Source organism: Saimiri boliviensis, chromosome 5 (assembly GCF_048565385.1).
Source record: "Saimiri boliviensis isolate mSaiBol1 chromosome 5, mSaiBol1.pri, whole genome shotgun sequence".
Classification (NCBI taxonomy): Eukaryota; Metazoa; Chordata; class Mammalia; order Primates; family Cebidae; genus Saimiri; species Saimiri boliviensis.
Window position 1 is genome coordinate 43,545,042 of NC_133453.1, and position 58,441 is coordinate 43,603,482.

Sequence of the window (58,441 nt, forward strand, 5' to 3'; positions counted from 1 at the left end):
TTTGAAATCTTCCATAATAAAGCATTTTATCTGTACTTTTTTATTTCTGCCTCTGTGATCTTTCCAAATGAAATCCTTCTGATTGACTTCCACTTAGAATCACACTATTTATAGATTTTGCTCACTCTTCAGAAACCTGTAGACTGAAAAGAACCATAAAGTCTTCAAGTAGATAGAGATGGCAATGATTTCTAGTAGTAACAGCATTTTTTTCTTTTATTTTTATAAAAATATGGAACACTTCACAAATTTGAATGTCATTCTTGCAGAGGGACCAAGCTAATCTTCTCTGTGTTGTTCCAATTTTAGTATATGTGCTGCTGAAGTGAGCACAGTAACAGCATTTTTAGTCACTCCGCCAATCAAAACAAATATAGGATGAATTTTAACCACACGATATGATCTTTACCCCAACATCATATATATATTTTTTCCTGAAATAAAGTTAGTTTTAAAAGTTAACATAATTGTATTACTGGCACCTTTTCTCTCTACCATATTCAATGTATGTGGTGGCTCATGCCTGTAATGCCAGCACTTTGGAAGACCTAGGAGGGAGAATCACTTGAGGCCAGGAGTTCAAAACCAGCCCGGGCAATTAGTGAGACCCCATCTCAAAAACAAAACAAGGCTAGGAGCGGTAGCTCACACCTGGAATCCCAGCACTTTGGGAAGCCAAGTCTGGAGGGTCACCTGAGGGTGGGAGTTCGAGACCAGCCTGACCAACATGGAGAAACTCCATCTCTACTAAAAAACCAAAATTATCCAGGTGTGGTGGTGCATGTCTGTAATCCCAGCTACTCGGGAGGCTGAGGCAGGAGAATTGCTTGAACCCAGGAGGCAGAGGCTATGGTGAGCTGAGATTGCACCGTTGCACTCCAGCCTGTACAAAAAGAGTGAAACTCCGTCTCAAAAAAACAAAACAAAACAAAAATAGACAATGTTTTTGGGAAATGTTTGGTTTAAACACCACCTTCCTTATTCAAGAACAACTTCCTTGAACACCTCTTGGAACTGAGTTACAAGAGATTAGTCCTATTACATATGTTAGTTTCTGATAAATAGAGGAATAGCAAAGGACATTAACTAGCCATTTTGTCATTACTGACTGGCAATATTGCTTAGGGACTGGTCAGGAAAACAGAAATTATACCAGTTAAACAAAAAATATAGGGATATTGTTCAAAAGTGTTTGAGGAATTAAGGTGACCGCCCAAAAAAGGAAAGGTTAGACACGGTGTTTCATGCCTGTAATCTTAGCACTTTGGGAGGCTGAGCCAGGTGGACTGCTTGAGCCCAGGAGTTCGAGACCAGCCTGAGCAACATGGTGAGACCTCACCTTTAAATACAAAAATTAGCCAGGTGTGGTGGTGTGCACCTGTACTCCCAGCTACTTGGGAGGCTGAGGCAGAGAACTGCTTGAACCCAGAAGGCAGAGGTTGCAGTAACCTGAGACTTACTGCACTCCAGCCTGGGCAACAGAGCGAGACTCTGTCTTAAAAAAAAAAAAAAAAAAGGAATACTGAGATAAGAAAACAGTAACTGCAAGTAAATATCACCTTGTGTCCCCAAGACCTTTTTTTTTTTTTTTTTTTTTTTGAGATGGAGTCTTGCTTGTGTTGCCTAGGCTAGAGTGCAATGGCACAGTCAGGTCATTGCTACCTCCACCTCCAGGGTTCAAGCAATTCTCCTGCCTCAGCCTCCCGAGTAGCTGGGATTATAGGCATGTGCCACTACGACTGGCTAATTTTTGTATATCTAGTAGAAACAGGGTTTTACCATGTTGGCCAGGCTGGTCTCGAACTCCTGACCTCATAATCCACCCATCTTGGCCTCCCAAAGTGTTGGAATTACAGACGTGAGCCACCATGCTTGACCTGTTTTTGTTAGTATTTGTTAATGGTTCCCTTAATACTTCTCCAAAGGGACCTGTCATTTGCTCTGGTAACTATAGACTGGGAAAAGTGGAATAACCAAATATTTTGAGACCTGTGGGACACAGGGTCCAAATTCACATTGTTATCCAAAGTATTATAATATCGTTTTTTTGTTTTTGAGACGGAGTCTCACTCTGTCTCACTCTGTCACCCAGGCTGGAGTGCAGTGGCGCAATCTCGGCTCACTACAACCTTTGCCTCCCAGGTTCAAGCCATTCTTTTGCCTCAGCCTCCCAAGTAGCTGGGATTACAGGCATGCGCCAGCCACCATGCCCGGCTAGTTTTTGTATTTTTAGTAGAAACAGGGTTTCACGATGTTGGTCAGGCTGGTCTCAAACTCCTAACGGGTGATCCGCCCACCTTGGCCTCCCAAAGTGCTGAGACTACAGGTGTGAACCACCGCGCCTGACCCCTTACTATCCTATTAGAGTGGGTGTATATAAGGGCCAGGTCATACATACAAGTTCTGACCCAGATCTGGCTCACAGTGGCAAGGACCCACCACATCTTATTTCCCAAGTTCTCCAAGTTGGTTAAGTGGCTCGTGCCTGTAATCCCAACACTTTGAGAGGCTCAGGTGGGAAGATCACTTGAGGCTAGGTGTTTGAGATTAGCCAGGGCAATACAGTAAGACCCTGCCTCTACAAAAAATTTAACAAGTAGGTAAGTGTGGTGGCTCATGCCTGTAATCCCAGCACTTTAGGAGGCCGACATGGGTGGGTCACCTGAGGCCAGGAGTTCAAGACCAGCTTGGCCAACATGGCAAAGCTCTGTCTCTACTAAAAATATAAAAATTACCTAGGTGTGGTGGCTCACACCTGTGGTTCCAGCTAGAGGTTGCAGTGAGCTGAGATGGTGCAACTGTACTCCAGCCTGGGTGACAGAGTAAGACTCTATCTCAAAAAATAAAAAGGCTGGGCATGGTGGCTCATGCTTGTAATCCTAGCACTTTGGGAGGCCAAGGCAGGCAGATCACGAGGTCAAGAGATGGAGATCATCCTGGCCAACATGGTGAAACCCCATCTCTATTAAAAAACACAAAAATTAGCTAGGCGTGGTGGCGTGTGCCTGTAGTCCCAGCTACTCGGGAGGCTGAGACAGGAGAATTGCTTGAACCCAGGAGGCAGAGATTGCAGTGAGCTGGTATTGTGCCACTGCACTCCAGCCTGGCGCCTGGTGACAGAGCAAGACTCTGTCTAAAAAAAATAAATAAATAAAATAAAAAATAAAAATAAAAAGTAGCTGGGCATGGTGGTGTGTACCTGTAATCCTAGCTACTCAGGAGGCTGAGTTGGGAGGATCACCAGAGCCCAGAAATCTGAGACTGCAGTTAGCCACTGCACTACAGTTGGGACAACAGAGCAAAACGAAACGAAACTAAAGAAGCAAGCCTGTGAGGTAAGAACTATCACATTGGGATTTATCAGGGAATTGGCTCCTGCAATTTTGAAGACTAAGCCCCTTGACAGGCCATCTGCAAAGTGAAGGCCCTGAGATGTTAGTAGCTTGGTCCAAGGCCCAAGGTTCAGAACTAGGGAAGGCAATGATGTAACTCAGTCCAAGGTCAAGGCCTGAGAACCAGGAGGAAGGGGTGGGGGTGGGGTGCTGCTGGTGTAAATCCAGGAGTCCAAAGGCTGAGCACCTTGGGGTTGTTGTCCAAAAACAATAGAGGAAGAGTGTATGTATCCAGCTTTGGCACATAAACTGACATAAGAGTGTATGTATCCAGCTTTGGCACATAAACCTTTTCTCTGCTTCTGTTCTTCCTCGGCTCCCCAGCAGACTGGATGGTACCTGGCACACTGAGGGCGGATCTTCCGTACCTAACCCACCTGGACTCACACACTAATCTCTGGAAACACCCATACAGATACACCACAAAATAGCTTTACCAGGTTTCTAGGTATTCCTTAATCCAGTCAAATTGACAATTAAAATTAACCGTCACATTTTACATATGAAATTTGTCTTATTTACTTTTAGCCCAATGGTCTGGCATGTGAAAAATCTGTCTTTTTTAAAAACATGAGACAAAAAGGCGATGTTCTTATGGTTCTTCTTGTCAATGTGGATGAATTCTTTTCATTTTTGGAGATGGAGTCTCACCCTGTCACCCAGGCTGGAGTACAGTGGTGCAGTTTCGGATCAGTGCAAACTCTGCCTCCTGGGTTCAAGCGATTCTTGTGCCTTAGCCTCCCGAGAGTAGCTGAGATTACAGGAGTGCACCACCACCCCCAGCTAATTTTTGCATTTTTAGTAGAGGGTTTTGCCATGTTGGTCAGGCTGGTCTTGAACTCCTGACATCAGGTGATCCACCTGCCTTGGCTTCCCAAAGTGATGGGATTACAGGTGTGAGCCACCACCCCTGGCCAAAAATTTTAATTTATCAAATTTATTCTTTTACTGATGCTAATAAAAATCTGTGGTGGCTCACGCCTGTAATCCCAGCACTTTGGGAGTCTGAGGCAGGAGAACTGCTTGAGGCCAAGAGTTTGAGACCAGCCTGGGCAATATAGTGAGATCTCATTCTACAAAAAATAATTAGCCAGGTATGGTGGCCCATGTTTGTGGTACCAGCTACTCTGGAGACTGAGACAAGAGAGTCTCTTGAACCTTAAGGTCGAAGTTAAGGTGAGCTGTGATCATACCACTGCCCTCCAGCTTGGGCAACAAAGCAAGACTCTGTGTCAAAAAAAACAAAACAAAAAACATCCTTTGTGTCACCTGCTCCAAAGAAGGGAGGGAGTCTGGTGAGAGGGGAAGAGGAAGCTAGGCTGCAGGTCAGGAGTCAGCAGGGACAGGATATCTAAGCTCTCAGCCCAGTGCCGTCGTCCATATAGCTCCCATCTACCCCTAGTCTCAGGAAAATGGCTCCTCACTTTACCCAAAGTAGATATGGGTGTCTTCCTGCAAAATGAACACACCCATACCATTTCCCTCCCTTCAAGCGACCATACTGACCCCATGGTATGGTTAGTATTCGGGTTCTAAGTTTATCACATAACAAGATACTTCTTTCTTTGTGATGGCTTTAACCTTGATAACTATGTTTTCCTGGGCTACTTCTGGGACCCATCTTTCTGAGCCTTTCTTTCTTTTTCATTGCCGAAGTCCAAGACCAGCATGACAGTACAAGGTTATGATAGTTGATGCCTGGGAAAACAGACTATCGTATTCTGATCTATGAAAATTCCTGATTTAGAAATACCGTGTTGGAGTTAAGAAAAACATTAAATGAATGTTAATAATGACGATGAGTGGTTTTCTAAGAACCCATAAAGTTAAAAGGCTTTAAAAGGGTGGCAAAATTCTCATTGCGCAACTCAATAACGATTTGTGACGCTCAACAAAATTCCTACCTAAATTACCTGCAATTATTAAACATAACGAAAGAAAAATGACCTTGAATTACAGGGTAAAAGATGGGACTGTTAAGACTGTTTTCGTAACTAAGCACTATAAAGACTGAGAGCGCTGCAAGGGAAAGTTTTCCTCGAGATCTTCCGGTGAGTTTTGAGTAAAGGGATTGAATGTCTGAGGTCTCATCCAGCTCTGAAACCGCAGGGTTTCGTACAGCGGTTTTTTTTTTTCTTTTTGAGAGAGGGGTCTCGGGGTCTTGATCTGTCGCCCAGGCTGGAGGCTGGAGTACAGTGACGTGACAAGATAACTGCTCACGGCAGCCTCAAACTCCTGGGCTCAAGCGATGCTCCCGCCTCAGCCTCCAGAGTAGCTGGGATTGTGTTCTTAACTCCCCTCCTAGAATCCACTTTCCTCCAGGGCAGTTACTCACTTGAGGACCTTACGGCTTGGCCCGAGGATTTCCTGAGTCAACAGGAAAGTAGCCACAGGGCCCAACCGTAGCTCCTCCCCCACCCACAATGCATCTCTCGGTTCCCTCTAGGTGGCAGCTTTGTCACGTGTCCCCCGACGGAGCGCGCTCCCGTTTGGCGCACGCGCAGAGTGCAGCACTCAGCTATTTTTCTCCGTCGCGGCGGCGACGAGCGGAAGTTCTTGGGAGCGCCAGTTCCGTCTGTGTGTTCGAGCGGACAAAATGGCGAAGATCGCCAAGACTCACGAAGGTAAGCGGTTTTTCCCTGCTTACTTGTTTTCTCCGTTGCTAGCCTACTGAGAGCCTTTCTTCCTAGGGTTCTGCCTCTTCCTGTGGTTTCTTTCGTAGGAGCCAAGCCTGCGTTTCGGGGCCTAGGGTCGTCTCCTCCGCGCCAGCGGCGCAGGCCACTACCCCGCGTAATGGCGTCCTCCTCTTACACCCCCGACTGGCGCTTTGTTCAGTGTTTGGGACCTGCTACTTCAGGGTTGCTTCTCTTCTCTGACCAGAGGGCCTTGTTTAAACGGCTTCCTCAGTAGGATTCGTGGGCAAGGGATCTGGGAAACGGGCGTGAGGAGAAAGTCTCACTCGCCTCTCGACACTGTCGTCCGCATAGTTTGTGCAGAAGAGGGTCAGAAAAGCACTGAAATACGGCAGCCGCTTTTCCGGCAGGACTGAATCGAATTTGGATTCCATTACTCCTACCCTTGTGTGTTTTCAAGCATTAGTGTTAATTGCTTGTTTCTTTGCACGAAACGATTTGGGGATAAAATCTGATAGTGTTTTTTTTCCTCCTTCACTTTTACTATTATATTGATCGTTTTCTTTGGAGACCGGTTATTGGAGGAGCAGATGGAAGAGGGAAAGATAAATTACTTTCATTGATGGCCGAAGCTTTCAAACTAGTTGATCGTTTTATGGAATACAGTCTGCAAATTAAGAAAACATTGGGAATATACTGTAGTTCATTAGGAAGTATCCAGATATGACAGGAAATGGGATCACTTTTCAGAAAAGAGACATGGGAAGTTGGAACTGCTTTTTTTGATTTCTGACTTGGAATCCGAAATTTTCACTGAGCACGAGACTTATAAGAGTCACTTTTGTTTCATATGTCCTTTCTAGGTGTTTGGCTCGGTATTGGTTTGTGAGAGGTAACAGACTGAGGCCATCCAAAATGTTCCTGTCTGATGGGGAAAACAGATGTGTATGTGTCCTCATTCTCTCATAAGGCCAAATGAATGCCTAAGTAGAAGAACAAGCAAACATGTTCTGGGAACCTGGGTAACGGAATGATTAATTTATGCTTAGGGTTATTTCACTGAGGAGGTTACCTGTCCCTGTTTTAAAAGGATCAGTCAGTTTTAAATCGGAAGGACATCTGAGCGTGAGAGAACATCTTGTAACATCTTGTAACAAGGTATTGAAATCGTGAAAGGTGTGTTTGAGTAGTAGTCTGCTGTGGCAGGAACAGAGGGTTCAAGGAGAAGGAATAGATGAGTCTGGAAAGGTTGGTTAGGACGAGAATGTGAATGGCTTTGAACAGTCGGATCACCCAGAGGACCTGAAGTCCAGCTTTCTGCAATTCAAAACATGCTGATGAATTGGCAATGGCTTTAATATTAGTATTATTTTAGGTATTTAGGATTTAAATGCTTTATTAGTGTTCTTAGGCCTTATTCTTTTGTCTTTTTTGTGTGTGTGTGAGACGGAGTTTCGCTCTTGTTACCCAGGCTGGAGTGCAATGGCGCCGTCTCGGCTCACCGCAACCTCCGCCTCCTGGGCTCAGGCAATTCTCCTGCCTCAGCCTCCTAAGTAGCTGGGATTACAGGCACGCGCCACCACGCCCAGCTAGTTTTTTGTATTTTTAGTAGAGACAGGTTTTCACCATGTTGACTAGGAAGGTCTCGATCTCTCGACCTCGTGATCCACCCGCCTCGGCCTCCCAAAGTGCTGGGATTACAGGCTTGAGCCACCGCGCCCGGCCTTCTTTTGTCTTTAGTCTATCTGGAACATAACCTTTTACAAAATAAATAGAAAATATAGAGATGTTGCTGTTTTCGTTCATTAAGGAGATTCATTTGGGGACATTGTATAGCATTGATTTTTTTTTTTTTTTTTTTACTTATTTATTGATATTTGCAGTATAAGATGCCCTCCTCAGATAGGAAAATCAAAGTTCTGATTAATTTTCCTGCATTTGATAGAAACCCAGCTCGAAGCTTTGGTCTATTGCTATTCTTGGCTAAACTTGTTTTTATTTGGGATTATTCTATCAATGGCAATTAAGTGATGCTGTAAGAAGGTAGCGGAACGTTTAAGTCAACACTTGAGTACTGCCTGTTCCCATCTGTATGGAATGTAAATCAGGGGATGATAAATGTTTAGTAGAAATACACATAGCACTGACATAGCTAGCTTCTTGCTCCTTTCCTCATAACATTTTCCTGGTGGAACTCTAGTTCTTCATGGTCCATCACCTTTTCTCTTGTTAAGCCATTTTTGATAACCTGAAGCAGTATTATTGCTTTTTTTTTTTTTTTTTGAGACGGAGTTTCGCTCTTGTTACCCAGGCTGGAGTGCAATGGCGCGATCTCGGCTCACTGCAACCTCCGCCTCGTGGGTTCAGGCAATTCTCCTGCCTCAGCCTCCTGAGTAGCTGGGATTACAGGCATGCGCCACCACGCCCAGCTAGTTTTTTGTATTTTTAGTAGAGACGGGGTTTCACCATGTTGACTAGGATGGTCTCGATCTCTTGACCTCGTGATCCACCCGCCTCGGCCTCCCAAAGTGCTGGGATTACAGGCTTGAGCCACCGCGCCCGGCCTCTATTATTGGTTTTTTGGGCAGTGCTGCTATTGCAGGCAGTATTAATGTTATATTGCTTAGAATATAATCTGTTGTGTTAAGATTTTCTCTTCTGTTTAGCTCCAAGGTTGATATAACCTGATAACTATTGTTTTCTTGCTGTCATATTTCTTTCAAACATTTCCTTTTTTCTTTTTTTTTTTTTGACACAGTCTTGCTCTGTTGCCTAAGGCTGGAGTGCGGTGGTGTGATCTCAGCTCACAGCAACTTGGCGATTCTCCTGCTTCAGCCTCCTGAGTATGGATCACAGGCATGCGCCACCACACCCAACTAATTTTTGCATTTTTAGAGACAGGGTTTTGCCATGTTGGACAGGCTGGTCTGAAACTCCTGACCTCAGGTAGCTCCTCCAACCTCAGCCTCACAAAGTGCTGGGATCACAGGCATGAGCCACTGTACCCCAACCCTTTCAAACATTTCTATTAGGATCAGCGCTCACATCCTCTTTAACCAATCTGATGATATTTTACCTTTGCCAATGTGGCTTATGCTTTCTAGGACTGAAATATGAAAAGAGCTGGACTTAAATCAGATAAAATCTTTTAGATCTTTCTGCATGTTAAATTGTGTCAGGTGTATGGTTATGAATGTGCATAATTTTGCCATCCAGCAGTTCTTCAGATACTGTTGACTTTGACAAACAAGTAAGGAATACACATTCTTCTCTGTTTTGGAAGGGAAACAAAAAATATGCTTGTTTTTCCACTAATCCTTTGAATTAGATTTTTTGGGACATCACAAAGCTGAAACAGTTTTTTTCCCTAATTCTTAGCTTGAGAAATGGCTGGAATAGGTATAGTTTTGTTATTGTGTATCTTGCTGATATTTTTGTTTTCCTGTGTTTATTTTTGAGACCGAGTCTTGCTCTGTTGCCCAGGTTGGAGTGCAGTGGCATGATCATAGCTCACCGTAACCTACAGCTGCCAGGCTCAAGTGATCCTCCCATTTCAGCCTCCTGAGGAGTTACAGCTACAGGCGTGTGCCATCATGCCTGACTAATTTTTACGTTTTTTTTTTTTTTTTTTTTTTTTTTTAGAGATAGGGTCTTGCTGTGTTACCCAGGCTGATCTCGAACTCCTGGGCTCAAGCAGTCCTTCTGCTTTGGCCTCCCACCATTCTAGGATTACAGGTGTGAGCCACTGTGCCTGGCCTTGAAACTTTTAAAAAAAACAAAAAACAAAAAAACCAGAATTAATTATTTATGAATAAATTCATCAGTATTGTTTGTAGTATTGGGTAAAATGATTTCTATCATAGTTAGTTGTCCTATTGGAGTTTTGCTTAATGAAAAAGTTCAGAGATGGGATGCAAAATATACTTCTTGTTTTCCTCTGATGTCCTTTAGAAGTCTTGTATTTGGGAAATACTTGTTCAGCCGTTACAGCTGGCCGAAAGAAAATAGGTATCACTTATGGACCAGACTAAAAGGTGTCAGTGAGAGATTGACATCTGAGGGCAGTATCTCTGTAACATGTAATGAGCAGTGATTAGAACATTGAAAATAAACTGGATGAAAAATGAAAAATAAACATCAAGAAGGAAGAAGCGCTACAAGTTGGGTTTAGCAGGATCTAAGGCATAGAAAGAAGAAAAGGCAGCCAGGCATGGTGGCTCACACCTGTAATCTCAGCACTTTGGGAGGCTGATGCAGGCAGATCACGAGGTTAGGAGTTCGAGACCAGCTTGATCAACATAGTGAACCCTGTCTCTACTAAAAATACAAAAATTAGCTGGTCCTGGTGTCACGTGCCTATAATCCCAGCTACTTGGGAGGCTGAGATAGGAGCATCGCTTGCACCCAGCTAGGAGGCAGAGGTTGCAGTGAGCCGAGATCGTGCCACTGCCTTTCAGCCTGGGCCACAGAGTGAGATTCCATCTCAAAAAAAAAATAAAAAAAATAAAAAAAATTAGCTGGGCATGGTGGCATGGGCCTGTAATCCCAGTTGCTTGGGAGGCTGAAGCAGGAGAATCGGTTAAATCCACAAGACAGAGGTTGCAGTGAGCTGAGATCATGCCATTGCACTCCAGCCTGGGAGACTAAGTGAAACTTCATCTCAGCAGTAGGGAGGAGAGGGGAAGAAAAGGCATGGGAGGGGATATCAGAGGGAAAGAATTGGTGGGGAGCAGTTAAATAGCTGTATCAGATGTGACCTGCTATTAGTACTATGAGTTGTTTTTCTCAAGTTTGATACTTAGGTTTGAGTTTAAAATACAAGATGCCAGGCGTTGCTCACGAATACAATCCCAGCATTTTGGGAAGCAAAGACAGTAGGATTGCTTGAGACTGCAAACATACAGAAAAGTAGAGAGAGGCTGGTATAATGGCATGCCTGGGTGGTTGGCTTCAGCTTAGTAGTTCAAGACCAGCCTGGGCAATATGGTGAGACCCTGTCTCTACAAAAAAAAAAAAAAAAAACACACAAGTTAGCCAGGTGTGATGGTGCATGCCTGTAGTCCCAACTATTTGGGAGGCTGAGTTGGGAGGATCTCTTGAGCACAGGAGATTGAGGCTGCAGTGAACTATGATGGCACCATTGTACTTCAGCCTGGGCAAAAGTTAGACCCAGTTTCAAAAAAACAAGGCTGGGCACAGTGGCTCACACCTGTAATCCCAGCACTTTGGGAGGCTGAGGCAGGTGGATCACCTGAGCTTCGGAGTTCAAGACCAGCCTGGTCAACCTGGGGAAACCCTGTGTCTCCTAAAAAACACAAAAATTATCTGGGTGTGGTGATGCCTGCCTGTAATCCCAGCTACTAGGGGGGCTGAAGCAGTAGTATTGCTTGAACCCAGGAGGCAGAGGTTGCAGTGAGTGGAGATCGTGCCACTGCACTCCAGCATGGGTAACAGAGCAGGACTCTGTCTCAAAAACAAAACAAAACAAAACAAAACAACAGGCTGGGCATGGTGGCTCACATCTGTAATCCCAGCACTTTGGGAGAATGATGTGGGTGGATCAACTGAGGTTAGGAGTTCAAGACCAGCCTTGCCAACATGGTGAAACCCCATCTCTACTAAAAATACAAAAATTAGTGAGGCATGGTGGTGCGCGCCTGTAATCCCTACATGGGAGGCTTAGGCAGGAGAATTGCTTGAACTTGTCGGGCGGAGTTTGCAGTGAACCAAGATTACCCCACTGCACTTCAGCCTGGGCAACAGAGTGACAGTCCGTCTCAAAACAAAACAACAAAACAGAAAAGTAGAGGGAGTAGTAAAATGAACTCCTTATGTACTTATCACCTAGCTTCAAGAGTTATAAGCTTAAACCAACTTTGTTTAATTTGTACACTGGTCCCTTCTTCCCATTATTTATGTGTAAATTTATTTTAAGACGGAGTTTCCTTCTTGTTTCCCAGGCTGGAGTGCAATGGCATGATCTTGGCTCAGCACAACCTCCGCCTCCTGGGTTTAAGTGATTTTCCTGTCTTAGCTTTCCTAGTATGTAGCTGGGATTACAGGTGTGTGCCACCACGTCTGGCTAATTTTTGTATTTTTAGTAGACGTGGAGTTTGTCATGTTTGCCAGGCTGATCTTGAACTCCTGACCTTAGGTGATCCACCTGCCTTGGCCTCCCAAAGTGCTAGGATTACAGGTATGAGCTCTACCACACACCCCCAGGAAGAGGAATTTTTTTTTTTTTTTTTTTGAGAAGGAGTCTCGCTCTGTCACCCAGACTAGAGTGCAGTGGCACAATCTTGGTTCACTGCAACTTCTGCCTCCCTGGGTCAAGTGATTCTCCTGCCTCAGTCTCTTGAGTAGCTGGGACTACAGGCGCCCACCACCATGCCCAGCTAATTTTTGTCTTTTTAGTAGAGATAGGGTTTTTCCATGTTGGCTAGGCTGCTCTTGAACTCCTGACCTCAGGTGATTCACCTGCCTTGCTAGGCCTCGCAAAGTGCTGGGATTACAGTTGTGAGCCACCACGCCCAGTGAAAATCTTAGGAAAGGATTTGCACTTTCTGGTTACCCTCCCACCATAATTTTAGTGGCAATAAATGTACCCTCAGTTTTCTAACAAGCCTAACTGCCACCTGACATAGTTTTATATGACACAGTTACACACGTCTTAAAATAAGATGACCAATTTAAGAAAAACCTGATTCTTGACAGTATACCATCAAGGCTCTTCCTTTAGGATGGCTCTTTGGTAATACAAGTGTGATACATACTTAACTAGTGCTTTGATCTCATGCCTAAGACATTTTTAAAAACTACACTTGGATATGACAAATCGGAATTGCAAGGACTACCTGTAACTTCAGTTTAGGATTCTGAATCTACCATCAAGATAGGGAATCTCTGCTTCCTTTTTAAGATTTCAGAATCAGGGGCCGGGTGCGGTGGCTCACGCCTGTAATCCCCGCACTTTGGGAGGCCGAGGCGGGTGGATCACGAGGTCAAGAGATCGAGACCATCCGGGTCAACATGGTGAAACCCCGTCTCTACTAAAAATACAAAAAATTAGCTGGGCATGGTGGCGCGTGCCTGTAATCCCAGCTACTCAGGAGGCTGAGGCAGGAGAATTGCCTGAACCCAGGAGACAGAGGTTGCGGTGAGCTGAGATCGCGCCATTGCACTCCAGCCTGGATAAGAAGAGCGAAACTCCATCTCAAAAAAAAAAAAAAAAAAAGATTTCAGAATCAGTAGCTAAGAGTCCTAGCATATATCCCTACCCTTCCCTCAGTTAGTGGGTTTTACTAAAGATGGGGTAGGGGAAAAATTGAGACAGGGAACAGAAATGTGTTTTTCATCCAGAAAATTGGTAGTTTAGTTAATCCATATCACAAATTTCTATCCTATACTCCTTTTTCTGCTTCCACATAATTGGAATTTATTAACCTCACTTGTCCCAGCTTCTATCTTACTTGTTCCCTAAATCTCTCTCTTCCATTTCATTTCTCAGAAGTCTTTTTCTGTTATACATTCTGCTCTCTTCTGCTCTTATTTGCAGAAGTAAACCCATCAGAAAGGCTAAGTTTCTTACAAAGGTAAACATTTATTTACTGTGGGACCCAGCAATCCCATTCCTAGGTATAGTTATTTACCCTAGTTTTTTTGTTTGTTCGTTCATTTTTTGAGACAGGAGTCTCGCTCTGTTGCCCAACCTGGAGTGCAGTGGTGCGATCTTAGCTCACTGCAACCTCTGCTTCCTGGGTTCAAGCAGTTCTCTGCCTCAGCCTCCTGAGTAGCTGGGACTACAGGTGCGCGCCACCAAGCTCAGCTAATTTTTGTTATTTTTAGTAGAGACGGGGTTTCACCATGTTGTCCAGGCTGGTCTCAAACTCCTGACCTCATGATCCACCCATCTTGGCCTCCCAGCATGCTGGTATTACAGGCATGAGCCACCTCATCCAGCCTAGCCTAGTGTTATTAAAACCTGTCTTCACACAAAAACCTCTAAACAGATGTTTACAGCAACCTAACTTGTAATCACTACAAACTGCAGCTTGAGTGTACTTCAACTAGAGAATGGATAAACATACTGTAGGCCAGTGGAATACTACCCAGTAATAAAAAGGCAGAAATTATTGATGTGTAAAACAGTGTGGACATTGGAATATTTAAGGGTTTAAATGGGTTAAAGAGTGCCAGCTCTTGGCAGTTTTATGCGTGGCCAATAGGAATTCCTAGTCTCTTCTTGCCCAGTCACTAGCAGACAGTATCCCTTTTTTCTTTGTCTTCACATCTGAATGTATTGAACTACAAATCCAAATTGGGAAGGGATTAGGCTGGAACAGGATTTGTTCATGTTGGTCCTAATTGAAGTTGGAAGACATTAGCATAAACGTTTCTTTTTTGCTTGTTTGTTAGCATAAACGTTTCTTTGCTTCCTTAAGTCTTCATTGTTTTGGACCTCTTGTTACTCATTTTGATATGTTCTCTTTTTTATCCATAGTTGCCAACGCTTTTTTGTTTTTGTTTTTGTTTTTTTTTGAGGCGGAGTCTCACTCTTTCACCTAGGCTGGAGCGCAGTGGCATGATCTTGGCTCACTGCAACCTCTGCCTCCCAGACTCAAAGGATTCTCTGGTTGCCCAGGCCGGAGTGCAGTGGCGCGATCTTGGCTCACTGCAACCTCCGCCTCCCAGGTTCAAGCGAGTCTCATGCCTCAGCCTCCTGAGTAGTTGGGATTACTTATGCCATCACCATGCCTGGCTAAGTTTTTTATTTTTAGTGGAGACAGGGTTTCACCATGTTGGCCAGGCTGCTTTTGAACTCCTGACCTCAAGTTATTTGCCTGCCTTGGCTTCCCAAAGTGCTGGGATTACAGGCATGAGCCACTGTGCCCAGCCAGTTGCCAAGCAATTTTATGCATTGGGCATTGGTCATTTCTTGTCAGAAATGATTTACTTGCACATTTTTAGTCAGTTTATATTTAAGAAATTATAGGAATACTTAACACACACCAGGCTATAGTTTAGTGTTGGTTTTGAAAATACGGAGTTAGAGACAACTTTATCCTTCCTAGAGATATAAAATTTGAAGTGGAATTTTACAAACCTTTGCTGGCATGGAGAGAAAAATTTGGAAAATTACTTTTCATGACTTCTACAGATTACTTATTTATGTACTTACTTATTTGGAAACAAGGTCTGGCTCTAACATCCAGGCAGAAGTACAGTTGTGTGATCTCAGCTCACTGCAGCCTCCACCTCCCAGGCTCAAGCCATCCTGTGACCTCAGCCTCCTGAGTAGCTGGGACTATAGGTGTGCACCACCATGCCTGATTTTTGTATTTTTTTTGTAGAGACAGGGTTTTGTCATGTTGCTTAGTCTGGTCTTGAACTCATGAACTCCAGTGATCTGCCTGCTTTGGCCTCCCAAAGTGCTGAGAGTCACAGGCATGAGTCACCATGCCCAGTCTGATTACCTTTTTATTTTATTATTTTTATTTTTTATTTTTTATTTGAGAGTCTCTCTCTCTCTGTGGCCCAGGCTGGAGTGCAGTAGCGCTGTCTTGGCTTACTGCAGCCTCTGCCTCTGGGTTCAAGTGATTCCCCTTCCTCAGCCTCCTGAGTAGCTGGGACTACAGGCATGCACCACCACGCCCAGCTAAATTTTTTTGTGTTTTAGTAGACATGAGGTTTCACCATGTTGGCCAGGATGGTCTTGATCTGCTTACCTTGTGATCCACCTGCCTTGGCCTCCCAAAGTACTGGGATTACAGGCATGAGCCACTGGGTCCGGCAAAATTTGAGATTTTAGTTATTCCCTGAATTGCATATTAAGCTGCTGAGTTTTATGGAATCTAATGTCTTAATTTTATGGATCACATAATGTATGTGTAAATGTGCTGCAGTTTGCAATGTGTTAACAAAGCCCATTAGCTTTTTGGACTTTATATTCGTAATTTCAAGCAAAAACAAAACAATGATTGATTTGCATATAAAGATTTAATTGTACTGCCTATGAGAAGCTCAGTGATAAACTCCCCTCAGGATTAATTAACTACAAACAGCTGCCTAGTCCCAGGAGATTTTGGGCTGGGCAATTTTGTTACTAAAGTTTGATTTAATAAGGACCTAGTTATGATTTACATAGATTTCATAACACTATTTTAGTCTTTTATGAACCTTCGTAATTGGAAAACTCTGATGCTAATCAGCAGGTACAAAAAAATCAATAGGTAAAATTCAGTAGCTGAAAGTAATTCCTGAATAAATGTTATCCAAATGAGGAACTAGTTGCTAAAACTTTAGGATGGAGAAGTTCTTTTTTTTTTTTTTTTGAGACGGAGTTTCGCTCTTGTTACCCAGGCTGGAGTGCAATGGTGCGATCTCGGGTCACCTCAACCTCCGCCTCCTGGGTTCAGGCAATTCTCCTGCCTCAGCCTCCTGAGTAGCTGGGATTACAGGCACGCACCATCATGCCCAGCTGATTTTTTGTATTTTTAGTAGAGACAGGGTTTCACCATGTTGACCAGGATGGTTTCAATCTCTTGACCTCGTGATCCACCTGCCTCGGCCTCCCAAAGTACTGGGATTACAGGCGTGAGCCACCGCGCCCGGCCGGAGAAGTTCTTTACACTGAAAATAAGAGAGCTGCCTGATAAGGGGGAAACAGCAAGTTGCACAGTATGTGTAGTGTGATGCAGTTTTTATAAAACAGTGCCCTTTTCCTATTTTTTATTTGTATATGAGGTAGGGGAAAGTATAAAATGATCTAAATTGGAAAATTTGGTAGGGGTAGGCTGGGGTTGGAAATGGGAGGGGTGAAGGGCCAGGTAGAATAGTTTCCTAGAGTGTTAATGAGGCAGAATCCTGGGCTTCACAGACTGAGTTGGAGGTCCGGAGTTAGTATATCCAAGACCTAGGATTCCACCTTTGTAACTAGTGCACCAGGTCATTTCTTTGTAGATAGGTGGTCCTTAGACTGTACTGATGCTGTAGAGACTGCAGACTATTTGGCCTGATTCACCCATTTGTTTCTTGCCTAAATCCTCATGGAAGTAGCATTTCTGGTCCTTTTACAAAAAACTTATTTAGGTAAAAATGATAAATACACCTGTGATTCAAGAAAAAGCCTGGGGCTGGCATGGTGGTTGGTGCCTGTAATCACAGCTATTTGGGAGGCTGAGGCAGGAGAATCACTTGAACCTGGGAGGTGGAGGTTGCAATGAGCCAAGATCGTGTTACTAGCACTCCAGCCTGGGCAACAAGAGGGAAACTGTTTCAAAAAAAAAAAAACAACAAAAACAAAACAAAACAAAAAAAACCTGAAGAGGGTGGGAGTGGGGCAAATGTAGTTTTAAAAAATTTCAAAATATAAAACTACGAACAAAAAGTAGAGATCATAGTAAAAAGAACCACCCTGCTCAAGTGAGAATATTTCTGGCTGCCTGGGCTGCTGTAATGGTTTGGGGACAAAGTAACATCTGTGCAGATAGTGGTGCTGTGTAACACTGTAAGAATTTTGAGATCTGATCACAAACTGGATCTGCTAAATTCAGCATTAAAACTATTCTGTCTATCATTTTCAGTTTCTTTGTTTCTCAGACAGGGTCTCTCTCTCTCATCCAGGCTAGAGTGCGGTGGCAGCAGTCGTGGCTCACTGCAGCCTTGACCTCCCGGGCTCAAGGAGTCCTCTCACCTCAGCCCCCAAATTGCAGGGGGCTATAGGTGTGCCACCATGCCTGGCTAATTTTTGCATTTTTTGTAGAGATGGGGTTTTGCCATGTTGCCCAGGCTGGTCTTGAACCCTTGGGCTCAAATGATCTGCCCACCTCAGCCTTCCAAAGTGTTTGGATGGCATGGATGGCATGTGTGAGCTACCGCGCCCTGCCTTCAGTTTGAGACCTGCTTCTGCTCCTTTCTTACAAGGAAATGTGACCCAGCTGCGCCTTAGATCAGATGAGGACGTTTTGTTATCCTGAAAGTCTATCTTGAGGGACTATAGAGGGCTTTCTTGTTTAGCTGGGGGTTGGGAAGTTTGGCAAATGCAGGATGCTATTTGAATCTTTATCTTTTGATACATGCAGCTAGCAGATGAGCATTTTTATTTTTATTAAAAAATTTTTTTTTGAGACTGAGTTTCACTCTTGTTGCTCAGGCTGGAATGGCACGATCTCGACTCACTGCAACCTCCACCTACCGGGTTCAGGTGATTCTCCCGCCTCAGCCTCCTGAGTAGCTGGGATTACAGGCCACCTGCCACTATGCCTCCTGACCTCAACTGATCTGCCTGCCTCGGCCTCCCAAAGTGCTGGGATTAGAGGTGTTAGCCACTGTGCCCAGCATTATTTTTATTTATTTGTTTATTTATTTGAGATGGAGTTTTGCTTTCCATGCCCAGGCTGAAGTGCAGTGGCGTGATCTTGGCTCACTGCAACCTCTGCCTCCTGGGTTCAAGCAGTTCTCCTGCCTCAGCCTCCTGAGTAGCTGGCACTATAGGTGGGTGTCACTACACCTGGCTAATTTTGTATTTTTAGTAGAGGGACGTTTTACCATGAAGACCAGACTGGTCTCAAACACCTGACCTCAGGCGATCTACCCACCTTGGCCTCCCAGAATGCTGGGATTACAGGCATGAGCCACCTCACCCATCCAGCAAGTTAGCTTTTTAAAAGTGCCTGATGTCCAAGGGCTTAACTCAGCATGGCCTGGCAAGAATTGAAACAACTATTTTTGTTAGGCCATAGAAATATTTTGCAGTAGAAACTATTTCTTTATATATCTTCGTATTATTCAGATTATTATTATTACTCTGAGACAGAGTCTTACTCTGTGGCCCAGGCTGAAGTGCACTGGTGCAATCTCAGCTTATTTTTATTTTTATTTATTTATTTGAGATCGAGTTTTGCTCTCCATAACCAGGCTGAAGTGCAGTGGCATGATCTTGGCTCACTGCCACCTCTGCCTTCCAGGTTCAAGCATTTCTCCTGCCTCAGACTCCTGAGTAGCTGGGACTATAGGCACATGCCACCACACCTGGCAAAATTTTTGTATTTTTTTTAGTAGAGATGGGGTTTCACCATATTGGACAGGCTGATCTCTTTAACTCCTGACCTCGTGATCCACCTGCCTTGGCCTCCCAAAGTGCTGGGATTACAGTCGTGAGCCACTGCACACAGTCCTATTCAGATTATTAAAACGTTACTTTGCAGAAGTAACCTGGTGTCAGGAAAGACTACAAAATGGAAGGCTAGTCTGTATTTAGAGAACAAAGAAAGTGACAACTAAATGCAGTGTATGGTGCTTGGTTGGATTATGGGTTAAATAAGAACATCTATAAATGCTATTATTAGGGCAACTGGGGAAATTTTTTTTTGAAGCTGGGTTATATGTTAGATGATATTTTATCACGGTTTCTTTTTTTTTGAGCGACAGAGTCTTGGCCTGTCGCCAGGCTGTAGCACAGTGGCGGGATCTAGGCTCCTACACCCTCTGTGTCTGAGGTTCAAGTGATTCTCCTGCCTCAGCTTCCCAAGTAGCTGGGACTACAGGCATGTGCCACCATGCCCAGCTAATTTTTGTATTTTTTAATAGAGCCGGGGTTTCACTATATGTTGGCCAGGCTGATCTTGAGCTCCTGACCTCAAGTGGTACACCTACCTCTGACTCCCAAAGTGCTGGGGTTGCAGGCATGAGCCACTGCACCCAGCCTGTCATGGTTTAATTTCTAGAGCATGCTTATGCTGTTGTGGTTACTGTTCCCTTAAATGGTGTAATTACTGTACATTTTCTGAGTATTTTGATAATTACCTAGTAAAGAAATGCATGATGTTGGGAATTGTTTGGAAAGTGAAATAAAGAAAGTCTGTATTATCTTTTTATAGATATTGAAGCACAGATTCGAGAAATTCAAGGCAAGAAGGCAGCTCTTGATGAAGCTCAAGGAGTGGGCCTTGATTCTACAGGTTATTATGACCAAGAAATTTATGGTGGAAGTGACAGCAGATTTGCTGGATACGTGACATCAATTGCTGCAACAGAACTTGAAGATGTAAGTTACAAATTGTGTACAAGAGACAATTATTTTTTGAGAGAGCAAGAAATATGAGTAACTTTTTGTTTCAGCCATCTGGCTTAGGAGAGACATTCTTGAGATCTTTTAGAGGATAAAACTACTGGAAGATCCTCTCTAAGGCTCTGAAACTTCACTGGAAATGCTTTGTTCTGAGAATTTATGTAAAGACTAGTTTGTTTATCCAGCAAAGCACCTGCCAACCATTACCGGTATGAAGTAAACAGTTGTAAAGTAAATCCCTACCATTACTTACCACAATGTCTAGAGTAGCTTGTGTGAGAAGTGACTTGATTGTAAATAGCCATCTGTCCTTGTGACTTGATTACTGACTTGTACTTGATACTGTTTTTCTTCTGTTGGTATCTTAATGTGAATAGAATTTTTCTTTTCTTTTCTTTTTTGAGACACAGTCTTGCTCAGCCTGGAGTACGTTGGTGTGGTCTCCACTCACTGCAACCTCTGCCTCCTGGGTTCAAGCGATTCTCCTGCCTCAGCCTCCCAAGTAGCTGGGATTACCAGCCTGCCACCATGCCAGCTAATTTTTGTATTTTTAGCAGAGATGGGGTTTTGCCATGTTGGCCAGGCTGGTCTTGAACTCCTGGCCTCAGGTGATCTGCCCTCCTTGGCCTCCCAAAGTGCTGGGATTACAGGCTTGAGACACTGCACCTGGCCTGGAATTTTTCTTAGTACTGATGTTGATGAGCTTTTTGTGTCTGTTTCAGTTACTGTGGAGGAGGACTGCCTTTCATTTTGAAATCTGTCCCTCAAAGAATTTTTTTCTGTATTCCAGGTAGCTTATATTTTATCAGACCATTCCAAAGTTCAAATTTGGTGATTCAGTTACAGGTACCTGTAAGTGATATGGATTATCAAACTGGTTATTTTTAAGAAATTCGAGTCACATTTTACAGTTGGCTCTCTCTTTCTCTTTTTTTTTCTGGAGAGAAATTTAAAAGTCCCAAAAGGTGAAATTTCTAGAAACCAGGCATGGACTAGTTAGTATTTCATTTGGGGGTCTCGTCATTTTATTTTTAAATAAAGGTGTTAAGATCTTGAGAATTACCTAGTGTTGCACTTTTTTTTTTTGGTAACGGAGTCTCACTCTCTCACCAGACTGGAGTGCAGTGGTACGATCCCGGCTCAATGCAACCTCCACATTCTGGGTTCCATCAATTCTCCTGCCTCAGCCTCTTGAGTAGCTGGGACTACAGGCACCTGCTACCACACCTGGCTAATTTTGTATTTTTAGTAGAGACTGGGTTTCACCGTGTTGGCCAGGATGGTCTCAATCTCTTGACCTTGTGATCTACCTGCCTTGGCCTCCCAAAGTGCTGGGATTACAGCCGTGAGCCACTGTGGACTGCCGGCACTTTTTATTTGTTTATTTTTATTACAATAGAGATTAAATCTCACTGTGTGTATATGTGTGGTTTTTGTTTGTTTTCTGGGAGACAAAGTCTTGCTCTGTTGCCCAGGCTGAAGGCAGTGGCCAGATCATGGCTCACTGCAGCCTTTGCTTCCTGGGTTCAAACTATCCTCCCACCTCAGCCTCCTGAGTAGCTGGCACTACATATGCACACTACCATGCCTGGCTAATTTTTGTATTTTTTTGGTAGAGACAGGGTTTCACCATGTTTCCCAGGTTGGTCTTGAACTCTTGGGCTCAAGCAGTGTCCCGCCTCAGCCTCTCAAAGTGTTGGGATTATAGATGTGAACTACCTGGTGTCTTTTGCCTAGGCTAGTCTCAAAACTCTTAGACTCCCAACTTGGCCTCCCAAACAGTTGTACTTTTTATACTAGAAAAGTAACAGTGTAATATTGTTTTGTTTAAACACACTGCTAGGGACAAGTATATTTAAAATTAAATACTTGTTTCTGTGGTTGTTAAATCATGTTTAAAAAAATGAGTTAAAAAGACTAGAAAGTTCTAAAATAAGCTGTGATTATCAAATTGAAAAAACATTTTGTTTTCTGTGAGAAAATCAAATGCTCAGGTTTTTCTAGTCCATACTTACTTTATCTTAATTGACTTGTAGAAAATCTTCCTTGCTTAATCATTTTGAAAGCAAAGATAACTGAATTTAGTTTCTTTAATAGGTTTTTGATGTGCAAGAAGTCCTAATAGTAGTGTTTGTAAGTTTTATGAAGGAGGGCTTAACATATCACACTGTCAATAGATCTTTTGATTTCATACTGAATCTTTGCATATTCTTTCTAATTTGTAAGTTCTAACATTTCGTTTGTGGGCTTTTGGGGGATTTTCATTGCAGGATGACGATGACTATTCATCATCTACAAGTTTGCTTGGTCAGAAGAAGCCAGGATATCATGCCCCGGTGGCATTGCTTAATGATATACCACAGTCAACAGAACAGGTGACCTTTCATTTTAAAAGCATTTTCAGCTAAAGAAAAGTGAATGTCTGAGTTCCTGTGGAAACCCATGAATTTTAGGATGTTTTGAGGAGAATTAGAAATAATAATTTATTTTGTACAGGTGTAATCTTTTTTTTTTTTTTGACACAAGGTCTTGCTATCTTGCTCAGGCTGATCCCAAACTCCTGGGCTCAAGCATTCCTCCTGTCTGAGCCTCCCAAGTGGTTGAGATTAAATACACAGGTCACCACACCTGGCTGTAATCATTTAATGAAGCATTGAACTATGGAAATGTGGATGTGTTATTGCCTTGTTTCCATATGCCTTATTTTTTTATATTAACATTTATCTGTGAAACGATACAGAATATTAGTAGGCATGTATTAAACATTTGTGCTTTACAGTGTTCTGATTTTTGTTTATGATACTGCTTTGTTTTCTTAATAAAGTGGATATTAAGTGAGACATACTTCTTTTCAGTATGATCCATTTGCTGAGCACCGACCTCCAAAGATTGCAGACCGAGAAGATGAATACAAAAAGCATAGGCGGACCATGATAATTTCCCCAGAGCGTCTTGATCCTTTTGCAGATGGTAATTCTTTCCCACTTTTCTATAAGTATTCAGAAATTTATTTGTATTAAGTTGTCTTTAGCCCTTTGATTTTTTTTGGCATGCTTCTGAATTTGCTTTTCTTTTTAAAAATCCCCCTTAATATAGATTTGTATAGATTTGGTTGAAGTCACAGATGCCATATTCTTCATCTTTATAATGCAAGTTTTCTTTCCAGGTAGAAGGACAAGAAAAAAATGAGCCAATGCCATAGAAACGCAAAGGGTTAAAGGTTTTACTTTTACTTTTGTTTTGGGTACGCTTTCTATACTTGGAACAAATGTGTTTTTCTGCTCAAAATACTTTCAAATTGTTGAAAGTTTTCATTCCAAATCCTAGATTTTTAGGATTGTTACCCTTGAGAAACTGTTTCTCACACTAGAGCTCCCCCTGTAGTACTCTAAATATAGCTTAGTAAAGGCACCTACTTTGCTCTAAGCATACTTAAAGTTAAAACAAAAGTATGTATACAAAGATTTTGATATTTTTAATAGTTGGAGTCTGTTTTGCTAATTTTAGTGTGCAAGTCAGCACAAGGGGCATAGTGAGCCTGATGGAAGCTTTCCTCAGGTGAGTGAGTTTCACAATCAGAATTAGGTGCCTGTTTCTTAAAATTAGATTCTGCTGCAGGTTTACATACTAGACTTTCAGCCTGCATGAATTAGTAGGGATATTCTTTTTTTACTTGCATAATTGTAATTGATTTAAACATGTATGCCAGAATTCACAGGCCCATACTAACTGTCCTTAATTTCTTTCCTACAGCAGTACTGCTATATGCCAGTCCTGTCTGCATTCTTAAGGGTGCAGTTCAACACATCCTCTCTAGATTATGGTGAAAAAGTATTCCAAAGGAAGTCTTATCAGAGCTAGTGTCAGAAAGAATGACACTACCAATTGGGCATGATCTTCAGCATAGGAAATGTCTTAGAATTTTATTAGTTTTTCCTAAATTGTTATGCTATACTACTTGTATAGCTAGTTACCACATTTCTAATGCATAGTGTGCCTCTGTGAATCTTGTTATATACTGTTTGGGCTTCTGTAAGATATTGAAGTTTGAAAAGCAAATACTGAAACTTTAACCGAGAGACTGACACATCTCTTTGTACACCATATTGCTTCTGTGTGCATCATAATAACTGGTAGATGTAATATATTTCAAGTAATATGTTTCCAGTTTTAATTTATGATTTCTAAGAAATAAAAATATGCTTTCTGGGTCAAAAAAACTTAAAAGCATGAAGCCCTTTTTAGTAACGTGACATCAGAATAAGATTATAGGTATATTTTTAAAATCAGAATTTCTAAACTATAATTGTTTTAGAACACTATATGAAGAACTTATCTAGTCATAGTTATTTGTAGTCAGGATTTTAACAGCTTGCAACAGGTAATGTTTTGAATATAAATATCTTTCCAAAGTGTTACTAATGTAAAGAGATAATTTTCTAGGCTTCTATTCTGCTGCTTGAAGTCAGAACTGCTGATGGAGACAAAGGCACGAAAGTGTACGTATTCCGGATTAGCAACCCAGGAACCCATCACTTCTGAAGACTAAACTGTGTTGTCATTTTGTTTTTATATGCATTAAAATATTTGTTTTAAACTGCTGTAGATGTTTGTGTTCAAACAGGTTAAATTGATCAGCAAACTCAATAAAAAGTAAGATGTATAATTATTAAAGTTTTCCATCAAAAAATAATTTAAATGATTATGGAATAACATAAAATTAGAGCAGGGCAGATAAATCAGTTGAACCTGATTATCTTTTATTTATTGTACTCTTTTCCTGTTGCTGTTCTTTTCTGCAGGAGGGAAGACCCCTGATCCTAAAATGAATGCTAGGACTTACATGGATGTAATGCGAGAACAGCACTTGACTAAAGAAGAAGTATGTAAACCTGTGTCCTGTTTTAATGGTTGTGAAAGAATGTAAATAAAGTTAAGATTGAGAGACTGTTACATTTCTTTTTTGCTATTTGCTGCACAATTATTTTAATAGTATTAATAAAAATTAACTGAGAAAGAATCTTACCCCCAAATTATACCACCTTCCAAATAAAACTTTTCATTTTGATATCCTTTTTTAGTCTGGGTCCCTTGGCCATATATGTATCTATGAATTTTACAGGAAATTTTCCTATTTTATTTTGAGACAGAGTCTTAGTTTGTCACCCAGGCTGGAGTGCAGTGGTGTGATCTCCGCTCACTGCAGTCTCCGCCTCCTGGGTTCAAGTTATCCTTCCACCTCAACCTCCCGAGTGACTGTGAATACAAGTGTGCGTCACCATGCCTAGCTAATTTTTATATTTTTAATAGAGATGGAGTTTTACCATGTTGGCCAGGCTGGTCTCGAACTCCTGACCTTAGGTGATCCGCCTGCCTTGGCCTCTCAAAGTTCTGGGATTACAGGTGTGAGCCACTGTTCCTGGCCATTATGGGGAATGTTTCTGTAGGGAGAAGGTTGATGGTGTGTATCTGAACCCAGTATGTTAGGGAAAAGTCAATGTGAGATTCTTTAAGTTTCAGTTTGGATGTAAGTGGAGAATTTCGAATAAATCCTTTTGGCCTATGGAGAATATACCATTTTGTCTTTAGCAGTCTTCTTTTTTTTTTTTTTTTTTTTTTGAGGCAGAGAATTGCTCTGTCACCCAGGCTGAAGTGCAGTGATGTGATTTCAGCTCACTGCAACCTCTACCTCCTAGGTCTAAGTGCTTCTGCCTCAGCCTCCCAAAGTAGCTGGGATTATAGGTGTGTGCCACCTTGCCCGGCTAATTTTTTTTTTTTTTTTTTTTTTTAGTAGAGGTGGGGTTTCACTGTATTGGCCAGGCTGGTCTTGAATTCCTAACCTTGGATGATCTGCCCACCTTGGCGTCCGAAAGTGCTGGGTGTATAGGTGTGAGCCACCATGCCTGGCCTCCTCCATTACTATTATGAATATATAATAGGTTTTGTATGTTGAGTGAATTAAATAGGATAATAAAACCCCATATTAACAGTATAAATACATCTGTTATCACTAAATTACACACTATATTTACATAATTTGTCAGTATAAATAAAACAATTTTTATATTTTACCATTTTTCTATTGTGTTGCATAGTCTTAATTGCTATTTATATGAGTTTTAAAGAAAACTATTTTTCAGTTGAAGCATTTTGGTTCTCCGTTGTTGACGGAAGATTTTACTTCACCTACAATATATAAACTACAGTGTGCTATGTTATAAATTCTGAACTTGCTCGTGTTTTGTTTAGAAAGACAAGCATTATGTAAAATGAAATAAAGAAATTTAAAACAGACTGTGGAACCAGCTAGCATAGAAAGGAGAACCAGCAAAGCATAAAATAGCATGTTAAGTGGAAATGATTGTGGTAATGATAGAAAAATATTCAAAACATTTTAAAGGTAAATACTGTGTTGTTTTTTTTTTTTTTTTCAGCGAGAAATTAGGCAACAGCTAGCAGAAAAAGCTAAAGCTGGAGAACTAAAAGTCGTCAATGGAGCGGCAGCATCCCAGCCTCCGTCAAAACGAAAAAGGCGTTGGGATCAAACAGCTGATCAGACTCCTGGTGCCACTCCCAAAAAGCTATCAAGTTGGGATCAGGCAGAGGTAATTTCTTTTTGTTTTATGTTATTACTGTTTAAAAATTTTGTTCTCTTATGGACTGTATTCGTCGGCTTGGGTTGTCGTAACAAGATACCACAGACTGGGTTCCTTAAACAGCAGACTGATATTTTCACAGTTCTGGAGGCTTGAAATCCAAGATCAAAGTGCAAAGAGGGTTGGTGTTCGGTGAGGGCTTTCTTGCTGTGTCCTCACATGGCCTTTCTCCCTGCCAGCAAGCTCTGTTGTCCCTTCCCTTCCTATAAGGACATCATTCTTGTTAGATTAGCGTCCCACCCTTATGACCTCATTTGACCTTAATTTACCTCCCTAAGGCCCAGTCTCCAAATACAGTCACACTGAGGGTTAGGACATCAACATATGAATTTTGAGGGGTGTGCAATTTGCTTACTCATATCATGGAGTAAGGAAAGTTCTTTTTAGAATATTAAATATAGACCTGTAGGTATGTTACATTGTGGAGGTTGAATATCATATAGTGGTGTTCCTTATTTTCTAGATAGATAACTTAAGCCTCTCACTACAGGCAGCAAATAGTCAGTGCTACCCCATTCCTTTGGTCAGCCTCCTCTCCTACTTTCTTTTTCTATTTTTTTTTTTCTTTGAGACGGAGTTTCACTCTTGTTACCCAGGCTGGAGTGCAATGGCGCGATCTTGGCTCACCGCAACCTTCGCCTCCTGGGTTCAGGCAATTCTCCTGCCTCAGCCTCCTGTAGCTGGGACTACAGGCACATGCCACCATGCCCAGCTAATTTTTTTGTATTTTTAGTAGAGACGGGGTTTCACCATGTTGACCAGGATGGTCTCGATCTCTTGACCTCATGATCCACCCGCCTTGGCCTCCCAAAGTCCTGGGACTACAGGCGTGAGCCACCGCGCCCAGCCCTTTCTTTTTCTTTTTAAAAACATTTTGTTGGAAGCTGAATGAATTGGCTCATGCATATAATCCCAGCACTTTCGGGGCCCAGGTGGGAGAATTGGTTGAGTTTAAGGAGTTTGAGACCAGCTTGGGCAACAGAGGGAGACCCTGTCTCTACCAAAAAAAGAAAAAAAAAAAAAACGTAGCTGGGCATAGAGGCACATGCCTATAGTCTCAGCTACTGGGGTAAGGGGGCTGGTGGGGGCTGAGGCAGGAGGATCCCTTGATTCCAGGAGATGGAGGTCACAGTGAGCTGTGATTGTGCCACTGCATTCTAGCCTGGTGACCGAGTAAGGCCCTGTCTCAAAAAAACAAAACAGTGTAAAAATCCTGTAAAATCTTTCTTAGAAATTTATTTCCTAGTTCTGTAGAAATGGTTATATTAGTTGTTCTCTATCGTTTAGTAGTATACTTACAGACTAAAAGATACAAGTGCTGCATAAAAGCAACTAATTATGTTAAACTATAATATGTTCCTTTATTGTATTTGTCCTTAACCTGAATAGAAAGGCCTTTAAAATTGAGTTTTTTAGAAAGCAGTTGAAAATATTTAATCATTGTTAGAAAAATAAAGCGGTTGGGTGTGGTGGCTCACACCTGTAGTCCTAGCACTTTGGGAGGCCAAGGTAGGCTTATCATGAGGTCAGGAATTCAAGACCAACCTGGCCAGCACAGTGAAACCCCATGTCTACTAAAAATACAAAAATTAGCCAGGCATGGCGGCACGTGCCTTTAGTCCCAGCTACTCGGGATGCTGAGGCAGGAGAATTGCTTGAACTCAGGAGTTGGAGGTTGCAGTGAGCCGAGATTGCGCCACTGTACACCAGTTTGGGCAACAGAGTGAGACTTCATCTCAAAAATAAACTCCAGCTTGGGCAATAGAGTGAGACTTTGTCTATAAAATAAGATAAGATAAAGCTACTCTTCTGCTTATGCATCATTTCCCTTCCCCTTTTGGAGACTCTCATCATGTACCATTAATTTTTTTCTCCATACTAGATTATCATTAGCAGCAAACATGTTTCACCATGCTTTGTATTAACAACCGCAACAAAAAACCTGCAGAAAGCATCTCTTAACGTTCATTCACATCCTCATTCGGCTACCACCCTATTTCGATCTCTTTTTTAGAGCAAAATGCTTTGTTCTTTGTTTTTTTATGGGAAGGGGGGGTAAGGTCTCATTTGTTGCCAAGGCTGGAGTGCAGGGGCACAATCACAGCTCACTGCAGCCTCCACCTCCTGGGCTCAAATGATCCTCCCACCTCAACCCCGCAAGTAGATGGGACTAGGGACTATAGATGTATACCACCATGCCTGGCTATTTTTTTTATTTTTTGTAGAAACAGATCTCACCATGTTGTCCAGGCTGGTCTCAAACTCCTGGGCTCAAGCAGTCTGTCTGCTTCAGCCTTGCAAAGTTCTGGGATTACAGGCATGAGCCACAAAGTGCTTTGAATGAGTTGTTTGTACTTGCTTTCTCTGCTTACGCAGTTCTAGTCTTTTGTCCATGAGACTTCACCTAAAATCTCTTGTCAAGGTCACTTGACCCCTAATTGATAAATTGAAAATGTGTATTTTTATTTCTCATATTACTTAGCATATCAAGAACATTTGACATTTCTTCATACCCTTTTCTCTCTCAGTCTCTGGGTTTTAGTCTTTCTTGGTTCCCCTCAAATTCTCTCACTGGCTCCTACTCCTTAGTCTTGTTTGCTGGATCCTCATTCTTCTTAACTCTGAACTTTGGGGCGTTCTAGTAGTGCTCAGTCTTTTGGTTTCTTTTCCATCTGTGCTTGCTCCCTAGGATCTCTCTTGTCTTTATATACCATTTGTATATGACAGCTCCCAAACTTATAAATCTGTCCTCTGCTTCTGTTCCTCAGACTTGTGTATTTGTCCAGCCTGACATATTTCACTGTTCAATGGGCATTTCAAAATCAGTATTTCTAAAAGAAAATTACTGATTTTCTTCATGTACATTTCTTCTCTATCCTGCTCCCCGTTCTTTCCCGTTTCTGTTTGGCTCAAGCAAAATATTTAGGGCCAGGTGTAGTGGCTCACGCATGTAATCCCAGTGCTTTGGGAGGCCAAGGTGGGTGGATCATTTGAGGTCAGGAGTTTGAGACCAGCCTGGCCAACATGGCAAAACCTGCCTCTAGTAAAAATACAAAAATTAATTGGGCCTGGTAGTGGGCACCTGTAATCCAGCTGCTCAGGAGGCTGAGGCAGGAGAATTGCTTGAACCCAGGAGGTGGAGAGATTGCAGTGAGCCAAGATTGTGCCACTGCACTCCAGCCTAGGCGACAGAACAAGACTGTGTCTCAAAAACAAAAACAGCAATAACAAAAAAATATTTAGGGACTCATACTCCTTATTCTCTTACCCCATGTATGTTTTCTTGGTGCCACCTTTAAATATACTGAGGATCTAGTCACTTTTCATGATCTCTGCCTCTGCCATCCTAGTCTAAATCACTATTAGCTCTAGCCTAGACTGCTGTAGATTTAACTTACAGATCAAAAAAAAACCTATCAGATCATGCAGTATTTCCCCAAACCCAGAATTGGGATATACAAAACCTATGTAATTTCTAAACAATTTAGTTTAAGATGAGAACTTCTCATTTGCTTGGTAATATGTAGGAGGGATTTGGTTCTGCTCAATGTAAGTAAAACTATTATTTTATTATTTACGATAAATAATAAAATTAACTTTTTAATTTTTGAGATAGAGTCTTGCTCTGTCACCCATGGGTGGCTGGAGTGCAGTGCAATCTCAGCTCACTACAACCTCCACCTCCAAGACTCAAGTGCCTCTTGTGCCTCAGCCTCTCGAGTAGCTGGGATTATAGGCATGTGCCACCATGCCCAGCTAATTTTTGTATTTTTAGTAGAGACAGGGTTTCACCATGTTGGCCAGGCTGGTCTTGAATCCCTGACCTTAAGTGGTTCCCCCACCTTGGCCTCCCAAAGTGCTGGGATTACAGATATGAGCCACTGTGCTCAGCCAGGTAACTACTAAATTTAATTCTATGGATGACATTCAGTACTAAGTTTCAGAAAGAGAAAGAAGCTTGTCCTCCTGGTAATTGTTTAACTGTATGCAGGTAACTAGACATAATAGCTGATATCTTTCTTTCTTTCTTTCTTTTTTTTTTTTGAGTCTCACTCTGTCACCTAGTCTAGAGTGTGATGGTGGGATCTCTGCTCATTGCAACCTCATCTTCCCAGGTTCAAGCAATTCTCCTGCTTCAGGCTCCTGAGCAGCTGGGATTACAGGTGCCCACCACCATGCCTGGGATTACAGGCGTGAGCCACCGTGTCCACATGAGAGCTGATAATGCTGTTAGATATCTTTTTTTTTTTTTTTGACAGAGTCTCACTCTGTCGCCAGGCACCAGGCTGGAGTGCAGTGGTGCAATCTTGGCTCACTGCAACCTTCGCCTCCTGACTTCAAGCAGTTCTCCTGCCTCAGCCTCCTGAGTACCTGGGACCACAGGCGTGCGCCACCATACCCAGCTCATTTTTTTGTATTTTAGTAGAGATGAGGTTTCACTATGTTGGCCAGGATGGTCTCTATCTCTTGACCTTGTGATCCGCCTGCCTTAGCCTCCCAAAGTGCTGGGATTGCAGGCCTGAGCCACAGCACCCGGCGATATCTTTTTTATAAAAACTAAAGAGATTCGTCAAGGCGCAGTGGCTCATACCTGATATCCCAGCACTTTGGGATGCTGAGATGGGTGGATCATGGGGTCAGGAGTTTGAGACCAGCCTGAGCAACGTGGTGAAACCCCGTCTCTACTAAAAATATAAAAATTGGTGTGGCGTGGTGGCACACACCGGTAATCCTACCCACTTGGGAGGCTGAGGCAGTAGAATTGCTTGAACCCGGGAGGCAGAGAGGTTGCAGTGAGCCGAGATCACGCCACTGGACTCCAGCCTGGGTGACAGAGTAAGACTCTGTCTAAAAGAAAAAATTATGTAGGTGATCTAAAGCATTAATATTAATTAAACACACACAATTTAACAAAACCTCAACAGTGGTATTTTCTTACAACACATGAATTCCTTCTCTCCTAAATAACGTGTTTCTAAGCCCCATGTTGAAACTAATGTAATTAGAGTTGAAAGCCTTGGATTACAGATCTAGGTAGAGAAATCTCAGTGATTTTCCCTAAAGTCACAGAGCTATTAATGGCATATCAAAGATTCATACCCAGAATATATATATATATATATATATATATATATATATATTTTTTTTTTTTTTTGAGACGGAGTTTCACTCTTGTTACCCAGGCTGGAGTGCAATGGCACGATCTCGGCTCACCGCAACCTCCGCCTCCTGGGTTCAGGCAATTCTCCTGCCTCAGCCTCCTGAGTAGCTGGGATTATAGGCATGCGCCACCATGCCCAGCTAATTTTTTGTATTTTTAGTAGAGACGGGGTTTCACCATGTTGACCAGGTTGGTCTCGATCTCTCGACCTTGTGATCCACCCGCCTCGGCATCCCAAAGTGCTGGGATTACAGGCTTGAGCCATCGCGCCCGGCCAGAATATATATTTTTTAAGCTGGGACTTTTGTCAGTGCTTCAGATTGAAGCTTTACATTGTTTTTGATCATAAACATTTGCTAGAAAGTAAGTATCTTTTCCTGTAAGTAAAGTTAGTGTCCTCTGACTTACAGTGCATAGAACTAAAACATTTTTTGTTTCAAGTTTTTTGTTTTATGGAAATTTTCTAATTATTCCTATGTGGGTATGTGAAATAAAAGTTTTTGCTTTTTTTAAGACCCCGGGGCATACTCCTTCCTTAAGATGGGATGAGACACCAGGTCGTGCAAAGGGAAGTGAGACTCCTGGAGCAACGCCAGGCTCAAAAATATGGGATCCTACACCTAGCCACACACCAGCAGGAGCTGCTACTCCTGGACGAGGCGATACACCAGGCCATGCCACACCAGGCCATGGAGGCGCAACTTCCAGTGCTCGTAAAAACAGATGGGATGAAACCCCCAAAACAGAGAGAGGTACTTCTAGTGGAATATGGATGTGTGGGTGAAATGTTGAGTCATATGTTTATGGACTAAAACCTGTTCTGTTTATTCCTGGGTGGATATGTGTAAGTAACCAGCTGCTTTGAGGGGACAGATTAAGAATGGAATAGATCATATGCCTAATTTTTTTCCCTCTTGAAGAGATTTAAGATTTATTTGAGGAAGAACTGTAGGTGAAAGTAAAGTTAGGCTGTAACCTTTGATGTTGTTTGTTTTTTAGAGACAGGGTTTTGTTCACTGTAACCTTAACCTGCTAGGCTCAAGGGATCTTCCCACCTCAGCCTCCTGAGTAGCTGAGATGATAGGAGCATGCTACCGTACCCAGCTAATTTTTAAATTTTTTTTGTAGAGACAATGTCTTGTTTCATTGCATAGCGTGGTCTTGAACTCCTGTTTTCAAGTGATCCACTGCTAAAGCATTGGGATTACAGGCGTGAACCACTGTACCTGGCCTACTCTTTGTTTTTTATTATGGAAAAATGGAAAAATATACCTAACATCAAATTTACTTTTTTTTTTGTGATGGAGTCTCCCTCTGTTGCCCAGGCTGGAATGTGGTGGCGTGATCTCAGCTCACTGCAACCTCTGCCTCCTGCGTTCAAGTGATTCTCCTGCCTCAGCCTCCTGAGTAGCTGGGATTACAGGCACGCACCACCACACCTGGATAATTTTTGTAATTTTATTAGAGATGGAGTTACACCATGTTGGTCAGGCTGATATCAAACTCCTGACCTCATGATTGGCCCGCCTCAGCCTCCCAAAGTGTTGAGATTACAGGCATGAGCCATTGGGCCTGGCCAAATGTACTATTTTTAACCATTTATTTACTTATTTTCAGTTAATACTTACATAATACCATTTTTTTGTTTTGTTTTGTTTTTGCGATGGAGTTTCTCTCTTGTTGCCCAGCTGGAGTGCAGTGGCGCCATCTTGGCTCACTGCAACCTCCACCTCGCAGGTTTAAATGATTCTCCTGCCTCAACCTCCCGAGTAGCTGAGTTAACAGGATGTGTCACCATGCCTGACTAATTTTGTATTTTTAGTAGAGACAGGGTTTCTCCATGTTTGTCAGGCTGGTCCCGAACTCCCAACCTCAGGTGATCCACCTGCCTCGTCCTCCCAAAGTGCTGAGATTATAGGCGTGAGCCACCATTCCCAGCCAACCATTTTTAAGCATGTGGTTCTATGGCATTAAGTACATTGACAGCATTTTGCACTATCACTACTGTTCATTTCTAGGATTTTTTTCATCATCCCAAACAGTAAACCTGTATCCATTAAACAGAGCCTTCCCATTCCCTTTTCTTCCCAGCCCCTGCTGACCTCTATTCTATGCTCTGTCTCTCTGAATTTACCTAAACCTCTTAGTTTTTGGGTAGGTGGTCAAAAGCTATATTTCCTTAACTGTTTATAAGAACAGTTGAGACAAATTAAGTTTTAACTGTAAGAACAGTTGAGACAAATTAAGTTTTAACTGTACATCTGCTATATTAAAATTTTGTGAACTTTTAATGGTAATGGGATAGTGCTTAATGTGTAATGAAGGAAATACGCAGTATAGAATTGTACATGCAGTGTCACCTGAACTGTATGGAGAAATGAAGGAAGTAGCTTGAGATACACATAGCAGATATCTCTGTGTAATAATGTTAAGGATAGTTAAAAAATGACTTCGCTCTCTTTTCCTGTTTCCTAGTAGTTACTGTCTGTTTTTGTAACCCATGGAAAAGAAACATGCATACACACAAGAGTGTGAAAAGGTATATATAAATATGAAATGGAACACTAGAACTTTAAATAAAGAATATTCTATTTTAGAACATAATAGTTTTGATTATAATTGAGAATAAAAAATATTATTTTAACAGTGATTAAAATTGTAGTCTTACTCACTCCTTCTTTTTAAAGACACTCCTGGGCATGGAAGTGGATGGGCTGAGACTCCTCGAACAGATCGAGGTGGAGATTCTATTGGTGAAACACCGACTCCTGGAGCCAGTAAAAGAAAATCACGGTGGGATGAAACACCAGCTAGTCAGATGGGTGGAAGCACTCCAGTTCTGACCCCTGGAAAAACACCAATTGGCACACCAGCCATGAACATGGCTACCCCTACTCCAGGTAAAAACTGTCTCGTTGACTATAATTGTTTTTTTTTTTTCCTACAAATTATTTAATTTTTTCTTTATAGTATTCTGTGTGCTATTAATGTCAACTACCAGCCAGAATAAGGAGATAAAAAAATAAGTCTTGGTTTGCATTTATAATATAAAAGCAACTAAATGTTATGGTTGGTCTTAACGCTCTTTTATCTCAAAGATATATGTAATAATACAGTCTTGCAGTATAGATTGTATAAAAGATTGCTTTTCTTGGTAGGTCACATAATGAGTATGACTCCTGAACAGCTTCAGGCTTGGCGGTGGGAAAGAGAAATTGATGAGAGAAATCGACCACTTTCTGATGAAGAATTAGATGCTATGTTCCCAGAAGGATATAAGGTAGTACATCAAATATAAATGAGGTGGTATTTAGGGTATGCATTTATTTTAAATAGTAAAAAAAATTGATCAAGGTTGCATTGGCTTTTCCCAAATTTAGTATTGTCATTCCATTCTCTTAGCTATTTCCAAGTATATTTCATTTCCAAAAAGAGATGAAAAGAAATGAACAACAAGAAATTACTTTTTGAAAGAAATCTCAAGGACTATTGGTTAGACTTTGAGAACTGCTGCTTCAGTTTTCCATCAGTCCCAGGAATAAGCTCATTTAGATTGTGGTTTTTTACTTGGTGTTTCACCAAGATTTTGTGTTCTTAAGTTTATGGATTATCAGTGGACACAAAGAATATTCTTCTTTTTATTTTTTTTGAGATGGAGTCTCACTCTGTTGCCCAGGTTGGAGTGCAGTGGCACAGTCTCTGTTCACTGCACCCTCCGCCACCTGGGTTCAAGTGATTCTCTTGCTTCAGCCTCCTGAGTAGCTGGGATTATAGGCGTGTGCCATCATGCCTAGCTGATTTTATATTTTTAGTAGAGATGGGGTTTTGCCATGTTAGCCAGGCTGGTCTTGAACTCCTTACCTCAGCCTATCTGCCCCTCTCAGCCTCCCAAAGTGCTGGGATTACAGGCATGAGCCACCGTGCCCAGCCTTCTTTTTACCATATCAACTCGAAATTTATTTTGAACTATAAAATTTTCTAGGTAGCTGACACTTAGGGAGTATTTGTTAGTCTAAAGGTAGTCTGTGGTCATATAGCTGAGATTATAACCAGGGGAAACCAGATGACTTTGTAAATCATCTGATGGCCTTTACAGAGTTTTTTCTGTTAATGACTCTTTAACAGTTTGTGGGGTTTTTTTGGCGGGGAGGGGAGTTTGTTTTGTTTTGTTTTAGAGACAGGGTCTCACTCTGTTACCCAGACTGGAGAGCAGTGGCATTGACATAGCTCATTGTAGCATCGAACTCCTGGGCTCAAGCGATCCTCCTGCCTCAGCCTCCTGAGTAGCTGCAGCTACAGGCATGCATCACCATACCTGGCTAATTTTTTATTTTTTTTTGTAGCGATGAAGTCTCAGTGTGTTGCCAGGTTGGTCTCAAACTCCTAGGCTCAAACTGTCCTGTCATTTTGGCCTCCCGAAGTGTTGGGATTATAGGCATGAGCCACTGTCCCCAGACTTGTTTTGTTTTTTTATCTCCTGTTATTTTTGTTAAGTATGTGTTTCAAGATTGCATGAATTTTTGCTTTAAAGCTTTTTGTAGATTCCACATAATGCTGTGAGTATAGATATAACCTACTGTTGACTGCCTGAGCAGTCAGTCATTGATTTCCTTAGTGTCACTAGGAGGAAAAGTCTCCCTTAGTGAATCCTCCTAAAAAGCAACATCCTTACTAATGAATATGAAAATATAGGAGACCTTTAAATCCTTAATGACGAGTGATTTCTGTGGACTTGAAACTGATTTTCCTAGGCTTCACATCTATAGAGTATCCACTTTATTCAGAATGCTTAGTGGTCTGTGCTGGTGCAGGCATTAACTAGCAACAAAAAATATCTGTACAAAGTACAGATGGTATCAATATAAATTTAACATAATTTAATCTTGAATTGACACAACAGTTTTAGGCACACTGGAGAAGACGTGTAAAGGTTTATTGACCTCCCTAGGAAGTTGTATTTTTTTTCTTTGAACATATATTAAATTATATAAAATAGAGATGGGGTCTCGCCTTGTCTTCCAGGCTGGTCTCAAACTCCTGGGCTCAAGTTTTCCTCCCGTCTCAGCCTCCTAAAGTGCTGGGATTACAGGCATGAGCCACCACACCTGGCCTGGCCAGAAGTTGTATTTTTTTTTTTTAAGTCTGTTACCAGGTTTAAAAAAAAAATTATTTGTGATTTTTAGCCAACATTTTTTGAAATTTTACTGGTTTGTCAAAAGGGTTAATCAGGTGGTCTACTTTACAGGGCTTTGGTAAACATTTTGGTTTTTGTTTTCATGCATTTAACTTAGTTTTGTAGAGTTTTACACTTAAAAGATTTGTTTTTAGAGTGCAGGAATTTATGTGATACTTTCATACTAAAATATAGCTCTTTATATGTTGTGTACACCATGTGAGCTTATTTCCATTTATATAAATACTTATGAAACGTTATTTGCTTTACTATAGCATTTTTTTGGAATTGCTGACTCAGATTTTATTTTCAAATTTTTAATAATTTAACATTTTGACCCACAACATGTTTGAATGTGATTAGTATTTTCTTTTTTTTTTTTTTTTTTTTTTTTTTTGAGACGGAGTTTCGCTCTTGTTACCCAGGCTGGAGTGCAATGGCGCGATCTCGGCTCACCGCAACCTCCGCCTCCTGGGCTCAGGCAGTTCTCCTGCCTCAGCCTCCTGAGTAGCTGGGATTACAGGCACGTGCCACCATGCCCAGCTAATTTTTTGTATCTTTAGTAGAGACGGGGTTTCACCATATTGACCGGGATGGTCTCGATCTCTCGACCTCGTGATCCACCCGCCTCAGCCTCCCAAAGTGCTGGGATTACAGGCTTGAGCCGCCGCGCCCGGCTGTGATTAGTATTTTCTAAGCTCTTCTCTTGTATTTCCTCAGTTCTCCCTACACAGCTGATATAATCAGTAGATGAGAAACATATATTTTAAGTTTCTAATTAAGATAGAAAAGATAGGTGTTGTCTCCAAGCAAATAAAAACCTTCTAACTAATAAACTAAAATATTTTAAGTGCAAATGTTTTTCATTATGCTGTTTTTAAAGTTAAGATAATTCTAAAATGTGTTAATGACTTTTATTAGGTACTTCCTCCTCCAGCTGGTTATGTTCCTATTCGAACTCCAGCTCGAAAGCTGACAGCTACTCCGACACCTTTGGGTGGTATGACTGGTTTCCACATGCAAACTGAAGATCGAACTATGAAAAGTGTTAATGACCAGCCATCTGGAAATCTTCCATTTTTAAAACCTGATGATATTCAGTACTTTGATAAACTACTGGTAAGTATTACTAGCAGATATAAACTATTACATTGTGTTCCAGAATTATAAATCATAACATTTCAATTTGCCTTAACTTTTTTTTTCTTTTTACTATAGGTTGATGTTGATGAATCTACACTTAGTCCAGAAGAGCAAAAAGAGAGAAAAATAATGAAGTTACTTTTAAAAATTAAGAATGGAACACCACCAATGAGAAAGGTAAGTCTCAGTTTGTTGTCATGTTTGTTGCTTATTTAATTAAAAACACATTTTTGTAGTTTTTATAGAGACAGGGTTTTGCCAGATTGCCCAGGCTGGTTTCAAGTGATACTCCTGCCTTGCCCTACCTCCCAGAGTGCTGGGATTACAGGTATAAGCCACTGAACCTAGCCATGTTTAAATTTTTTAATATGTTTTTAATTTTTAAATTTTTTCACCAGGAAATGTAGTCCACAAAATAGTGTGAACTATTGGTATAGCCCACTGTGGAGTATGGTCTTTCCTTACTCTCCCAAATAGCCCAAATTGGTAAAGGTTATTTAGGAAGCCTTCCCCGCAAAGAAATTAACTTTTGGTAGTGTTATATTTTTATGTTTAGGAATTTATAATTACTCTTGTTTCATCTTTATCAAGGACATAATGTAAGGGAAAGAACTGTATGTAGTGTGAAGGATTTAACTTTTTGCTTGTTTTTATTATTATTATGTATATACTTTTGAGACAGGGTCTTGCTCTGTTGCCCAGGCTGGAGTGTGGTGGTGCAATCTTGGCTCACTACAACCTCCACCTCTTGGGTTCAAGCAGTTCTCCTGCCTCAGCATCCCAAGTAGCTGGGACTACAGATGTGCACCACAATGCCTTGCTAATTTCTGTATTTTTAGTAGAGATGGGGTTTCACCGTGTTGGCCAGGCTGGTCTTGAACTTCTGGCCTCAAGTGGTTCACCTGCCTTGGCCTCCCAAAGTGCTGGGATTACAGGTATGAGCCACTGTGCCTGGCCCATTTGTTTTTATTATTTAAATGGAGATGGCATCTCACTTTATTGCCCAGGCTGGTTGTACTCCTGGGCTCAAGCGATCCTCCTACCTCAGTCTCCCAAAGTGCTGGATTACAGGCATGAGCCACTGTGCCCTGCTGGAGTTAGCTTTTTTAACCAAAGAATTTTGTGCTAATAAAGATGCTGAAAAATAAGACTCTCCTTTTGCCCTCAAGGCCTTAAAATATGCTTAAAGCTTGAAGATAATTAACATTATGTAAGGAATTATATTAACACTATATGTGCCTTGGAAATGGAAGATACTTTAGGGGAAATGAAAGCATTTAGTACATACCTCTGTGGTCCTTTTGTTCTATTAAATTACCTTATGAATTAACATAAAATTTCTATCACAGGAGTTCAAATTCCGGAGTAATTTGGTTGGAAATGAACTCATGCTGTCTATGTAAAATGCGTGTAAAAGTATACACTAAAATACTAAATTATGGAAAATCTTTGAGTAATTTGCTCATTCAAAATGCTTGATTATGAAGAATCCACAACTTTTACTCTGCTTTTTTTCCCAGGCTGCGTTACGTCAGATTACTGATAAAGCTCGTGAATTTGGAGCTGGTCCTTTGTTTAATCAGATTCTTCCTCTACTGATGTCTCCTACACTTGAAGATCAAGAGCGTCATTTACTTGTGAAAGTTATTGACAGGATACTGTACAAACTTGATGACTTGGTTCGTCCGTATGTGCATAAGGTTTGTTCTCGTTAATAGTGTTTCTGATGGTTTAATATTTTAACTTTTTCAGTTAATGTTAAATTTACATATCCTCCTAGACCTTTTTCTTTGCACAAGTACATGTCATACATGTACAAATACAGTTATATACAGAATACATGTATATACAGATGTACACATGTAAGTTTTTGTAATCTTTGCCATAAGAGGTTTATATTATTTTTTCATTTGCTTTTATTGAGATTAGATTAGGATAAGAACATATGTGATTCTGTACTATGCCATTTAGTGTTAAGAACCAGTGTTTTCACTGATGGTAATTATGGTACAGTATGTTCATAGGGTGTATAAATTATTTTTTTGAGATGAAGTCTTGCTGTGTCACCCAGGCTAGAGTGCAGTGGTGCAATCTTGGTTCACTGCAACCTCCACCTCCCGGGTTCAAGTGATTCTCCCTCCCAAGTAGCTGGGATTACAAGCGCTCGCCACCATGCCTGGATAATTTTTTAATTTTTAGTAGAGATACGGTTTCACCATGTTGGCCAGGCTGATCTCGAACTCCTGACCTCAGGCGATCCACCCACCCAAAGTCGTGGGATTACAGGCATTAGCTACCGTGCCTGGCCATAAGTTACTTAAACTGAGTATTTGTTAGTGTCTCACTAATAGTTTGAACTTGTATAATTAAAATTCTTAGTCTGCCCCTTGATGAACAAAAGTCCTGATAATTGTAAATTTCCTGTATATGTTTAATTCGGTACATGAGTATTTCATCAGTAATTGATGTCAAGGTGTAGCTTCTTCTCTTTTTTTCTCTTTTTCAGATCCTCGTGGTCATTGAACCGCTATTGATTGATGAAGATTACTACGCTAGAGTGGAAGGCCGAGAGATCATTTCTAATTTGGCAAAGGTATTTACATTAAATTTCTAGAGAAGAAAATTTTTATCTGTTTATGGAATTATTTGATTATAGAAGGAAATGGTTGAACATTAATATTGGCAACTCATGACTATTCTTTTTTTTCTTTACTTTTTAGGCTGCTGGTCTGGCTACTATGATCTCTACCATGAGACCTGATATAGATAACATGGATGAGTATGTCCGTAACACAACAGCTCGAGCTTTTGCTGTTGTGGCCTCTGCCCTGGGCATTCCTTCTTTATTGCCCTTCTTAAAAGCTGTGTGCAAAAGCAAGAAGTCCTGGCAAGCGAGACACACTGGTATTAAGATTGTACAACAGATAGCTATTCTTATGGGCTGTGCCATCTTGCCACATCTTAGAAGTTTAGTTGAAATCATTGAACATGGTAAGTTGTAATGTAACTTTGTCTTTTTTTTCTCTTTAAGAGGCAAGGTCTTACTGTATTGCCCAGATTGGACTCAAACTTCTGGGCTCAAGTGATCCTCCTGCCTCAGCCTCCTGAGTAGCTGGTACTAGAGGTACACACAAAAGCCTGTCTACATTTAATAGGACAGCTGTCCTAAAATTTGGGCTACTGATTTGGGGAGATGAATGGAAGGGCCTAACTGTACAAACTATATATTTTATGATGGGTTTGTAGTATTATCTGCTAACAGTTCATATTTGCTTTTACCTAATTTTGTCTAATGTGAGCAGATTCTGCAGTTTGGCTAAATAGTTGTGATATATTGCAAGAATCTGGATGATACTGTGTAACTTAGGTAATGTTGGTGGGTAGTTAAAACCTGTGTTTGGTTTTGTAGGTCTTGTGGATGAGCAGCAGAAGGTTCGGACCATCAGTGCTTTGGCCATTGCTGCCTTGGCTGAAGCAGCAACTCCTTATGGTATCGAATCTTTTGATTCTGTCTTAAAGCCTTTATGGAAGGGTATCCGCCAACACAGAGGAAAGGTAAATCCACCAATTACTTTTTGATTTCTCTTCGTTAAGGTGACATAAATCTAAATTACTAAACTACATTTATTTTTTATTTAAAAACAGGGTTTAGCTGCTTTCTTAAAGGCTATCGGGTATCTTATTCCTCTCATGGATGCAGAATATGCGAACTACTATACTAGAGAAGTGATGTTAATTCTTATTCGAGAATTCCAGTCTCCTGATGAGGAAATGAAGAAAATTGTTCTGAAGGTAATTATTCCAAATTTGTTAACGTAAACTGGGTTTGTTTAATGGTTCTAAGATAATTTTAAAGTGTTTTTTAAAAAACAACAAAAAACTATGTTACACCAGTACTGTTTGTTTTAAATTTTATTTTTTAAAATCAAGTAATCAGCAATGAGTATTCTCTTCATTTCAGGTCAGTTGATTTATTATTACTGTTTTTTTAACCTTTTAGGTAGTAAAACAGTGTTGTGGGACAGATGGTGTAGAAGCAAACTATATTAAAACAGAGATTCTTCCTCCATTTTTTAAACACTTCTGGCAGCACAGGATGGCTTTAGATAGAAGAAATTACCGACAGGTAAGCTTTTATTGTAAAAGAATATTCTCAAAAATCCCTTCTACTCATTCTTTAGTCAGTTGAATCCGTGTTGCATATTATTTTTTTGCTTCGATTATCTCACAGTTCATATGTGCTTGATTATGAAAGGAGGTGGATTTTAGTCAGCCAGTTAACTTCCATTTTGACTTGGCATTCAAGGATCAGTACTCAACTTTGAATTGTTTTTGTCTGGTAAATTCAGTGCTTTATCTGGCTAGGTGAAACATGGATACAGTTTTACCTTGAATCACGTTAACTTATACTCATTCATAAATTTTTTGGTCACTTTTCAACTTTAATAAATAGCAATGAATCATTCATGGTATGTTTACTAGCTAAAACTAGTACATTTAGAGTGTTTGGTTTTTATGATGTTGTTTTATTTCTGTGGAAAAGCAATTTAAAAGAGGCGTTTTTGTTGTTGTTTTTGTTTTTTCTGTTCTTTTTAGTTAGTTGATACTACTGTGGAGCTGGCAAACAAAGTAGGTGCAGCAGAAATTATATCCAGGATTGTGGATGATCTGAAGGATGAAGCTGAACAGTACAGAAAAATGGTGATGGAGACAATTGAGAAAATTATGGGCAATTTGGGAGCAGCAGATATTGATCATAAACTTGAAGAACAACTGATTGATGGTATTCTTTATGCTTTCCAAGAACAAACTACAGAGGTAATGATAACTAATTATTATGGCACATTGCCACTGATTTTCATATTTGTAGAAAAAGTATATTACTTGTCAAGCAAATTTTTCTAAAATGCAATTGAATTTGAAGTAATTTTTAAAATGCTCCTGTTCTCGGTTACCAAAAAAAATAATCAATCTCAAGTTTTAAGACTTGATGTAAAAAAACAAGATGTTTTGGTGGTTAAAAAAGGTTGACTATTAGTATATTTCAACTGTGCAGTCATAAAGAAACCAAATGAATGTGGCTTTTTATTTATTTATGTATTTCAGGACTCAGTAATGTTGAATGGCTTTGGCACAGTGGTGAATGCCCTTGGCAAACGAGTCAAACCATACTTGCCTCAGATCTGTGGTACAGTTTTGTGGCGTTTAAATAACAAATCTGCAAAAGTTAGGCAACAGGCAGCTGACTTGATTTCTCGAACTGCTGTTGTTATGAAGACTTGTCAAGAGGTAAAGTTTTGTATCAAAATTTTACGTCTTCACCAAATAGTTTAATGTAAATGGTAAACATTTTAACATTATTTGTTTTATTATAGGAAAAATTGATGGGACACTTGGGTGTTGTATTGTATGAGTATTTGGGTGAAGAGTACCCTGAAGTATTGGGCAGCATTCTTGGAGCACTGAAGGCCATTGTAAATGTCATAGGTATGGAATTTATATAAGACTTTTTCTTGTTTTGTTTAACTTTCTTTTTTCTTATTGTAAGCAAAATACAGAATCTTATTTAGGAGTTGGGAGGTTTTTGTTACTTTTTTAAAAGCACTTCAAGATTGTAGTTAAGTCAGGGGATGCCACAAAAGCCTTGTTTCCCAAAACCGGTTTATGTGTTACTTCAAAGAGATAAAAAGGGCAAGTTTAGGACCTACAGGAGAGGTGGGAGTAGTCACAACTCCAAAAGCTTTGAGGTCATGGAATATAGGACCCTAGTAAAAATGGTGTGCCAGCTGAAATATATTCTGCAGGGCAAAAAGGCAACCCTGAAGTTTTAATTTAGTTTTAAAATTTTATATATATGTATGTGTGTGTGTGTGTGTGTGTGTGTGTGTGTGTTTAAATCTTGAATTAGTAAGTGATTATGACAGTTTTTTTACTTACCATCAGTTTCAAGGAATATAATCGAGAGAAAAGTGAATTGATCAAATTATTTTCTTAACTTTATTTACATACCCAAGTTTTAAAAACTGTCCGTTGAATTTTCTAACCCAAAACCCAGCTATATTACAAATGGTCTTGGATATGGAGAGCAAAGTTTTTATTCTGTTAGGTCAATATGACAAAGAGAAGAAATGAGTTCTTGTATTTAATCTTTTTTTAAAAATTGATTATAACTGTTGACAAATGTAACTCCTGCAGAGTTTAGAGGGTCTGATAACCTAGCAGAAGTCAAAATAGCTGACTGTAAGAGAGCCACTGTTTGTTTTTTTCTCATTAGATGTAAGAAGTTTTATGCAATATATATCTTTAAACTCTTCTATTTGCATATAATCTCCAGTGCAGCCCAGTCCTCTATACTTGAAGATAGTTATTTGCCAAAAGTCATTTACATGGCCACTTGTAGACCTCTGGTTTGCAGGGAGTTTCAAACCATATTATTTGTCAGAGAGAGGCATGGGAAGAGCAATGGAGAGAGAATCAGAACAAGCGATTCTAGTTAGAGAAAGAGCCCCTGCCAGCTGCCTCCTTTTTTCTCTCTTCATAGGTGTAAATACCATCCAAGTATGCCCTGCATTGCAGGGAGACTGGAGATCTGTTTGTTTTGCAGTTAAAGGGTAAGGGGGCCCTTTCTGGAAATTTTTGCTTTATTTACATGTTTACCTCTGGCTTATATTGTTGTGTATGGCCGGAACATAAGCTGTCCCCATATTTAAATGTCAGTACACAAATACATTTCAGAACCAAACAAAACTTTTTTGTTATTGAGTCTCCATCATTCTTTAAATCACTTCACTGATTTCTTTCATTTCTATGCATAATCAAAAGTTGTTAATAAAAGTTAAAAACGATTCTGAATCTGGTCAGAATCTGGGGCTTTCTCTTTCCATAGGCAGCTGTAAGTTTATATTTATGCATAGTCATATATGACATTGTTAAGTAAAAGGAAAGTGAACAAAAGTTACAATTTAAATGTTGATAGTGTATTGACTTCTATTAAATAGGTATGCATAAGATGACTCCACCAATTAAAGATCTGCTGCCTAGACTCACCCCCATCTTAAAGAACAGACATGAAAAAGTACAAGAGAATTGTATTGATCTTGTTGGGCGTATTGCTGACAGGTAAGCAGGTTACCCAAACATTTTTATAAGTAATATCAATTTTCAAATTTGGCCACTTTTTATTCAATTGGCAAAATTTCCTTAATGTCACTAATATAAGTGTATATGATTAGGCTATCCAGTATTAATATTTTCAGTCAAATTTCATTTTGGATGGTAATGGGGTGCAATATAATTTTAGGACTAAACTTTTAAGACTAACTCTTGCCTTTCTGAAGAGTAATAAGTTTTATTTAATGCTTAAAATGAGTTAGCAATCATATTTTTAGAACTGAATTCACAAATTTACCCTTAAAACTTAATGTCACAAAAATTAATATGTGTATTTTTTTAAATTAGGGGAGCTGAATATGTATCTGCAAGAGAATGGATGAGGATTTGCTTTGAGCTTTTAGAGCTTTTAAAAGCCCACAAAAAAGCTATTCGTAGAGCCACAGTCAACACATTTGGTTATATTGCAAAGGCCATTGGGTGAGTGTTACTTACTTCCATTAAAAAAAAATTACTTTATAATACATCCGTTGTGGTGTTGAAATCTCTTTTGAGGCATAGTCTGAGTAATGCAGTTGCAAAAGCACTTCATTTAACCACTGACCTTATTATTGGAATGCATTCTTAAATTCAATTCTTTTTTTTTTTTTTTTTTTTTTTTGAGACAAAGTCTTGCTGTGTTACCCACTGCTGGAATGCAGTGATGTGATCTGCAACCTCCACCTCCTGGGTTCAGGTGATTCTCCTGCCTCAGCCTCCCCAGTAGCTGGCTGGGACTACAGGTGTTGCATCACCACACCTAGCTAATTTTTGTATTTTTTAGTAGAGATGAGGTTTTACTATGTGGGTGAGGCTGCTCTTGAACTCCTGACCTCAAATGATCCACCTGCTTTGACCTCCCAAAGTGCTGAGACTACAGGCGTGAGCCATTGCGCCCAGCCTGTAGTCTTAAATTTTTAATTGAATTCAAGTAGATGGAAGGGTTTCAGATTTACTTTAATTATATGTTAGGTATTTTCAGGGAGAGAAGCAGTACCATTTTCAGAAAAATTTAAAATGTGTACTGTTTTTTTGGATATTGCTTAAACTGTAAAGGCAAGTTTTTAATCTCACAGCATCATTTAAGTCTCATATTAATCCTTTATGTGTTTTAAAAATTTTATGGATTGCTTGAGCTTAGGAGTTTAAGGTTACGGTGAGCTGTGATTGTGCCACTGTACCCCAGCCTGGGCAACAGGGTGAGACCCTGTCTCTAAAAAAACAACAAAAATGCTATTCTAACATTAATCCACAGATTTAACTGAATTATAGCTGCTTAGTGAGATAATCTGTGGTTGTTTGCTTCCACTCCATTACAACTAAAGTGGTAAAAAACAGTCATTATAGAAAACAAGACACTACATGTTTACGTGGCTTAAGTAAGAAAATGTTAAGGAATATGACATGCGAAAGTCTGATTCCTTAGATAATTACCTAAGGAATTAACCAGACCATACTCCTTCTGTTAACACTCATTCCTCTCCTATTTTAGTAGCATAATATTTATTTCAGTGGTGATGGAGTCAAGAAATTTGCAGCCAGTAGCTGTTGTGCAAGCTTTTAGCCCCAGTGTCCCACTAAGCTTATGTCAAAGAAGAGGTGAATAGATGCAGCCAATTGTGTGGGAGGGAAGGTAAAAGGAAAAAAGATTTTATATGGTTTATAGTGGGAGACCACAATTTGGATACTCCTGCCTAGTTCTAGTGCCCATTGTGACAACTCAGAGAATTGCTCACTTTAAACATTTACTTACATTTATTTATGTATCAGAAAGTTTAAAGACTGAACATTGAGAATTACTTTAACTTAAATTTTTAGAATCCGTACAGCCATGGCCTCTGATCTTCTCAGAGTTAACTTTTTAAAATTGATCTTTTACTTTATATGAAATTTTTATATAGAAACAACAATGCCAGTGACTCGAAAATACTGCATTTTTTATCATAAAATTACTGAGCTCCCTGTCATTAATATTTAGAAGTTTTCATCCTCATGTGTTTTTTTCTCATACATTTTTGACTTATTTATGGAAATCAAAGTTCGACTTATTATTGTTGACCCATTTTTTTTTTTTCAGCCCTCATGATGTATTGGCTACACTTCTAAACAACCTCAAAGTTCAAGAAAGGCAGAACAGAGTTTGTACCACTGTAGCAATAGCTATTGTTGCAGAAACGTGTTCACCCTTTACAGTACTCCCTGCCTTAATGAATGAATACAGAGTTCCTGAACTGAATGTTCAAAATGGAGTGTTAAAATCACTTTCCTTCTTGTTTGAATATATTGGTGAAATGGGAAAGGACTACATTTATGCTGTAACACCATTACTTGAAGATGCTTTAATGGATAGGTAAGTGACTTGAACTAAATACAGGAAAATAATTATAACTCTTCCTTCATTTTAGAACATCCTGAAATACTTATTAGATGACTTTTCATCGTAATGTAGATAAAGAAAAAAATGCTAGCCTGGAGTCTTAGGACATTGTAAATATGGCTTATTATTTAAAATAATGTGCATGTTGTAGTGATTCTCCAAAGTTTCTTTCAAGTTCCCCACTTCCCTTTAAATCTCTTTTCATATCTATTGAACTAATTACATTTTGAAAAGGGTTGATAATCTTTTGTTTTCATAATCGGTCAAATATAGTTAGAGGACATGATGAGCAGGAGCTAATCAGTGTGGCAGTCACCTGATCTTTTTTAGCTTTTTATTGTAGGTAAAGCACAGATTTCTCTTAAGCTTTTGAATTACTGAACATAGTCTGCCAGAGCTGCACTATTCCCATTGCAGGTCCCTAGTGTTTCAGATGGTGACCTCCAGTACAGTACTGTTTGAGTTATTTGACAGATTCCTAATACCTTTTACCATCTAGACTGACATATAGCCGTAAACACAGAAGTAACTGAAGAAAGTGCAAAGGAAAGTGCAGGCATAGTAAGGGAAAGAACTGTTTCACTGGCTCTTTATTTTTCAGGAGAGATAAGTTACTCAAATCAGAGCCCATTCAGATACTTTTGTGTACAGATTAAAGTTACTCATTAATAACCTGAAAGGGAGACTTAACTGGAGTCATCAAAAAGTTACCAGAATGTGTATATACAAGACATGGAGACAAAGTAAGAATTGTGCTCTGTAAAAGCCTTGCTGCCCAGGGCAGAAAAAAATGAGAGTAAATCGCCCTTTCTCCATATTCCTCAGTGAGAAGTGCCTGAGCACTATGGTTAAAAATTTTGTTCTGTGTACTAAATTAAAAATTTTAACTTTTACAGTTAAAAATTTTGTTCTGTATACTAAGAAGTTGGGGGAGTAATTCCATTGAAAATTACTAAATGGAAAGAATACTTCAGTTGGAAATTTTATTAATGAGGAATACTGCTTCATTCTTATGCTGAATCACTTTATTAAAATAAACAAGAAAAACAAGGATATTAGTAAATACAAGCCTTTTTCTCTTATATCTTTTTTTTTTTTTTTGGAGACGGAGTTTTGCTCTCGTTACCCAGGCTGGAGTGCAATGGCACGATCTTGGCTCACCGCAACCTCCGCCTTCTGGGTTCAGGCAATTCTCCTGCCTCAGCCTCCTGGGTAGCTGGGATTACAGGCACGTGCCACCATGCCCAGCTAATTTTTTGTATTTTTAGTAGAGACGGGGTTTCACCATTGGCAAGGATGGTCTCGATCTCTTGACCTCGTGATCCACCCGCCTCAGCTTCCCAAAGTGCTGGGATTACAGACTTGAGCCACTGCGCCCGGCCTTCTCTTTTATCTTTGATATGGTCTGTCTTACTGTCTTTGGGACAAAATGCGGAGACTCATTTTCATACCTGTTGCAAATCTCAGTGTATTAGCCAATGAGTTCATACTTGGTTGAATAATTGTGGAATGAATCACTCATTGATTTTTCATAAACATAAATTCAGTTAATGTAGGAGATGATGGTTATTTCTGTAGGGTTGAAAAAATTACTGATCTTTCTTCCTTTGCTCAAATTGAGTTACTGAATGAAACATAAACTTTAGGTGAAAAGGGAATTTAATTTTAATTTAGTTACCTATTATATACCAGTATCTGAAGTACTAGTAAAGATTTAAGTTTATAATCAAGAGTTTAAAATGATTTGGGAGGCTGAGGTAGGAGGATTGCTTGATCCCAGGAGTTCACAACCAGCCTGGGCAACATAGTGAGGCCCTATCTCTAAAAATAAAAAAGAAAATTTTTTTTTTTTTTTTGGGAAACATTTTCACTCTTGTTGCCCAGGCTGGAGTGCAAGGGTGTGATCTCGGCTCACTGCAACCTCTGCCCCCAGGGTTCAAGTGATACTTCTGTCTCAGCCTCTTGAGTAGCTGGGATTACAGGTGCCCAGCACTACTGGCTAATTTTTGTATGTTTAGTAGAGACGGGGTTTCGCCACATTGGCCAGGCTGGTCTCGAACTCCTGACCTCAGGCAATCCACCCGCCTTGGCCTCCCAAAGTGCTAGGATTATAGGTATGAGCCATCATACCCGGCCTGGAAAAAAAAAAAAGTGTAAAATAAGATATTACTGTTGATTATTCATAGTTAGAATCACATGTCTTCTCTTTATTAGCATAACAAAGCCAAGACATCACAGAGCCCTTCTGCTCATACTCATTTTAAAAGTTAATTAGAAAATATGGCTTAGTCGTTGAGCCATAGTGAAGCTTGAGTCATTAAAGCAAAAGTCCTCAAGTGGAAACTTTAGTCATTCTAAAGGACATATTAGATACATGAAATGTTAGGATGACTTCACATCTGTTCAGTGCACTGAATTAGTTTTTAATGGGCGGTGAATATTTCCTGTAAAACTAAGACCATATCTTAAAGGATTTTTTTCCCTTCCTTTGTAGAGACCTTGTACACAGACAGACAGCTAGTGCGGTGGTACAGCACATGTCACTTGGGGTTTATGGATTTGGTTGTGAAGATTCACTGAATCACTTGTTGAACTATGTATGGCCAAATGTGTTTGAGACATCTCCTCATGTAATTCAGGCAGTTATGGGAGCCCTGGAGGGCCTGAGAGTTGCTATTGGACCATGTAGAATGTTGCAATATTGTTTACAGGTAAGGTAAAGATTTTTTTTTTTTTTAATTGGTGATTTTTTTTTTTTCTTTAATTTTAAGTTGTGAGATACATGTCCTGAATGTGCAGATTTGTTATATAGGTATACATGTGCCATGGTGATTTGCTGCACCTATCAACCCATCGTCTAGGTTTTAAGCACCACATGCATTAGGTATTTGTCCTAATGCTCTCCCTCTCCTTTTCCTCCACCCCATGTAAGTTAAAAGGTTTTTAAAGATTACTTAGCAAGAAAAAGTAGTGTGTTGAATTAAGTTACTTTTCCTGATTATCAATAAGGCTATATTGTGCCATATGGGAAAACAGTTGTGTGGTGAGGGAGGAGTTAGTTTTGTCCCTTCCGTTATAGTTTTGTGTAATTACTAGGTTCCCCCTCACTCCCCAAGGGAAATAATTTTGAATCATACCTATATAATTTGTTTGTTAATTTTGTTAAGGTTATGTATGTTCTTGAAAATTAAAATGATGTAACCGTTCAATTATTCTAGGGTCTGTTTCACCCAGCCCGGAAAGTCAGAGATGTATATTGGAAAATTTACAACTCCATCTACATTGGTTCCCAAGACGCTCTCATAGCACATTACCCAAGAATCTACAACGATGATAAGAACACCTATATTCGTTATGAACTTGATTATATCTTATAATTTTATTGTTTATTTTGTGTTTAATGCACAGCTATTTCACACCTTAAACTTGCTTCGATTTGGTGATGTAAACTTTTAAACATTGCAGATCAGTATAGAGCTGGTCATAGAGGAAGAGCTAGAAATCCAGTAGCATGATTTTTAAATAACCTGTCTTTGTTTTTGATGTTAAACAGTAAATGCCAGTAGTGACCAAGAACACAGTGATTACATACACTATACTGGAGGGATTTCATTTTTAATTCATCTTTATGAAGATTTAGAACTCATTCCTTGTGTTTAAAGGGAATGTTTAATTAAGAAATAAACATTTGTGTACAAAATGCTAATTTGTGTGTGTTTTTTGAACATGACTTGTAAAATGCGGAACTTTGATTAAGTATTGGTTTATGTGGAATAAGTGGCTTAATTTCATTTTCTGTCACCTGGTTTATAGAAAGTAGTTAGCAGAATAAACACTATATAAAGTGATGGCATATTTGTCAAAATTCCATTGTTCTGTTAATAATGACAGCAAGAAGAGTAGCCTTGGGGAGGTGTTCCCCTCAAACTAGCACAACCATTCCATCATCATAGAAAAATAGCACTTTTGCTGAACTGTCTTGAATAATATTTTGTACTTACATAGCGCCTTTCATCTCTTGATTTCTCAAAATGCTTTATGAACAGGTTTAAAGGAAGTGGTTTAAGTCTTGTCTAATGCTTGGTAGATCTGCTGTGTTTAGCAAGGGAGGAAGATTACTTCAAAACTGCTTTCTGCCTATTGGGAGTGAGGCTACCTAAGTAATGCTGATAGAACAGGACCATGTTGGGCTTTTCCCCATGTCATAAGCCACTACTGAGCAATGCATCAGTAAATACCTATTGAGCACTCACTGTATGCCAGCCACTGTGCTTAGATGCAAGGGATGCAAAGGTGCATGAGACCTGCCCTCTACCTTTAAGAACAGTATAACGGAGAAGGGGAGACAAATCTTGTTACAGCTTCCTTATGTACTGTGATAATACATAGTAGCAGCAGATGAAATGTCTAAGTTTGCTTAGCTTTGTATTCGGTAGTAAGACATCAGCATAAACTGAATGAAATGCCATTAATTCTAGAGGAATCAAGCATGAAGGCAGTACTAGAATTAATTTTTTTAGCAAATATGTAAAGTATGTTTTCAACCTTTTCTAATGTTATGGCCCCAAATTTCTTAGTTTTGGCCTTTTTACTACCTATACTATCTTTACTATTTTATTTTGTCTCCATGTGGTAGTACTTCTGTGAACTCTAAAGGGAAAATAAATTCTGCAAGCAACATTAGCATCTAACTGCTACTGCAAGTAAAACTGCCTGTTAACACTTTAGGAGTTCCTGCTTCAGAAGAAGCTTAGTTAAGAAACAGCTTGTAACTGACTTAAGAAATTGATACTGAGCATTAACGGTTTCCAAGTAGGATTTGTAAGTCTTTGTTTCTTGTATGGCAACTTTCTGGAAACATAGGTCACTGTGTAGTAAAATTAAAACAAGCCAAACTCATCTTTCTGTTGTTAGCAGTACTTCCATGCAACTTTAAATCTCACTGCTCTCTCTGGTTGATGTCAAATGACCTTCAGTAATGACTAATGAGAATCAAATACAAATACATTACAAAGCCAAAATTTGATGTTAAGTCACTCTTGGAAAATTTTAATTATATTTTCAATTCAAGTACTTAGTTTACATTTGCTTGGCCTCTGGCTTTTTCTGGAAAACAGGCTTGTAGTGGCAGTGTGATGCAAAGGAGACTGCTACACCTTAAGTAACTTTTTTTTTACTGATGCAAATAATTTGAGGATAGAGAGGAGGGAAGTAGTGGAAGCTGTGACCTAAAAAATTGGGACCAAATAGAGGCTTACAGATGTTTGGGTTATTTTATGTGCTTATTGTTAAATAAGGAAAGCATTTTGTGACTTGTGGAAGACGCTATGTGAAGTTTTACCTATCTTCTCAAAGACCTTTTCTTTCATATTTTCTTTTGGTGTTTCTTAAAGCCAAACCAAGAAGGAAATGTTCTTAAGAACACAGGGTGGGTTTTTCGTGGGCCTTTGTTGGTTTTTCTGTGGGCCATTGCCCTCTAATGGAATTGATCTCTGGCTGTTTGATTTTTTCATATTGTATTTTTAAAATTTGTTGTACGGTGCCCTGTGAGCACCAAGTACCACCAGATGAATAAAACATATTATATCTGAAGTCTTAGTAGGCCAGTTTTTAATCTTAGTTGACTCTGTATTGTTATCACACTGCACTCTGCTGTGGTTGTGCCATTTTTGCAATATTGAGCTCTTTCGGTTGTTTTCAAAACAAGGGAACTTAATGTTGAAAAACCAGAGAAGTTTTTCTCTATTAAGAAACTATAAAACAGTTGCAGCCACATAGGCTGTTTGGCTCTGTGATTTCCATTGGTTCTCAAATCCTGTAAGGTTAAAAGAGGATAATGCGGCTACCATGGGGTTTTTCAACCTTGGCATTACTGACGTTTTGGATCAAATAAGTCACTATTGTGGGGTGCTGTCCTGTGCCTTGCAGAATGTTGAACAGTTTTCCTGGCCTCTACCTGTGAGATGCCACCAGCACATCCCCATCCCAGTGTTATAACCAAAAACGCCTCCAGACGTTGTCTCGTGTCCCTCCGAGGGCAAAATCTAGGGCAAGAACCACAGAGCTAGCCTTAGACCATTGTTTAAGCAGGACTTACATGTTTAATAAAATTAAAGCATGATGAATAAAGCATTTTATTTTAGGCAGCAGTTGCCTACGAAGTAACTAGAAATACTATTTAGCAGATACTTAAATGCCTGCCTTGGGGTGAAGCGCTGCATAAGTTCTGGGGAAAGTAAGTTGTGAAAATGCGTAAGATGACCCCGGTGGGCAGCTTGGGCAGGAGTGCTGGAGGTGGCTTGGTGCTCCACCTGGGATGCTGGTCTTCAAGCGTTGGGTTGTCACCTGTGAGCTGGCAATAGGTGGGTTATATGGTACAGTTGGAAGAAGAGGGCAGGCAGGGCACAAAAATCTCTTCCTCCCTTTTTTAAAATTTTGAATAGGAAGCCATAGAGGAAATTTAGGTTTGCAAGGCAGTCAAGATTTGTAGGCAGGAGGGAATAAGTAAACGAGTGAGTGTAGTCAGTGACATCTCTAGTGTTCCTGCTAGAATAACTTTAAAATTTATTTATTTTGTGGATTCTAAAATGTTTTTCATAAAAGGACATGCTTGGACATGATGTTGGACAGTTACTTTTATCGCCATTGCACTCCAGCCTAGGTAACAAGGGAAACTCCAACTCAACTGCATTTTTGTGAGACACCCAAGGTGATTCACAGGCACATTAAAATTGAGAAGCACTAGGCTAGGATACCACTCCGTTCCCAATGTGGTAATGACACAGTAAAAAAGGGATGGAAGTGTCTATTTAGGTGTGGAAGCAAGTGGGCCTTAGACACAGATAGCCAAGAGGTGATCAAAACACTTCCAGAAAGTTACTTTGCTGGAACCTGGATGAAATGAAAAGAGAGGGTACAGGGAGACTGTTTTATTCTAATAAAATCCATTGCTTTTTCCAATAAAGCAGCTCAGCGTAATGTAGTTAATAAACCTCATAGGTGTATCTCCATATTGCTTCTCCTGCTGCTTACTAGTTGACTAACATTGGTGAAGAGTCTTGGACTGAAAGAGGAGAGCTCACTGTCTTGACACTGCTATGAGCTGGCCTGGGGGAGCCAGGTAACCTTTGGGAGTCCTGGCTCTGCCTTTACTGTACCCTGATGGAAGAGTGGAACAGGATGTCAACACAGTATAGGTTTAACAGTTGGCTCTGCAGTTAGTCCTGGATTTGTAATCTGGACATGACACTGGTTATGTGACCTAGGGCAAGTTTTTTAACCTTTCTACACTTCAGCTTTCTAATTTGTAGAGTAGGGATAATTACTAGTACCTACTTCAGTAAGTGATGGTCCTTGTAAAGACTGGATAAGATAGTGTATATAAGGCAAAATGCCTAAGCACAGCACTTAATACATTTAACGGCTGTTGCTGTTGAAATAGTTATTTTATTATTTTAGAGATAGGGTCTCACTATGTTGCCTAGGCTTCTCTTGAACTCCTAGGTCCAAGCAGATCTTCCTACCTTGGCCTTCCAAGGTGCTGGGATTTACAGGTGTGAACCATCACTCCTGGCCTGTTATTATCATGAGGTAAAAGACCTCTGTTATTGGTGACATTAGGAGGGATGGAGATTGGTAGGTGGCTTGAGGAGCAAGCACTTTGGAAATAACTCTTGAGGAAATAGAAGGCGGTCATCAGGGATGTTGAGATTGTCTGGCAATCCCAAGGGATTGCAGGATATTCTGTAGTATTGTGCAACAGTGGAGCTGGCTAGAGAAGATATTTGGTTGGATTAATCTGCAGGTGCAGCGGAAGGAAAAAGAGGTTTAGGGGATTGGTGTGAATTCAGTTGAAGACTTAAAAGCATAGACTTGGGCTGAGTGTGGTGGCTTATATCTGTAATCCTGGTGCTCACATCTGTAATCCCAGTGCTCTGGGAGGCCAAAGCAGGTGGATCATTTGAGGTCAGGAGTTCAAGACCAGCCTGGCCAACATGGGGAAATCCCGTCTCTACTAAAAATGCAAAAAAATTAGCTGGGCAGTGGTGGTGCATGCTTGTAGTCCCAGCTACTCGGGAGGCCGAAGCAGGAGAATCACTTGAACCTGGGAGGCAGAGGTTGCAGTGAGCCAAGATCACGCCACTGGACTTCGGGCTGGGCGAGAGAGTGAGACTCTGTCTCAAAAAAATAAAAGTATAGATTTGCTTTTTAAATCTTCAGATTATTTTAGATGAAACTAGTGTCATTCAGTGTTAGAAGCACCTGAGAAACACTCCAAGTTTTATTTCTCTGGGAATAGTGACACGATTCTGCCCCAAATGCTAAATAAATGAGATATATACTCCAGTACATTTTCCTTTTTTTTTTTTTTTTTTTTTTTTTTTGAGATGGAGTTTTGCTGTGTTGCCCATGCTGGAGTGCAATGGCATGATCTCAGCTCCTTGGTTCAAGCAGTTCCCCTGCCTCAGCCTCCTGAGTAGCTGGGATTACAGGCGTGCACCACCATGCCTGTCTAATTTTTTTTGTATTTTTAGTAGAGACAGGTTTTACCAAGTTGGCCAGGCTGGTCTTGAACGCCTGACCTCAGGCAATCCACCTGCCTCAGCCTCCAAAATGCTGGGATTACAGGCATGAGCCACCACGCTCTGCCTTACATTTTCATTTTCTAATGAACATTTTTATATTTTTTTCTAGGTAGACTAGGTAATTTATAAAGAAAAGAGGTTTACTTGGCTTATGGTTTTTTAGGCTGTATAGTGTCTTGCTCTGTCACCCAGGCTGGAGTGCAGTGGCACAATCTCAGTTCACTGTAACCTCTGCTTCCCAGGTTCAAGTGATCCTCCCATCTCAGCCTCCCCAGTAGCTGGACTACAGGCATATGCCACCACACCTGGCTAAGTTTTGTAATTTTTGTAGAGATAGGGTTTTGCCATGTTGCCCAGGCTGGTCTTGAACTCCTGAGCTCAAGTAATCTGCCCACCTTAGCCTCCCAAATTGGGATTACAGGCATAGGCACTGGGCCTGACCTATATATGTATGTATGCATGCACGCATGCATGCATTTATTGAACTGAGCTTTTTCTATGTTTACCAGGCTTGTCTTGAACTCCTAGGCTCAAGTGATCCTCTTACCTCAATTTTCCAAAGTGCTAGGATTACAGGTATGAGCCACTGTGCCCAGCCATATATTTTAATTGCATCGAGTAATCATAAACAAATGATCAACTTGGCTTTTGAGTTCATGAAATTATAACTTGAAGAAGGTTTGAGAAATGTTTCTTAAGGGCGTAAACAGTATCTATGATTTAAATCATGAGGACTTCATTTGTTTGTCAAAACTAAGTGCCAGCTTTCTACAAGGCATTTGTTAGTTATTAATACTATAAACATAGTTGAAAAGGTCCTTCTCTGTAAGGTGCTGGAGAAGCTTCCTTCACCTGGGAGCTTCCATCATGTGGGAGAAGGCGAGAAAGTGCAGATTAGGTGGGAGCTTTAGAAGGAGGGCATACTTTTTTTTTTTTTTTTTTTTTTGAGACGGAGTTTTGCTCTTGTTACCCAGGCTGGAGTGCAATGGTGCGATCTCGGCTCATCACAACCTCCGCCTCCTGGGTTCAGGCAATTCTCCTGCCTCAGCCTCCAGAGAAGCTGGGAATACAGGCACGCGCCACCATGCCTGGCTAATTTTTTGTATTTTTAGTGGAGACGGGGTTTCACCATGTTTACCAGGATGGTCTCGATCTCTTGACCTCGTGATCCACCCACCTCGGCCTCCCAAAGTGCTGGGATTACAGGCATGAGCCACCACACCCGGCCAGGAGGGCATACTTTTAAGGGATAAGTTAGAATTGGATATATGGTGTTGAAAGGGACAATGAAGAGCCTTGGCAAAATAGTGGAACTGGGAAAGCTTGGGTTGTGTCTAAGAAAGTAGGCTAGGGGACAGCCTAAATGATGAGAAATAGTGGGAGATCAGATATAGCCCCAAGAAATCAGGGCCAGTATCTGGTATGTCGGTTCAAATCTGAACCTCCAGCACCAAGTACAGTACCTCCCTTCCTAGGCACCCAATATGTATTTATTGAACAAATGAATGGATGAGATGTACTTTGGATTTAGATTATGGAATGCCTCTGAATTAGTCTGTTCTTGCGTTGTTATAAAGAAATACTTGAGACTAGGTAGGCCGTGTGCTGCGGCTCACGCCTTTAATCCCAGCACTTTGGCTAGGCCAAGACGGGTGAATTGCAAGGTCAGGAGATTGGGACCATCTTGGACAACATGGTAAAATACTGTGTCTCCTAAAAATACAAAAATTGGCTGGGTGTGATGGTGTGCGCCTGTAGTCCCAGCCACTTGGGAAGCTGCAGCAGGAAAATTGCTTGAACCCAGAAGGCAGTTGCAGTGAGCTGAGATTGAGCCACTACACTCCAGCCTGGCGATAGAGGGAGACTTGATGTCAAAAAAAAAAAAAAAAAAAAAAAAAAAAAGAAAGAAAATATTTGAGACTAGGTAATTTATAAAGAAAAGAGGTTTAATTGGTTCATGGTTTTGCAGGCTGTACAGGCAGCATGATGCTAGAATCTGTTCGGCTTCTGGGGAGGCCTCAGGAAACAATCACGGTAAAAGGCAAAGGGGGAGCAGGCACAGTCACGTGACCAGAGCAGGAGCAAGAGAGAGGAGAGGGAGGTG

At 40.5% G+C, this 58,441-nt stretch overlaps 1 protein-coding gene and 3 non-coding genes across 7 annotated transcripts; 1 reads left to right on the top strand and 3 right to left on the bottom strand.

The window, feature by feature from the left end:
- Window positions 1-226: 226 nt before the first annotated feature.
- Window positions 227-333, bottom strand: LOC120364399 (U6 spliceosomal RNA). The gene has a single exon (XR_005579661.1). It is a non-coding gene; the product is annotated as a U6 spliceosomal RNA (small nuclear RNA).
- A 5,560-nt stretch (window positions 334-5,893) lies between these two features.
- Window positions 5,894-51,458, top strand: SF3B1 (splicing factor 3b subunit 1). Of its 4 annotated transcripts, XM_003925699.3 has the most exons (25): window positions 5,909-6,016; window positions 19,903-20,069; window positions 22,364-22,468; window positions 22,949-23,063; window positions 24,896-24,975; window positions 26,528-26,698; window positions 32,425-32,662; window positions 34,598-34,810; window positions 35,069-35,190; window positions 38,005-38,202; window positions 38,302-38,403; window positions 39,747-39,926; window positions 40,733-40,819; window positions 40,947-41,217; window positions 41,636-41,781; window positions 41,872-42,018; window positions 42,227-42,352; window positions 42,823-43,044; window positions 43,333-43,515; window positions 43,602-43,713; window positions 45,225-45,345; window positions 45,685-45,816; window positions 47,453-47,725; window positions 50,247-50,463; window positions 50,971-51,458. In XM_003925699.3, exons 1-25 carry the CDS (start codon window positions 5,989-5,991, stop codon window positions 51,127-51,129), a joined length of 3,915 nt encoding a protein of 1,304 aa, XP_003925748.1. In that variant the 5' UTR covers window positions 5,909-5,988; the 3' UTR covers window positions 51,130-51,458. The 4 variants fall into 4 exon arrangements, with proteins under 4 accessions (XP_074255417.1, XP_074255416.1, XP_003925748.1 ...); XM_010336474.2 differs by lacking the exons at window positions 5,909-6,016; window positions 19,903-20,069; window positions 22,364-22,468; window positions 22,949-23,063 and adding an exon at window positions 23,110-24,592; XM_074399316.1 differs by lacking the exons at window positions 26,528-26,698; window positions 32,425-32,662; window positions 34,598-34,810; ... (15 more) ...; window positions 50,247-50,463; window positions 50,971-51,458 and adding an exon at window positions 24,537-24,592 and having other exon boundaries at window positions 5,894-6,016.
- LOC120364460 (small nucleolar RNA SNORA4) lies at window positions 38,627-38,762 on the bottom strand. The gene has a single exon (XR_005579713.1). It is a non-coding gene; the product is annotated as a small nucleolar RNA SNORA4 (small nucleolar RNA).
- On the bottom strand, window positions 42,154-42,209 carry LOC120364502 (small nucleolar RNA SNORD2). The gene has a single exon (XR_005579750.1). It is a non-coding gene; the product is annotated as a small nucleolar RNA SNORD2 (small nucleolar RNA).
- Window positions 51,459-58,441: the final 6,983 nt, after the last annotated feature.

Bases quoted from the DNA above. Each gene is read 5' to 3' on its own strand.
- SF3B1 (XM_003925699.3), top strand. From the start codon at position 5,989: ATGGCGAAGATCGCCAAGACTCACGAAG. The intron at 24,976-26,527 runs GTATGTAAACCT...TTTTTTTTTCAG, and splicing joins AGCACTTGACTAAAGAAGAA to CGAGAAATTAGGCAACAGCT. The intron at 43,516-43,601 runs GTAAAGTTTTGT...GTTTTATTATAG, and splicing joins TTATGAAGACTTGTCAAGAG to GAAAAATTGATGGGACACTT.